Below are 70,395 nucleotides of genomic sequence, written 5' to 3'. Positions count from 1 at the left end.
CCATTACTAACAGATAGAGGAGATAGTGGGGTGGGAGGGGAAGAGAAATTTGAAGGCTTTCTGAACAGCTTGTTTTTAATCAGTGCTTGATAGGTATGATTTATCTGGGCAGGGTTTGGGTCTCAGAAATTCATTCAAGCTTATAATTATTTTGGCAGATGTGAAAAGTCATATTCATAGCCCCTCAAACCTATTAGAGCCTCACACTTCTCTAAAAGGAAGAAAAAACTCTTCAGCTTTACTTTCTGAGAGGCAGAATAGCTTTCTGTTCCTTGACAGCTCTTGAAATCTCTCCCCTTTCCACTGCCTGTCTTTAGTTCCCAAGGGAGAAATGAATGCAGGTCCACTGGGACAGAAAGGGAAAGAAGAAAGTATTGCTGGGAAAGAAGAAAAAAAATCAGCCTATTTTCATCCTTCTGCAAGCAAGCATTTCTTTATGAAGACAAACAAATGGAAAGACAAGTCAGTCTCTATGAAATGGAGTTTACACCTGATTTTGCAAGTGCCTACAGAAGAGTAATTTGGGGGAGCAGAGAGGTGGTGCTGTGGGTGCAACAGCACCCACAGCCTTCTTTGCTCTCCTTTGGTTTCCTTGGATTTTGGCCTACTTAGAGAACCCAAGGGAGAGGTCTCAGCTCTCTTGTTTCAAAGTCCTTGTTCCTGGCTAAGCTGGATCTACCAGGAGTTCCCAGCAAACTGAGCCCCTCACACTGCTGTCCTGTGCCTTGCAACAGGGAAGAACAGCTTTTCCTCCTGCCTAAGTACAAGGTGAGAGGGATCAGGCTCGGGAGATCTTTGGTATTGGAAATTGTAGGTCAGCTGGCCTGAGCAAATGGTGAGATACACAGGTGCCTGTTTTGGAGACTCATATTTTGCCAGCAAGCTGGGTGCAGTCTGACCTCCCTGCCCTCCTCCATCTCCCTTTGCTGCCTACACCTCTTGGGAGTTTCTTGGAATGGGGACTGTCCCTCATCCTGCAGAGGTGGTGTCTGTCTGATTGAAGGATTGGCCTCAGCTAAAGACAGGAAACGTCAGGAAATGTCTGTGTGTGTGAGTATGAATGCCTGTGCGAATGTGAGCAGAGGAGGTCAGGATACAAAAGAAAAAGGAGAGAAGAAAAGCAGTTTTCACTGTTCACGTATTCACTATTTTCCCAGAATGCAGTAGCAGGGATGCTACTTGTGGGATCTGGGGGCTGTAGTGGTGGGCTTAGGACTACCAGCTCAGGTACAAGGTAGTCACAGCCCTATGGATTTGGGGAGTCCTCCTCAGGAAACTGGTTTACAATGCACTTGGTTCTTAGATCTGCTTTTTAAATCTGATTTTGCACTACGAATGTCATTAAAAAGCAGGGGAAGGAGGGAGAAAATAAATTTTTTGAAATTTCATAATGCCAAAATTGGAGCGTTTGTTTCAAGGCCCACTAAATTCACCTTACTGGTTTGACCACTGATCACTTAAGCCTGTTTGCTACAGCAGCCATCCAAGCCTGTTTCTGGTGTCAAATTCCTCAAATGTCAGGCATGCATTTTAAAGGGTTATTTGTAGGGAGAGGCAATCCAGAGAGACCAGCCGGAGCGCTCGGCCTGTCAGTCAAGGTTCGCAGTGCTGCTGCGCTGACAGGAATCATTTTGACAGAAAATTGCATATAAATTGAATCATTTCAAAATTAAGAAAGGGAGATGAAAGCAAACGCTTCCGAAATTAGATGTCACCAGAGAGTTGTGATGCACAGGGTTCAGCCTCCAGAGCCCTGCAGATCCCTTCCCTGGCACTTGCTTTGTCTCTGGACAGGCCATCTTTGTGCCAAGGCCAAGAGTAGGTTATTGCTAATTACTTCATGATGCTAATTGTTTTAGAAGTATTTTGTTATTATCTCCCCCCAGGGAACTGGCCTCGAGGAAAGTGTTTCAGGATGTCAGTGTCCAGGATAGGTGAGGGTCAATGAGGTTGGTGCAGCAAGGAGGAGATGCAGGGCTTGGTTTCTGCATCCCTTCCTCATGCCCAAGGATGGCATGGAGTGGGGTGGGTGTGCTGTAACCTTCAAACCACTTCTTTCCTAAGCTATAGTTTTGAGTAGCACTGGAAGGACTAGGGAGATGTACCATATTAAAATAAGATGCACTCAGTGAACCAAGAGAGCATGAAGGCCCTGGGGCACTGGGACTAGCACAAGAGCACACCACAGCACTGAGCTGCCATCATTGTTTGCACCCACCATGTTGCATCACCTTGTGAAATACCACTGTGGACTGTGCACAGTCAGTGAGCTAGGATAGGGCTTGGGGACACAGGAGCCTGCTCCTGGGTCTGCTACTACCCTCAAGTGACTTGGCACATTTCCTTCAGCCTCATTCTCTTCTCTTTTTAGACCACCATATCTTCATTATACCTCATAACAGCCTATACTGTGCCTTTATCAGATTTTTCAAAAATACAAATATCAGTAAAGAACAATGCTGATCAATCTGATTTGTTTTATGGTTTCCTGGAGGAAGTAGCTGCACATGTCAGGGAGCTGGAAAGCCCCCACACCTGAGACAGAGGGTTTCCTCCTGTCCCCAAGCTGCGCTGGTTTGGGCTGAAGCTGGTGAGGGGCTGCAGCAGTTGGCAGTGTCACCTGCCACAGTGAGGGACTGATGGGTTTTGCTTGGCCACAGCTGGAAGGGGAAAGTTACATGAAAAATAAATGCTTTGCAGCCTGGCAGCTGCCTGTGTATCCTGCTTGGCCATGGAGGCCTCTTGAAACACACTGTTGTCCAAAGCAATGCCTCCAGACCCTCTTCTCCCAGAGGCCTGAGGAAATGGCGCTTAGGATGTGCCCTACACCAGGTGCTGGGTGGGGGAGCTGCACTGGGCACTGCAGGGCTCAGTGTGCACTGCTGGCTGTGGTGAGGGTCCTCTTCCCCTGTGCCCCTCTCCTGGCTGCCCGCAGACACTGTGTGCCCCAGAAAAACAGGTGCCTGAGCACCCTAAAAGTGGTTTTAATGCATTAATGCCTTTAACGCAGATAAGAAATCTTCCCCCAGGTCTGTGTCCACTCCAGGCACTGATGTGGCACAGCTTTTTGCTGGACTGTCACTGAAAGGCAAAGAAATGTTAAAAAAGACCTGCAAAGAGCATTTTCTTGGGCACTCTTGCACAGACGTCTGGTTTGCTTTCCTGGCTCTGGGGTCTCTGTGGCCCCTGGGGCTCTCCTGGTTCCTCTACGTGGTTGGCACGGGGGTCGCTGGGAACAAATGGGCTTGGGAGGAGCATGTGCGTCTTCATCTCCTTCTGACTCAAATTTGCCCTTGGTATTGAAAAAAGAAAACCCAGAAAAAAAAGCAGCAAGAAGGGCTTTTATTGTGAAAAAGAGACTTTTCAAATGCCTGTTCCCCCCTTCCCAGCCTCTCCACTCCCCTCCCCACAGGGAGGTGGGTCTGGGATGAGGCAGAGTTTGAAAACTCGCAGCTGAAGTTTGAAGGGTGTCCTCCCGCCCAGGGGGGAGCGGAGGCACCGCGGGCTTGCGGTGACCGGAGCCGGGCAGCGGGAATTGCGGACAGCCCGAAGGACACTCCTGGGTGACAGCCCCCGGCCCTGATTAGTGCCCTGCGGAGAGGAAACGGGCTGATTAGTTACTGGATATAGATCTATATTCTTTTTCTTTTCTTTTCTTTTCTTTTCTTTTCTTTTCTTTTCTTTTCTTTTCTTTTCTTTTCTTTTCTTTTCTTTTCTTTTCTTTTCTTTTCTTTTCTTTTCTTTTCTTTTCTTTTCTTTTCTTTTCTTTTCTTTTCTTTTCTTTTCGGGTTCCTGGTGTGGTATGGAAGTGCCACAGGCGGCTGGCACCCGCCTGAGGAGGTGACGGTGTGCCGTGTCGCCCAGGAGCGGTGAAGCACACGAGGAGGAGTCAGTCGGCTGCTGCTGGACATGGTAGGATTTTGGGGTTTCCTTGCTGAACTGATAGTGGGGATCAACGCTGGGTTTGCCCCATGGGATGAGGAATACAGCGGCGTATCCTGGGTGTCTCCGTCCTGGGGGCAGCTTGAGCGGGAGCACTCGGAGGGTCAGAGCATGGTGAGGCAAGCAAGGCAGAGAATCGCTACAGCACTTTTCTGTCCTTAAAAGCGTTAGGGATGGACCAAGCAGATTGTAAGAATGCACTAGGGATGGACAGAGCAGATTGTCAGGATGCCCCTAAAGGCAGTGCCTGGGGCTGCTGTAGCTAAAGTACTGCTGTCAGCCAGGGAGGTGATTACACTCCCTCAGCCAAAACCCATCTCTTTTAAGTGGCCAGGTGGCACTGCTTCAAGCAGGCAAACAGCGTGGGGTGTAGGCAGCAAAGTGCAGACAGAGATCACGAAGAGCCGCTCTGGCTTTCTCTTTGGTTCTGACAAAGAACAGCATTTTCATCAAAAAGCCACAGAATCGGCCAATTTGGCAGGGGAAAACTTCACGTCCCTCCCAAGAAATGTTGTGCTTCCCCAGCATCAGAAGGTCTATCCACATCTGTAACATGTTCCAAATCTTAGGGAGGTGTTTCATGTCATCTAGTTTTAGTGCTCCAGTTTGGAACATCCCTTGGCAGACCCATCCGAGCAAGCACACATCAAGTGAGCTGGGATGGTCCCCCCATGCCCCATTACCCCTGCCCCACCAGGACACAGGGGGGTGTCATTGCAGAGAGTTTGCACTGGAGTGGGGGGCCTTTGTCCCTGCTTCACCACCTCAGCCCTTGCCAAGCTTGTGTTGGGCAGGGATTGCAAACCTGTGATGGATGAGCTGAGGAGATGCCTGGTGTTGCTGCCAGAAACTGGTCATTTGTGTCACTGAAGCATTCTTATGTCCTAGAGAGCATGCTGATGACTCAGAGCATCTCTGGGGACAATGCTGCTGTGCTAGCCTTCACTGGTGTGTGTGTGTGTGTGTGTATGTGTGTGTTTGTGTACAGGGTACACTGGTGTCATGCTTTACACTTTCCATCCAGTTTGCATAGTCTGCTTTGGGTTTCTTAATTAATGAACTTCAGCTGCAGGAAAAAATTACAAGACTGGGGCTCATCTTACCCATTTTGGGTTTGGAGTTAAGCCCTCCCTGTCAAAGGGAAAAGCAAGGCAAGCCTCCCCATACCAGCCTTTTGTCTGCAGTAACATTTTTCTGTACAAGCCTTCACTATGAAGCCTTTCAAAGGCTCAGCCTGAGCCAGGTACCTAGTGTGGTCTCCCACATGAGAGTGGGGTATTCACTTTTTGCCAGGATTTCTATTTTGCCTTGGCAAAAGAAGGTCTGCTTCTGCAGCCCTTTCCCCTTTGTGAGCTTCTACATTGACTGTTTTGATTTTGCCCATAATCTGGGTTTGTTCTGGGCACCTGCAGGCAGGGCACTGATGGTCATGAGGAATAAATCCAGGCTATGCCCCCCAGCTGATCATCTTGCTGCTTCATTTCAGCAAAACCTCGAACAAAATGGTTAAGATGATTTTTGACTCCTTTCAAAATCACCAGGAGGGTGACCCCTTGCAGAAAGCCAGAGGGATGCCAGCTGTGAGTTCCCCTGTTGGTATGGAGAGCACGCTTGCAGCTGGCTTCTTGTTGGATCCAGCCGCTGCACATGCCCAACCTGCTGCAGCAGAGAGCGCTGGGGGATGACTGCATTACAGAAACATCTTCTTTCTTCTGGCTTCAAAATCTGCCAGCGAGTAGTTTCCAGTTGCTGTTGTTTGCCTGGTATGAGGCAGTCTAAATACGAGGGGCTGATTACACTGTATTAATCCTCTGGCATAGATTCCAAATGCCTCAATTCCATTTCCAATCCTCAGTAGCTCCTGTCCACTTGCAGCTACTTGCCTTGCCCTGAAGGAAAAGCCCCTTTTCTGTGAGCCTGGATGCACCAATACTTGTACTACGTTTGCTCTGCTTGCTCATCCCATGGACTTTGATAGGAGAAGAAGCGGGCTGGGGAGTGTCTGCCTGCAGGCCTTGCCCAGGATGGGGTCTGCAGGACACAGGCAGCACTCAGAGCCGAGTGGCAAACAGTTTTCTTTCCCTTTTTTTTCTCTTTCAGATGTAATGGCTTAACAGGAGGAAAATAGGGCTACCTTTCTGCAGCTGAGGCCAGGGCTGGTATGAACAATTCTGTTTTGAAGAAAGCCCACAGAGCTGAAAGGCCCCGCTGTCCTCCTCCTTCTCCCTCCCCTTTGGAATCCCACGAATGCACTTTTCTGCTCTCCAGGAAGGGAAAAACCTGACAGTCAGCTCAGGGAAACCCAACTGTCTGATTTGCGCAACCTCCACTGAAACTCCAAGGGAATCCAGTGCTTTTCCTTGCCAACACCCCAAAGAGGGTTTTGTGAGTCCCCACTGGGCACCAAGCAATCATTCCTGTTCCCTGGTGCTGGTCCACCAGTTAGAAATGAAAACTGAAAATAAGTGGATCAAAATCCCTCCTCCCCAAAATATAGGAAAAACATGACCCCTGATAAAATAAATAAAACTGAGCCAAATGCCAAAATGTGTGAGTTTTAGCAGCATTCCAGGCACTCACAAGCAGTATTGGCAAACTCATCAAGAGCAGGAGGAAATAAAATGTGATTTTATTGTAATGCATTCCTCCCCATATTAAACACAGCCCAGAACACTTTGCAAGAGGAAAATGGCTTTCTAGCACCTCTGTTATGTGTGGAGGTGCTGCAGCAGCATAGCCCCTCTGGGGATGCCAAACCAGAGCTGGTGAGCTGACTAGAGGTGCAGCAAGAGAAGCTACTGGGGTGAGGGGAGTTGTGAGGAAGGGGGTTCATGGCTCCCAGATTCCAATTCTTACGTCCCTGGGTTTGGAAATCACAAAGGAGTCAGCTCCTAAGCTATGGTCTGAGGCTGGAACCTGCTGAGGAACAGGGCTGTCAGTTCCAGAGTGACACAGGAATAAAGCATATTCTTCTTCCCCAGAAGAAGCTCAGGGTTGGAGGCAGTTTGTATGTGGGACTCGAAGGGAAGGAGTCCAGCCCACGGGCCACAGGCTGCTGCCCTCCTCCAAAGCATCCCCTGTACAACTCCTCAGAAACAAAGGCAAGACTGTTCAAAATGAGCGGGGCATGAGGCGCAGATGTTGCACAAAGGCAAGCCACATCTGTTTCACTGGGGAAGGGGCCCCCTACTTGCTGGTTCAGCAGGCAGATGGGAAAGCTGCTCTGAAAACTTACGGAGCTGAGTGCAACAGGCTGGCTGGGAAACTGGGACGAGGGGAGGGGGAAAAGGGAAATCTGGTAGGAGCCTGCACGGCAGTGGTGGAGTCGGGGAGCAACAGCCTCCCAAAACTGCTGCTTTCCCTCCTTGACGTCCCTGCCAGGAATTTCTAGGTTGTGCTGCTCTTATGTAAGCGTGAGAGTTAAGGGAATGAGCAGAGGGAGAGGAGGGAAGATGGGGAGGACCTCCTTTGTCCCGTGAGGATAGCAGGACAGTCATGCATTCAGGGCTGCCCAGGTCCTCACTGTCTCCTGTGAACACGGAATGCTGTTTCAGGTCCTCGGTGATCTGGATGGTTTGAGTGCAGGTTGATATTACTTTTGAAATCAGTGGTGTAAAGTAAGGGAGATGTTTGCACATGCAAAACAGACCTGTGCATCTCAGTGATGTGTCCTGAAAGACTGCCATCAATCTCTTGGGAGATGTGTCTCCAAGAAGTAGAAGATCTGGCTAAGTGCAAGAGTCTGCAGTCAAAGTCCTGACTCTGAACTTAAATAGGAGAAAGATAAGGCATCTGAAAGCTTTTAGTTTTAAGCAGAAGAAGTGTGGCATCCTGAAGACTGTTTATTTTTGTGGTGCTTCGTGTTGACTTCTGGGATTAAACAAGAGTGGTCCTGAGCTGCACTGTACATACCACCAGGATGAAAAACTCCTTGTCCATCCCACAGAGAGCTGAATATTAACCGTCTGCAAGCTGAGATTTACACAGTGGGAGTGAGGAGAATTATGAATCTGTCCTTTTGCTTAGTGAAAATCACATAATTTTGGGGAAAGAGTAGTGTCATCATAGGATAAGCAAGTCCCTGCTGGTACCCTGCAAACCTTTAGTCCACGCTAGGTGCAGGACAAGGTGTGTGTCCCCTCTAGGTCCCCCCAAGCAACAGCCCTGACTTTAACTGCACCAGCTGCTCCCCATGGTGTGATGTCCCTCCAGCCAGGTGCTGCCCATCTGTTTCCTTCAAGGTGTGTGTCCTCTGTCTTCTGCTCCAGGTCTTCCTTCTTCAGAGATACTGAACAGGGCATTTGGGATGCTGAGAGTCTTGCCACTCTTGTAAGCTGCTCCTGGAGAGGGCAGGGGGTTTACAAGCCTGTGTTTCTGCTGTACTTTGGTGCATAACTCAACTGGGAGCAGACAATGCAATGGGAATAGCACTGTTAAACAGAGCAGTTTACAACTATGGCTGAAGATTTTATTAAAAATGGTCCTTTGGATGATGGATGTGTGAGAAGGGGCTGTGCTCAGCCTATGGCTGTGCAGAGAAGAACCTCCAGGGCAAGGAGCCTCCCAAAACCGAGAAATAGCCTGGGTGAGAGGTTTAGAGCAAAAAATAGGACATTTCATCCCTGGGAAGCAAAAAGCTCCAGGAGCTGATGCAGGGCCTGGAGCCAAGGACACACCAGGTTATTACTACAGAGAAGCTGTGTAGCTCGAAGGTTTCCAGGTTTTTATAATTTGGTGTTCCAAGGCTGTAGTGATAACTGGGAAGAGCTGTGAAGGCAACATTATTTGAGAAGTTAAAGAAGGTATGTTGGCACCATCCTTTTGAAGTCAGTGCTCAGACTGATCAGTGCCAAGACTGTTTCATCCGTTTATGCTGCTGCCTGACCACTGCCCTCTGCTAGTGCAAAGCACGCTTGTCTTGCACTTAGGCTATAAATGATCCCAGAAACTTTGCAGGCTGTCTGAAATTTAGCAAATTACAGCATGTTTTAAGGTTTCATCCCAGGCAATTTAACTCGGTCATTTTCTGGTTTGGTTTTGGACATGTTGGTGGGGAGGTTTGTGTGCCAGCTCTGAGTACTTTGCTGACTCTGCAGGGAAGGACCCGGCACCATGTGTTGATGTGTCACATTTCCATTTCCTCAGCTTCATCTGACCCAATGTTTGCAGAGACTCCATTTCAAAGGCTTTATGGGAGCAGTCCCCTTTCCCACCTTCTCAGTGCCTGGCTTGAGTTTCCCAAGCCACTTGTGTGGAAGTGGGGCTGGAGGAGCATCTTGAGCAGACAGGCAAGGCCCACCTGCCACATCCCTGTCCTGGAGCCAAGCAAGATGGTCTTCAGGGTGTCTGCAGAGTGCCAAAATATAGTGGGGTCATGGTTCTCCCCTCTGGAAGACCATTTTTGAGGATAAAAACATTCATCTCTGGAGGAAAAAACCCAAAAACAAAGCTGGTGTGGGTCTGCTAGGAATTGCAGCCACTTTGATGGATCATGAGGCCAGATGAAGGGTTATCTTATTCTTCATGCCCCATGGTGATGTGGGTGCAGGTGAGTGTTGGTGAAGCTGTGGGGAACACAGCAGACCTGCCCTCCTGGGGAGCCTCTCTGAGCCAGAGCTACCTTTGGGACTGGCAATCATCATTTAAAAGCTGTCTTTAGTCAATTCCCACTTTGTGAGCCATCTATCTTCCCTGAGCAGGATAATATAGGAAGGCACTTAGGCACTTGAATGATGGGCGACAGAGGCTGCCAAGCATTTCCTTCTGCCTGGACTTGCCCAGAGTCACTCCAGAGACAGAGAAGTTTTGTCTCTTTCCATGTCCTCAGCATGGTTATGTGCCTCCAGTCCATGTGCCATGACCTTAACAAACCAAGAAAGCCTCTTGCACAGTATGAAAAAGAAGAGGCTGATCCAATCCCAGATCTGACTGACACGCCCGCTCCCCCACTGCACCGGGAGCTGCTGCAAACACCATGTGCGGGTGCAAGGCTCTGGAGACATTCCCAGAGGTGGGGGGCAGGCAGAGGAGGTTTCCCACTTGTTTTTCAAGCAGTCTTTGTTAAAATTGGTCACGGCAGGCTGCACCTCCTGCTGCCCAGGCGGTTTTGCGGTTCATTGGGCGGGCAGCGAGCACGGAGCTGGGCGGGTGAGCACAGCCCTGTGTGTCTCACCCCCCGTGCAGAATGCACCCTGCTCAGTGTGCACCCCGAGAAATGCACGGGCCTGCCTTTAACCTGCTCATCGGCAGGGTGCCTTTGGCAAAGTCCTATGAGCTTGGGAGTCTAGAGCAGGCAGGTGGCCAAGAGTGACATGGCCATGGCTGAGCCATCCTGGCTTCTTTGGGCACCTCTTTGGGACAGTGGGATTTACTGATGAAGGGGTCTTGCAGTGCTGGTGCAGGGTCAGGAGGACTCATTTGAATGCCAGAGGAAAGTAGGAATCAATCCAGTTTTCAACAGCCACGTATTTCCGTGGCATCTTTCTAGTCTCAGGGCTGTTTCTTACATTCTTGGATAATGAAGTTTGGGGTTTGTTTTTCTTTTCTTTCAAGCTCGACAAAGCCAATTTGATGCACTTTGAAAAGAAATTGAAAACAGGCTTCTCTGCTTCAAATTCTGCCAAGGTTCAAGCATCCTGGGAATACAATGTCAAGGATAACCCTCCCCCGCCTCACCCCCAACTAGACTTAGAAAATTTTATCTCCTAGCATCAAAGCTGCACAGCTCTCCACTGTGCCTTCGGAGCCTGGGCTGTGCTGTATGTCCCTCTGATGAGTGAGAATATATATTATTTACTTATTGGCATCCTGGAACAAGCAGTACCTCTCTTAAGCCTTTTTATGGATTTTGCCTGCTGGGAAAAGGACCTAATTTCTGGCAAAGACATGCTGTACTGTCAGTATGTCAGCCTGGCAAAGCAGAGCTGTACGTATGGTTTGCATTTCGGGCTGAATCGAAGCCATAGCTTCAACTGCAGCATTTTTTTACAGCATGGGCTCAGAGAAAGACTCTTTGGAAAAGTATTTACCCAGGGCTTGTAAATACAGTATTATTTCTGCAATGTTTTATTACCTAGGTTATTATTAAATTTGCAATATCAACCGCCAGAAATAACACATAGACTGTACTTGCATCTTTTTTGTTTCTTTTTGTTGTTAATGTGGTGGGGAAACCCTGAGCAGCACAGGGCATGGGAGCCTGCACTGGCCCTTGCCCAACTTCACAGCCCAGGGTTTCAAGTTCAGGCTGAGGCTCTAACTTGTGGTGCCCAAACCCGAGCTCGTGACAAGGAAGACAAAGTGGGTTTGGACAATAATGATTCCTTAACCACTTGGACTGTAAACTGACTCAACATTAAAAACCCAGCAATTGTTGCCATCCATTTGACATACTCTGTTCTCCGGCCGTGGGTTAAAAAGGACTTTTCCTGCAGTGTTTTGAAGGTTCTCCATGTGGCTCCCACATGCATTCTCCCCCCAGGATACTGGAAGTTTTGTCAGACAGGTTTTTTAGATACCCAGAGATGGTATAAGCAACCAGAGGGTTATTATCAGCTGGATAACAAAAACAATCCTCTGAAAATCCTCTGTGCTGAAGAAAAGGGTTACAGGGGGTTTTGGTGAGAGTGGGATGGAGAGAGATGTGTCTCTGCAGAAGGGTGGGACAGGGGAGGTGCCCAGGAAAGCACAGACTGGGAAAGGACTTGGCTGGATGCAAGAGCTGGATGCACTGAGATTTACACTTAGCCCTATCCTTTGGGATTGATTCCATAGATATCACTGCTATTAATTCAGCATACTTTGAGGCCAGAGGAACAGATTGTGAGGCACTTAAAGTGATGATTTGAAAGGAATGTGGGTATCAGGATACCAGGATCAGCCCTTTATATGCCACAGAGTTATTTTGCTATGGTTAAACTAGGATTTAGACATTGCACCTCCCCTAAACTCTTGCTCAGGAGGTCAGACATGGATTGCAGATGTATGGGAAAGAATGTATGTCTGCACTCTGCAGAATTTGCTTGAAATCCAAGGCATGAAGGCTTTGAGTAGCTGAGCTTGAATGTTGCCTGTAACACTTGGTGTTGGCTGGGGTTCCACAGCAAATCATTATCCCATCCAATTGGGAGAGAGCTGGGGAGTCATCACAGCCAGTCCCTTGCAGAAGTTCTGCTGCGCCTCAGGGTGCTTAGGGGTGCTCATGCTCATTCCCTCTCCAGAAAGGCACCTAAAACAATGATTTAGCCATGTAGTTTGATGCCTGGGACAGCTAATGCCAAGACTTGAATGATCCGGCTGGTGATTTAGGACAGGACATCCCTCTCTGGACAGTCTCACCACGGACTAGGTCCTTTCTGCTCTGGGAATAGATAAAGCAGGGGTCCCCCAGCAGGTCCCAAAGCCCTGTACCAGACAGCTCCTGGTTCCAGGCAGAGGCTGGTGTAAACCCTGCCTGAAAAAAGGATTCATCCCAGCAGATATATTTTGCTGCACTACATTGTATTTCTGGGAGACAAGCAATTAAGTGAGAGCTATAAAGCTGAATCACTCCAAGTGCACCATCAATAGCTCTTATAAACTGCATTAAATCTGCTCTTGAAAGGGAGGCATGGATGGAACACCTCTAGGGTTGAGGCCAGCGGGTCGGTGGCTCCTCTTACCCACCTCAGCTGATGCAGTGCCTTTGCAAGGGATGTGGCTCCTCACCAGGGGGCTGTCTGAAACAGTCTCCCCAGGCTGAGGGCATGAAACCGATGGATTTTAGGATAGTACTGTGTCAGCTTATAAGTTCATGCACAGGGGTCGCCTGGGGCAGCTGCTCGTGGGGCAGGAGTTGTGCTGCTGTGGTCAGTGGGAGCCTATGGTCCTAAAAGCCCCATGGCTGGAAATACTTCTGCTTGCCCAGCTGCTTTCTGGAAGTTATTCTGTCTGCTGGCTCACACCTCCCCAGCTTTTTAGCTCTTTTTTTTCAAGCTTCTCCTCTTATAAACAGTCTCTTATCCCCTCTTTGGCAATATATTGTCCTGCTGTGCCTGCCATGGATATGCTCATGCTTCCAAAATAAATAATTGGAAAAAAAGTATCTACTTGACCATCGCCTTGACTTCCAATGTGGGTTTGAGCTGCTTGGAAATGCCTGTTGAAAGCAGAGAAACGGTGCCAAGATGCTTTTTGTGGCTGCAGCCTCCTGAAGTGTGTGAAGCTGCCCAAACCTGAGTGAATGAGGCATGGGTGCAACACGGTCTGGGAACTGAATTGGCTTGGAGAATGTCACAGTGCTGCCCCACCACTGCCCTCTACTTCAGCCTAAATGGGAATGTCCCATGCTTAGGGCAGCCCCAGCTGTTTAAAGGCAGTTCCTTAGTACTGGGAATCAGAATATTTTAGGATTCTCATATAGCATAGATTGTATCACGGACTCATAGAAGGGTTTGGGTTGGAGGGAACCTTAAAGATGTCTAATTTGAACCCACCTGTCATGGGCAAGGACACTTTCCATTAGACTAGGTTGCTCTGAATTTTATCCTATCTGGCCTTGAACACTGCAGGGATGGGGCCTCCTCAGCTTAACTGAGCAATCTGTTCCAATGCCTCAATACTCTCACAGTTAAGAATCTTTTCCTAATATCTAATCTAAACCTCTCTTTCTGTTTAAAGTCCTTTTTCCTTGTCCTGTCACTCCACATCCTTGTAAAAAATCCCTCTCCAGCTCTCTTGTAGGCCCCTTTGGGCACAGGAAGGTGCTGTAAGCTCTCCCTAGAGCCTTCTCTTCTCCAATCTGAGCAACAACCCAAATTCTCTCAGCCTGTCTTCATAGGAGAGGGGTTCCAGCCCTCCAGGAGTTTGCACCCTTTTTTATAAAAACATAGCCAGTCACAGGTCCTCACTGACACTTGGAGCTGCCTTGCTTTTGCTGGATACAGCAGCAGATGGGCAGAGCTCCAGCACACATTGAGATATCCAACTTATGGGTTCAGTGTGCAACCAGAATAGTGAGGGTGTCCAAGTAAGGTCTGAAAAAGAAAACCTCTTAGGAACTGGAAAGTGTTCACATCTAGACAAGAATTCGCTCTGGTTTGGTCTTCTTTTTTTCTTCTTCATTTCTTGAGTCTTTAAAGCTAAATATTTGACCACATAAAATTCATTGCCCATAAGGTCATCCTGTACCTCAGCGCTGCAGATATGGCGTCCTCTGTGTGGGGAGTGAGCCCTTGCTCTGATTTGTTTGTGAAGGGACTGCAGCTGATTTCTGGCACAAATCATGGCACCAGCAATCGCCCTCCTGCTGCAGAGCTGTGGAGGCAGCGAGTGCTTGTGGAATGCCTCTTGCAGGGATCACACAAGCAGAGAGGCTGCTCCTCTAGGGCAAACCCTGCCAGGACTCTGCCCGCAGTAACACTCCAGCATCATTCCACCCTTCTGTCCCCGCAGGCCCAGCGACCATGGCGACGGACGGGGATGAAGCCCCCAGCCCCAGCGGCTGTGGGGGTGCTGCTGGCCCTGGCCCTGCTGGCTCTCATCCACCTGCCCCCAGCCCCGGAGCACTCCCTGCTCCCGCTGCCGGCCTCGTCCCCCCCTGAACCCCCGAGAGAGGTGGCTGCTCCCCTGTCTGGAGGACAAGCCTACAGAAAAAGGCTCCCCATGCCCCGCACTCGCCTGCAGCAGGAGCAGGCCCCTGGCCGGAGCAGGAGGCAGCGGATGGAGAGGGACGCTGCCCCATGGCTCTCTGCTGACGACCTGCAGAAGATGTGGCTGCTGTCCAGTGGGCAGGTGGTCTCCAAAACTCGTGTCCCTGCCCACGGGCAAATCATGCGAGTGAGGCTGCGTGCCGAGGAGGATGCCGAGGGAGATGCCAAGGGGGATGTCTTGACAGCCAGCCCAGAAGGAGACTGCCAGGATGGGCGCTGTGGGCTCATTAAGCGCCCTGGGGACCTGTACGAGGTGCTGGCCTTCCACCTGGACCGGGTGCTGGGGCTGAACCGCAGCCTGCCCGCCGTGGCCCGGCGCTTCAGCAGCCGCCTGCTGCCCTACAGCTACACCAACGGCGCCCTGCGCCCCATCATCTGGTGGGCTCCTGACCTCCAGCACCTGGAGGATGCCAACAATGACCAGAACTCCTGTGCCCTGGGATGGCTGCAGTACCAGGAGATGCTGCAGCCCCACAGGCCAATGCTGCTGGCCAGGGATGCTCCCTGCTCCAGCATCCCACACAGCGAGTGGAGCCGCCTGGCCCTCTTTGACTTTCTTCTCCAGGTAGGGCTGTGGTGATTGAGGCCACCTGTTCTGTCAGCTGTGGCACCTGGGTTCCCCTGCACCGGCACCTGTATTGTCTGACCATGGTCTCCTGCTCTGTGGGGTCACATAGGCTGTGGTTTCTTGGGATGTATTTTCACTCATCAGCTGATGGGCAGCAGCAGAACTTTGTGCAGAAGCACTTTGGCCTGAGTATGGTCCATGTTTGGGACTTGCAGGAGGAACATAGGCAGGTTGTGGTGAGTCTGTCCTCATGTGGGTGAGCTTTCTGCTGTTCATTTTGTGCTGGCAGAGGCTTGAGACATCCCTAGGGCATCCCTAGGGATAAAGTAGCATGTCTTGTATCAGCCCCATCACATCCAAACTCAGGATGTGCTGCTCACACTGGAAATAAGGAGCCCTGCTTTGGACAGCACTGCCTTCCTCCTCCTCGGCATTAATAGCACTTAATCTTCTGTCTGGAAAATCACACCCTGCTGCTACAAGGGATTACAACAGTATTTCAGAGAGTTATCAGGTCTTGGAGGGCAGCTGTGAGGAGGCAGAAGTGATTTCTGTGGAGAAAAAGAAAGCCTGTTTAGGCACCTGGGGGCTGGTTATCAGACAAGAGAAAACTGCCTGAAAGGATAAGTATTAATACAAAAAAAAAAAAAAAAAAAAAAAGAAAGAAGGGAAGAAAGAAAAAACCCAAACTACTAAAATATGTTTTCCTTATTCTTTCTCCTTTTTTTACAACTATGCCTGGAAGAGGTGGAGCAGTTCTGGCTGGGCTTGAAAATATTTCAGCTGAAACAACCAGAGAAATGAGAAGATTAACCAATCCCCTTCCCCAGGCCAAAATACCACTGAGTGCAGTGGAAAGGCCAAGGCTGCAGGAGAAAGTATCTAGCTCTAAGGAGAGTTCCTCCTCAAGGGCTGAAGCAGTGCAATGATAAATTCAAGGGCAATCCACAGGTTCTCCTCAATAATTCTAATGGAATCCTCCCATGCAGAAAAGTCACATAAAGAGTCTGCAGGATATTATACAAGTGGAGTAGCATCTTTCAGAAATGGCTTTAGCATCTCACACCTTTGCTACGAAAGGAGAAGTTGTGAGATTTGAGCCCTTTTGTACATTGGCATTGAAATCTTAGTAGTTTTCTTCAATTTCTCTTAAAATTTGGCTTCTATGTTTATTTCTCTTGGTATTTGCCATAAGGAAACCCCTCACTATGTGCAAAGTTTTAGTGGGGGCAAAATGCCAAGCCTGGTAGAAAACGGGCAGCTGCTGATGGCTTTGTCCAGAACTTTAAAGAGGACCAAAACCAAATCAACTCTGCAGCCACATCCTGCCCTGGGACACCCTCTTCCCAGCCAGGGGGAGAGCAAGGAAATTTCCCCTAGGAGAAGCCATCCCAGGCTGAATCATAACTGGAAAAACCTATCAGATGGAAGGAGATGCCCCAGGATGGGCATAAGAGGGGCTGAAAGTGAGCTTCTTGTAGTGTTTGGGCTTAGATAGGAGGTGTGGCTCATGTATTTGGGTTCTAGCAATAATACCACCATTCCCATGAATTAGAGATGTTTAGACTCTGGAAACAAGAAATTAATACCAAAAAATCAGGGGAGGGCCAGGGGAGGGCCAGGGGAGAGAGGGCTTGTCAGCATGTCAGGGCACTCTCAGCATCTCCACAGCCATCTGGTCCCTCTCCTGGGGCTCCACTTGGACACCAGATCTGCCTCCATCTCACACCTCTGAGGGTTCAGCACCAATCCCCCTTGGTTTCACAGGTGCTCCTGGGCGGGCAAGTGGAGTGCTGAGTCTATTTAATGTCTCTGTAATTTCTCTCAGGTTGCCTTCACCTTCTGTGCAGCCTGCAAAATAACATAGCAGGTAAAAGAAACTGGCGTGCTGAGCTCTCCAGTAGGCAGACTGAGGAGATGTGTGGAGGAAATGTGATACTTTGTTCTGTTTCCATGTGTTTTGTGACAAGATGCTCAAGCACTTTTTTAACTGGAGTGTCTCCCAATGGAGAAATATTGACCTGAGTTCTTCATTAAATCTCAGAAAACAGAGAGGTTTAAGAGGCTCCAGTGTGGGACTAATCCTTCTTCTCAAATGGAATTAATGGAATGGAGATCACAATTCGTGTTTCCCTGCAGCATCTTCTCCAGTACTTGGTCAGTGTTTGGGTTCAGACTGAACTCTGTGTCAAAGCACAGCCTGTAATTGGTAATTTGTGCTAATTACCAGGGTGAAGGGAATAGGCAGCCTCTGTGGATCACTTGGCTTTTGTCTTGTTGTCACCTGTAGATCCCTTCTGGATCATCTGAGATCTGGTCCAGCCCTCCCAGTGGCTCCAGGAGCCTCTCTGCAGCCCAAGCCTGCCTCCTGGGCTGGCACCAGCAATGCCAAGCAAATCAGTGAGTCAGCCATTTTCATGCTGCAACAAGAAAATATATTTATTTTGAATTTTATATATATTTATATCTATTTCATGTATATTTAAAGGAGCATATATACATATGGGGCTTTTTTGTAAACAGGCCTTGAGAGCTGGATGAGGTGAGGCAGCTCCCCTACAGGGTCATGTCAACACACAGCCATGGGGAGGTCTGTTCACAGCCAACGAGGTCCTGCCTGCCCCACAAATCACCCCAGAGGATGTACCAGCTGCTTCTGACAAAGCTGAGGAAGCCCCATAAATACTGAGGTCGGGTCTGACAGTTTTATGTCTCTTTTTTTTTAAACAAAGCCCTTCATTCCTCCAAGGGTGTGGTTGAAACATTGGAAGTTGTCAAGAAGCTCCAGAGTTTCTGCAGGGAACTGGGATGGGAAGCAGGAGGTTTGACAGCCTGAACGACATGGAGCCTTAGCAGCACCTGCAAATGATTAAACACAAATGTAGCTAAAACAAGTCACCGTGGCCCAACTTAAATGTCAGGCATGCTCTGCATATGCACAGACCGCTTTTTCCCGTGCCAATACTTTTCCATTCATCTTTCCATTGAGAGCTGCTCAGGTTACCATAGGGATGGATGAAAGGTTGCATATGTGAGAGGATCCAGATGAAACCATCATACAGAGCACCAGGACTCGGAAAAAGAAATTGTTTTTAATGTTTCAGACTCTAGGTTTCCTTGGGTGCTTTGTTATTTTTTAAATTCATTCATTATTGTGTACGTCTTCATTTCAGCTGGAAGCACAACCCCTTTGCTCTGTGCAGATATGGAATGTGGAGGTACCAGGTATCTGAACTCCATCAGAAAAACCTGTCACCATCACCGTTGTCATCACTTTCTTCATGGCAGAGGGGTTTGTGCCTCCATTCCTCTCATTCACCAGTGTATGCAGTTTTTCCATTGCACATCTCCTGAGGATCCCTAGAAATGTTTTCTTTTCCCCTGTACAAGAACAGCTCAAAACAGGACCTCCCCATCCCAGGCACATGTCCCTGCAAAGGTCCCCAAATGTCTCCTGCAGGTTCATGACCGCCTGGACCGCTATTGCTGTGGGTTTCAGCCTGATCCCTCTGAGCCCTGTGTGGAGGAGATGCTCCACGAGAAGTGCCGGAATCCAGCAGAGCTGGTCCTGGTCCACATCCTGGTATGTCTCCCTGATGTCCAAGGGCTGCTCTGGGGCTAACATGGAGGTGCCTGGGAGGTACTTGCAGGGCTGAGGTAGTAGCAATGGGAATATAGGTCCCATGGTGGTGCTAGGTCCCTGGTGGGAGGTATGCCCGAGCATGGAGGAACATAGACATTGGCATATGCTTTCCCCAAAATACTCTCAGGCTTTCTCACTGCATTAAAAAGTAACCTAAGCCCCCACACTGGTGACTCTGCACTGAGTAAATTTCTCCTTCCCATCCTGCTGGCAGGTCCGGAGGAGTGCTCCGTCCCGCCTGGTGTTCATCGACAATGCGGGCAGGCCACAGCACCCTGAGGAGAAGCTCAACTTCAGGCTCCTGCAAGGCATAGAAAGGTAGAAATGGGCACGTGCTGATATCCAGGAGCCCTGTGTGTGCTCACCTTCTCGCTGCTCCTGGTCTCCCTGATGGGGCATCCTTCTGAATCAGGACCATCTCCCACCCAGAACAGGGTGGGTGGCTAGGCTCACAAATACATCCCATGTGCCCCTGCCCTGAAACTAACTCTTTATTCTACACTGGGTTGCTGATGGCAGGCTCCAAAGCCTATTTCCCCTCTTTAATTGGCAGCTGCACAAAAATAATGAATAATCAGGTATTTCAGCATTTCTTGCGCCATTGCCCATGAGGCATTTTGGCATGCTAGAAACCTCTTGATTTGGAATTTGGGTGTCTGTCTGATGGAGCTATCCTGCATGCTCACTGTGGGTAGAGTTTTAAGCAGAAGGCTCCTCATCCTGGGTTTCTCTGGGTAGATGTGCAGCTGCTCCCTTCCTCTCTGCTCAGCCTTCCCTGGATAACCCCTTCCCTCCCTGTCTCTTCCTCCCCCACTGCAGCTTTCCGGCAGCGGCGGTGGCCACGCTGCGGTCGGGCAGATTGCAGAGCCTGCTGCAGCGGTCCCTGCGCCTGGACCGGGAGCTCTGGGAGAGCCAGGGTGGTGCTGAGGGGCTGAGACCCCTGCTCCAGACCATTGACAGGAGGGCACAGATCCTGCTGCGCCACATCCAAGAGCACAACCTGACGGTGTTTGAGGACTCACCGCGCTGAACTGACCTCCAGCTGGCTCACAGGGCCTGCCTTGCACATCCCAGCAGCCATGGATGTTATGAGGCTCTATGCTGGTGCTGGTTCTCCACAAGGTGTTTCCCCTCATCTTGTAAGATGATCTGGAGAAGCAGATGGAATCATAGGGAGTAGAAAAGATGGGGAGATGTCTCCTAAGACCACCCACAACTACTTGAGAAAGGCAACAGTGGTCAAGTTATGACTGTTAGCCATCTCAGTGTGGATTTTCAAAGAAAGGGCACATCCATGAGGGTTTTTTGGGTAACTTTACTCACACAAACACACACACAGCAACTATGAAAACTGGAGGCTTGGACGGTTGAACAGTTGACAGGGACCCTGGAAAGAGTTAAAGAAACAGTGGAAGAAGTCACTGGCAGCCTTTCCATGACTTGTACTGGGCTTTTTGACGATGCCTTCATTATTTCCAAAACATCCCAGACAGAGAAGCAGGGGAAAAGCAGGGGGAGCTTTCTAAGTGGATTAAACAAAGACAAGACACTAGAGCTGAACTCTGCCTTGCCCCCTGCAGAAGAGGTGATGTATGCCTGTGAGTGAGTGTGAGCCACTGCCTGAAGCTGAGACTAGGCAGGACCTTAGAGCTCAGCAGCACCGGGCAGCAGCTGCCCTCGCATAGCCTATGGTACCATCCCCAGTGAGAGGCATGTGCTGTGTGGCATGTGCCATGATTCATGCATATGCCTTGGTGGGCCTGGGCTTCTGCCAATGCTCTCAATGTTGGATTTGAAGATTTAAATCTCTCCTTCACTCTTTACCTTCACTGTCAGGGGATTAAAGGCAAAAGTACCCCACTTCTGAAAAACACTCTTGGCTGCTCTCTTGGGCATGACTGCATGTAACTCTTCCCCAGGCTTGCAGAAATATGTTTGAACAAAAATGCCAGGCTATTTTAGCAGAAGGCAGTCTAATGCAAAATGCTTTCTGAGCATGCTGGCACCTCTGGCAGAGTCCATCCTGTTCCTGTCACCCCTCAGGCTCTTGCCCAGCAGCCCATTCTGATGAAGCACAGCAGCATCCCAGCTAGGCAGGTCCTCAAGTGTCAGAGCTGAGAGATAATTGAAAATCAAAATGAACAGGAGGAAAAAAGATGCAGGGATGGGCTCCATCAATCCCCACAGTGTGTTTCCCAGCTGAGGTATGCCTGGAGCAGTCAGTTCCTGTCCTGTGGGTTTATGGTTTGCCACCAGAAGGCTTTTTAAAGGCCTCCATTTCTCCAGGTTTACAGGCAGAGCATCCATACTTCAGGTGCTCCAATTCACTTGCCTTTGGAAAGTCTCAGTGAGACTGGCATGGGTACCCAGATGCACCATGCTGCAGCTGTCCCATTGCAATAGCTTTGGAGAACGTGGCCACCCATGCAGTGGGAGAGGAAAAGCTGGGTATGGATACCTTCTCTGCTCCATCCTTCTCAGCACTATGTCAGTTTGAGAGCCTGCAAGGGAATGCTTTAACACCCATGCTGATAAGCACAGGCAATTACCTCTTTTCCCCTTTTCCCTCTTGCTGAAGAGAGGATGAAGTGAGGCGCAGGTGACATGAATCAACAAGCAAGCATGAGTGCTCTCAAGGAGCATCAACACTCAGCATCACAGGCACAGCAGCATCCAAAGTGCCATCAGCTTGTTCCTGGAGTCCTGCCCTCCAATTAACCAGGGAGAGCCTTTCCTCCAGCATTCTATCACCCTGTGAATTACCACCCATTTGCTGTACCATGAGATGGATGACAGTCATGGAAACCCTGCTAAAGCCTGAATCACGGGGATTTATTACTGGGAAGTGAGCTTAGCTTGTAAGTTTAAAAGAGAACAAAATAACTCATCCTGGGTCCTACGAAAAGCCAAACTCAGGCGTGGCTGTGTAAGAGTAAAGGATACTAAATGTAACATAATTAAATCCAGAAAACTGGGGAAAACTGAGGTTACAAGAGAATTAGTTATGATGTACAGCATCAGTCAGTCTTTCTTTTTCTCATTAAAGTGAGAAATTTCATTAAAGGAGAAGTTTTCATCCCATGTAAGCCAAGTTCTCAGCAAGAATCAAGAGACAGGTGGGGGCTCTGTGCAGTGGCCAAAGCTGTGGACACTGCTGAGCTGGACCAGCAGCTTTTGCCTTACCTCTGGTTGCATCTGCTTGACCTTAACATTGCACAAGGTAGTGGGGTTTTTTTTTTGCATTTCTTTAGTTGTAATGTGAGTTTGCTGGCTAAACACATGTGGGAACATCTGTAAGCAGTTATACATGTGAATAAAAATCCCTCATGATTTAACAGACAGCCATGTATGGATAAATGAGAGAAGCAAAAGCCAAGATCTTGCTGAGACTGATCATTAATCTTCTCTAATTAGTCTGTTTTTCCATGGGTTTGCCTATGTAGCCAGCAGAGGCTCTGAACTGCAGTCATGGCTGTTCAGAGGAATCCTGTGGACTGCTTGCATCAGCCTTTACCATGTCGTATTGGGTTTGGTTTACTCCAGCTACCAACGTGTTGTATTTCCCATAACAAACTTACTTTTATGGTTATAATTACTTTATAGTTATAAACATTCGTGTGGGGCCATGCTTGACAAATTACATTTCATCTGTGCAGGAATGCTGTTTGACCAAATTTTACTGCACATCATCACACATCATGTCAGGGTGTGGTCACAAAAAAAGATGGTCCAAGCTGGCTGCAGGATAGCTTTGTCTTTAAGAAAGCAGTAGCAACAGCTAAGAAAGGGAAAGAGCAGTGGAGAGATAAGGGCTCCTTGACTGGGGAAATCCCTGCAGTATCCTGCTCACTCTTGGCACATTGGAATGTGCTCTGAGAACAGCATCTGGGAGCATGGGCACGCACCTCCACGGACCATCACCAGGAGGGAGCTGCTTCATTCCGCAGTGATGCGAGTGACATGATCCGTGTTTAACAGCTCTCTGGCTGGGCACAGCCCTGCAGCTGGCAGAAAACAGGGCTGGGGGTGGGAAGGCAGGCACTCACACATGCAAACACGGTCTGTGCCACTGCTCCCGTTCAGCCTGATCTTAACCTCCAAAGATGGTGATCCCCGGGCACCCCCAGCAGCCTGCTCCAGTGCTTCGCTGCTCTCACCCTCCATAAACTAAATGCCCATTTGCTGCATTTAAGGACCACTTCTTAAGCTGGACACAGGACACTAAGTAGTCTTTTATGCAGCCCCAGCACACACTGAACCTTTCCAATGGCCAGGGGTGACACCAGTGGGGTGGCACTCGGGAGTGAGATGATGACCCACCCTTGTGCTTCCTTCCCCTCACCCAAAAAGGGTGGGTTGTCACAGGTGCCCCTCAGACACGCCACAGGGTGCTCTGCAAAACCCACCCAAGCATCCCTGTGCCACACAGGGGAAGTGTGGGCTGACTGCTGCCTAAAAGGCAAGAGCTAGCAAGTAAATCCAAATTCATTGTTAAATCTCTGGATATAAAAATAATCTGGCTTTTAGAAAGCAATTTATTTATGCTTTCAGTACTTACTTAAATATTTATGCGAAAAAGGGGAAAAAAGGTCTGCTCTGACATAAGGCTATTGTTGTAGCAACAGTCTTCGAGATTAATGGAAGTAAATTAGCCTGATGTTTTATTTACATCCAGAAAAGCAATAGATAAACTCTCCTTGTGATGGATTTTCTTCATTAGCTGGGCGAACGCCTAAGGTACAGCTCTTGACATTGTTTCTTCCATGCAGTTAGACAAACAGTTTATCAAAGGAGTATAAAATTGTCAGGAAAAGAAGCAGATTAATGGCCAGTGAAGTGAAGATCATTGAATTTATGATGTAAGTAGCAGTATCACTGGAGCTCAAGAAATGGCTTATTAGATAAGCACCATGTACACACACAGGGAAGTGCTGAGCCCCCCCGGATCTGCCGCATTGTCATCGGCTGCTTCCCAAATCCCAGTGGGGTGGTCTCCACACTGAAGTTTCCCTTCCCTCCTCCTTCCTTCCCTTTAGGCTTGGGTTTATTCTGTAACTCTCTCATTTAAGCTTGCGAACATATGATTTTCTCTCAATTAAAAACCCTTAAGACTTCAGAGATTATAACATGTCTGTGCTGCTAGAACCATTTCTGCAACCTATTTTGGCAATTTTGGCTGCTTTTACACCAGTGATAATCATGCCAATATCAACAGCAATGATGTACATGTCTTATGATTCTTTGTAAAAAATCCCCCCACATTATCAACTTATGGATCCCATATGGCTCTTGCAGCAATTACCTCTGGAAGGATAATTACCTGCCAGATAAGGCAAATGGAAGAAAGGAGACAGGGGACCTGGGAGAAACAAAACACTCCTGAGGATGGCAGAGGGGCTGTGCTTGTGGTTTCCTGAGGTCTCTGCCCTGCCGGACATGGGCTCAAGTTTTCAAGCTTCAGAAGAGGGATTTTGGGTACAAGGACTACTAAAAACCATGAATTTAGCTGGTACCATAAATCTTGGTGTCCAAGCGCTGTATCCAGCAGATGGCATTGGCTCGACAGGATGCCTTTTCCCAGTGCTTGCCAAGAGCGTCTTAGAAGTTTCATCTCTGGACTGGCAGATTTCAAGCTGCTAAAGCATCATTAAGTCCCTAATTCCTTTGCAGCCTAATCCGCCCAGCTGTACTTTATATCTCTTCACCAGCACCACCTTTCTCTCCCCACATTACTCTCTTTCCAACAAAAATCTAGATTTATGGAAGCAGAGCATTGCTCAGTGCTGGGAGCAAGACTGAGCAAGTGGCTGCTTGAAGAACAAATTGCCACAGCAACCAGGGCTCTTCCCACCCTAGTGTGGACCCAAATGTGGACCAGGTGCACAGCACCCTCAGGATTTTTGGACTGAAGATCTCAAATGGTGGTCAAGACCAGGAGTTTTTCCCTGGAGCTATTTTGCATAGCTGCTGCTTTGGTAGGATTGTCTCTGTTCCAGAGAACTCATAAATTCAGAATATTTTGAATGGGCCCTGCAGCTGTCCCTGGGATGGATTTTAAAAGGATACATCTCTTAGAGCTGTGTGCATCCAACCATGTTCTGGGGCTTTGAAATCCACTGGTTTGTAAGCAAGACAAGCCAAAGATGGGAACAGCCTCTCCCAAACAGGAGTAGTTTTCTACCCCTAGACTATCACCATGTGGTCCTCGGGAATTTCCCTGTTTTTTTTTCTTCTCCCCTGACTGAAGGACCTTCCCCACTTTTTCTCCTCTTCTGAGCTGAGCCGGTTTTTATTCCCCTGGGAATAGAGATATGATGTGAGTACAAAGGGATTTCTTGCATCTGGCACCCTGAGGGCCCTCCTGGGACCCCCTGCTGCCAGCCACAGGCAGCGTGCTGCTCCTGCCCCCATGCAAGGGGTGGTGAGGCAATGTGTGTCCCTCCAGCTTCTGATCATGGCTTGGGTTTGGACACCACATGAGATTTTTTCCCCTCCTCAGTCCCTGTCCAAGTTCCAGGTTAGGCAGTCAGACTCACCATTTTACTTCCTTTTGGGATGGGAGGCTATAGTTGGTGATGTCTCTGCATCACCAGGCAGAAGGGAAGCTCATGAGGCAGGAGAGGTGAGGGAAGGCAAGGATTGAGACATCAGCTCTTTTCTTTCAATCTGTGAGTTGTCTGGCCAATATCAGGACTAATGTGTCAGTCTGCAGAGGTATTAACAAAGCAAAGGGGCTGCCTGGCCTCTCCCCAGCTGTCTGGAGGAGGCAGCATGTACTGATGCCTTCAGGAAGCACCTGAAAGGGGTGGGTGAAGATTTTTTCCCACTAGGTGCTCAGCCCTGGGAAAACAAAGAGAAATTCTCCATGGACAATGGATCACTCCTGTCCCCAGTCCAGACAGATTAATATGGTGGGGTTTCAAACCAGGTACAGGGAAGAGGCCAAGGAAAACCTGAGTCCTGACTCTGCATAGAAATGGAACAGGATGTGCCCATGCCGTGGCAAGAGGTGAGCATGACTCCGTGGTGCTGATGGCCAGGCTCTCTGCTGGAGCAGGCACCTCTTCCAGTCCTGCTTTTTGAGTGAGCTTTGCTCCCTTGGATTTAATGTTTGCCCGTATCTAAGCAGGGATGGAGTTTTTATTGAGGATGAGTGGATAGAGTGGCGCAGGTTACACTGTAAATGTTGCTGTATTTTTGCATGCTGTTTGGTTTTAATTGCCCATTCTGGGCATCTGAGCAAGTTTGGAGTAAGCAAAGCATGTTACATCCCAGGGCTCTTTATGTACATAAACAATTGGAGGTTTATTGCCTTGACCTTCCCTGAAACAAGTTCTTGGCTCCTCTGAGTTAAATCTTGGAGAAAAAAAGGGATCTAATAAGCTGAGCTGCAGATTTGGGCTTATAGGAAGCACATCTAGGTGCCAACTAGATACCAAGAGGCTGAGATTTGCCACAATTGGGACAAATCTTTTTAAATGGCTTTTGTTCAGTTCACCAGGGTCTGCCAGCTCTGCTCCTTGCCAACAGTAAATAGTCTGGGAGCAGGGAATTGGTGATTATATTAAATTTAAGGCAATTCAACGTGGTTTTACTTGATTTGGAGCGTGAGGGAGAGGTGGCATACCATCTATGCACAGAATGGACAGGTTAGGTCAGACGCTTCCTGCTTTATTATCTGAGCATGAAACATGACATCACAGGGAAAGAGCCATAATTAGATGTTCCTCATCCTGTCCATTTGAGTCAAAGTTGTAAACTAAGAGGGCAGAGATCAAAGGCTTCTACCTAAGGCCAGAGCAATTTGCTGAGGAGCTTAACTGGAAGATAGCACTCAGTGCCCATGCAGGAGCATCTCATCAGCTGCAGCCTCTTCCCTGTCTTTATTTTCACTCCTCTTCCAGAAACGGGAAACAACCACTGTGTGGGAGATATCTCTACTTCAGCTAGACATGGCCTTGTCAAGCCTGATCACAATTCAAGAGTTGGGGGGAAAAAAAGCTCCAAAAAGGCACAGCTGTGCTGTGGTGACAGCCCCTGGGTTGGGGCTTCATGTCCTAGGGCTCCACTCCAGCCCAGCCCCAGGCTGTGCAGAGAGAAAATCTGCTCAGTCCTTCCCTGCCTCTCCCACCTGGTGATGGTTTTGCACTTACCCTTCTAAAAGATCTCATCTTCCTGAGACATTTTGATTGCTCTAGGTAGACGCTGCCCTTTTTTGCCTGAAGCCTTATCCCTTCCCTGCCGCTGCCTGCTGGAGCTGCCTCTTACGCGCTCCACAAAGCACTCAGGCACTGTCCTCTGTTTTAATTGCTTTTGCCCACCTCCTGGCTTGCTCTCACATTAGCTTTAGGGTATGTGGGGCAAGGGAAGGGCTTGGAAATAAGAAACATTTGGGTGCTGAGAGGCAGGGGAAGGAGGGCAAGCAGGCACCCGCTAGCTTGGTGGGAGCAGATGTGTCAGTGCAGGCACCTGCATGGATATGGACAATAATTTCTCTGTCTTTGCAGAGCTACGGCCTTGAAGTTTGCCTCTTTTATTCTGTAGGGACCACTGACTGCAGAAAACAGATGCCATCTGTCCACCGTGCCTTGTAAATCAGATTTTAATCATCTCAGGGAGAGGTCTGTCTCCAGCTGAGTGCTGCATACCAGGTCTGCAGGAGTTACTCTGCAAAATTTACATTTCTGAGGTAGGTTAGTGATTAGGGCTCCAGCTTCATTCCTGAGGCTGAAATCCAATTTCTCCCCCTCTCACAGATTTACTGGCTGATGGTGGAAAATATCTTAGGCCATGTCTGATTTGATCAGGTAAATGCAGATCTGTTTCTCACCTCCCAGCTGACCTCCCTCCCCAACACGCTCACTCTGCAGCGTATCTGCATCCAGCGTGGGCAGGGAGGCTCCCATGAGGGACACCACTGAGTCAGGACCAAGAGAGGCACCTCCAAGATCCATTTTTGCTCCATGAAAACTGAAGGCAGATTGCAGAGGTGCTGGTGTTGGAGTTTCTGTCTCCTCCGGCGCTGCCAGTGCCTGATTCCCAGCAGCTACAGGTTTGCCTGGTGGATAACACATTTGTTCCAGGGGCTGCTGCAGTGGGCAGTGGGGGAGAGAACCAGGGAGGGAAATGGCTCAAGATCTGACTCTGGTCTTGTGCCCTTACACAGGTCTGTATGGTGAATGGTGTATTCCTACAACAATAAAAGTGCACTGCTGAGGATGGTCACAAGCACAGGTGTCCTTGTCCCTTTTTTCAAACCATTATATATTGCAAAATCATTGCGGGTATTACAGGGAGGCTGCAAAGCAACCTCTTTGTGAGTAAAGAATCAATAATTTGTTTTCTTCTTTCTTATATGAGAACAATTCCATAAAATCATGTTGGTTTATTAAAAAAGCAATACCCTCCAAGCACAAATGGCAAGGCTGATCACAGCCTGTCAGTGGGGAGATATAGCTCTTTTATCCGCAGCCTCTGTGGACTTATTTTTCAAAAAAGAGCTTAGCAAAGCCTCTAAAAACATGGTTATTTATTAGTTGGCATTGCCAAGTTTTGACCCCCATCAGAGGAACTTGCAGGGGCAGAGCAGACAGAGCCCAGCATTACCTGCTGGAAACTTTGAAACAGATCTCTGCCCCTTCTCCTCCATTTTCAAAAAGGAGATTTGCCAGGCAGGATGGTTTCTCACAGCTGTCCCAAGTCACTCACCTCTGCCATTTTACACAAAAGAAGTGCATCCTCCCAGGCTGGGTATCATCACATCACAAGAGGGTGGTTACAGCAGTCATATCCGGGATGAGTCAAGTCCTGTCAGCTCATCAAAACCCAAATCCAATGGTAATAATGATGCTACCATTATTTTTTTTAATGTGATGCCATTAGAGCTTAAGCTCTTGCAAGGGTACAGGAGAAGAAAAGTGCCTCTTGTCAACATCTTCTGACATGCTGCAGAAGCAAACCTGCATTCTTGGTTCACACAAGTTGGGGCAGCCATCATTCATTTTGCACCAAATCTTTTTCCCCCACCTCTGCAGTGCATGGAGATTGCAGCTGGGCCACACATTAGTGAACTGGATGGGGTGAGGGCACAAAGGCAGCATGGCTCATGAGGAAGCCATTTAATGGGGTATCAGTAAAGGAAATGCCCCCTTGTCCCCCCACCTTCTTGCTCTTTACACACCCTCAGGGAGTTGTTCTGTACAGTATCTCCATGGAGGTGCTTAGGCTGGAGCTCTCTAAATGTTTGGGCAGGGCTCACGAGGCTCATATGAGGTGTCTGATGAGCAAATTATAGAACTAAGGGCACGAAAGTTCATTTGTAAGAAATGGGCTAATAAGGGGATGTGTGGTACCTAGCTAATGGGGAGAGAGCCCAGGCTTCACTGCGTAAGCCCCCCCCAGTGCTGGGATTCATTTTAATCAGCACTTGAACAGGAAGAGAAAATATTCCCCATCCTTTTTCCTTAAAGATTAAATCATTCATTCAACCAACACCCTAATGAGGCACCAACAGACATGTAATGAATAAATAATTTTAAAATAGTTAACTTAAACATTAAAAAACACCCCCATGTCTATTCTGTAGGTAGTGTTTTGGGAACTAGGTTGGAGTGGGAAGAAGGTGGAACACCTCCTCCTTTCCAGAAGAGAGAAGGAGACTACAGATTTAACCAATTCTTGAGCTGGTTTCTAATGAACCTGCTGCAGCTTTTCCAGGTGAATCAAAGAAATTAAAATCCTTGGGCAAAACAAAGATTTCCATTCAAGTCCTGTTGTCTTCCTGTTCCCTAATCTTCCCCCCAAATCCTTTTTCCTGACCCAGATGCTCAGCCTAGTTTCAGTTACGAGAATGCTGAGACTGAGGGGTCACACTTATTTCCAGGTGGGACTGTGTTGTCTGAAGGATGTCTGGAGGAATCATCACCTTACTGGAGCCCAGGGAGCCCTCAACAAGACTGGCTTTATCCTAGATCCCTCCAAAGGATCCTTCACTTGTGGTCCTTCTCACAACCATCATGATTTCTCGGTTCTTTCTTCCTCTGCAAAGGAAGAGAATTTAAAGATTAAATCCCACTGAGAAATTAAAAAATCATAGGTCCTTTGAGACAAAAAGAACAGCTAAACCCAACTGCACGAGCAGGGAGACAGCTTTTCTACATGTTGGAGGAAGTTTGGTAGGAAAATATTTCTCAGCTGAGCACTCTCCCTCTGGTTTGGATTAATAGCTTGGGTCCAACTTCACTACCCCCATAACAAATAAATCTTAAACCATAACTAGCCCAAGAGAAAAAGTATCTGCTGGACATCTTTTCAATGCTGTATTATTTTCCTCTGTAAAGCATTCCTCTTTTAAAAGCTCCCTGGCTCTTTACAGTTGATTTTCCTTGGATTTTTTTAGAGATGTCAGTACCAAACACACGCAGACAACTAAGCTTCCAGGTGGCAACATACACAAGATGTGACAAAAAGTACAAGGCAAGATGTTCCCAGCAAAACCATGTTTAATTTACTGCTTGTGAATTATCCATGAGGAAACACAGACATAATTTTTTTAACATATTCAGCTATTAGTCAAAATTATTTAACACTCTAGAAGACCCCACCACCAGTGTCCGCAGCCCCTCTGCAATCATCTCTGTCACAGACTTTTCCTGCCCAAGCGGATGAAGGTTTGCATGTTTTTTCCCCGTGGTTTTGGAATTTTCTCCAGCTCCAGAGAGGACCCTACTGAGATTAAGTTGCCATTGTGTTGGAGCACTGGAGGAAGTTATTAAAGAATTCAATGCATTGTTTGTACTTCTCTTAAACTAATAAACAATAGATGCTCCCTTCAAAGGTAAAGGGACAACTAATAAAACACTCACTCATAAAAAGCTCTGTCTTTCAACCCCCCAAAAATCCCAGCCAGACACCAAAGAAATCCTTAAACCCAAGCATTGAACTTGATGTTGAAACGTCAGCCCCCAAACGTGAGAGGAATATGTCCATTTCCTCAATGTGCATGGGAAGAGCCAGAGTTTGAAGGGCTTAATCTTTCACTTTTGCTACCAGGTAGAACAAAATGTTTCACCTAAAACCTGGTAGTCATAAATCAGGTCTTTGAATGCCTGCAGAGAAGTCCTCAAGCAGTTCTCAGCTCCAGGTGTGGAATGAATTTGGACAGACTTTATCTCTATTTTAGCAAAACAGAGCAAAACATGTTCTACTCCACAATTTTTTTACATTCCCCTCAAATGAAACCTTTTTTATTCACTGCACTGTCTCTGAAGATGTGAGGAAAGAAAGTAAATGTGGAGAATAAAGGGGAACATAAGGGGCTGCACTGAGATAACTCTCTTGCATGGCAGAGGTCCTCTCTCTGGGTAGACACTTGAAGCACCTCAAGGAGGAAACAACTCTGATAAATGATGGGGAGCAAGGCCAGCACACCTACAGGTGCTCCACACTCCTTTGACTTGGCCAGAAAACAGTGGAAGAGGACAGGGAAGCTGTCACCAAATGCAGAGAGGCTTTAATCCCACTTTTGCAAACAGCCCAAGAGCAAACTTCTGAGGTGGGAGGTGACGCACCAATCCCATCCAGAACTGGCAAAGCCTGGCCTTGCACCATTGGTGCAAGCCCACTTGGTCCTTTTCCTGGCTTGCTGCTACTCTGCTGGCACCAGGGGAGTGGCTGATGAGAGCTGGCAAGAGCCTGGGCACGTGTTTGAAAGCCAGAAACGGGGAAGATGTGGCATTAATTATGATGGCTTGGGACCAGCTGGAACTGTCGAACCGAGTTAACTGAGGAGAAAATGGCTCACAGCTCAGGGACAAGGCGACCTGGGGGGCTTGGCAGGGGACACCAGATGAAAACCACCACCATGTGCCAACCTCCTGCTTTTTCCCAGCCTCTGCCCTGGAGCATCACTCTGGTGTCACCATGGATCCAGCTTGGATAATGGGAAAAGAGTGAGCCCACTGTCAGCAGCATTTTCTTTTGAAGCCCTGCCATCACACATGGGATCTCACTCTGACAGAGTGTGAGCTGCCTTCTTAGCTAAACTGGGAAATTATTTACCCCGAGCCACACCTCCAAGTGAACAATGGCAACTTGGTCTTGGTGATGCTTGGTCTCAAGCAACTAAATGAAGCTCAGTGAAGCAGTCCAGAGCCTCATTGCTTGGTGTGCTGTAGGACCATGGCTTCCAGTAGGCAGGATGTTGAAAGAAACACTGTACATCGAGGTCTGAAATACCTGGAGCTTTTGGCAGATGGAGAGCTGGGCTGCAGTAGCAGCAGGTGCACATCAGGTGGGTGTAGAGGTACCAGTGTGGTTATTTAAATGCTTTAAATGGAAACAGACAAAACCTATTAAAATAAATTGCACTGGGGTTATGCTTCTTGTTTCCTCTGCTTCAAGCTATAGATTTGCAATTACTTTGCATTTATGGACAGTTTACATTTTTAAAGCATTTCAAAACACTTCAGCCTAAAAATATGCATTTCCAGTTTGTTTAGACTTCGTGGAGAGGAACAGGTTCCCCTGTGAATCAGGCAGCTTCAGAGTTAAACAACAGACAAATCCCTTTTACAGCCACTGTCAGACTTCCCCTTCTGCTTGTATACATGCAAAGGTAGCCCCAACCCTGGGCTCTAAGAAATACGGGTTTTTTTCTGAGGAGAACACTCAAATTAGGTCCTTGCTCAGAAAGGTGATGACGTCTAGAAGGGAAATATGCATTGTAAAGAATGAAGCTACTTGCTCTTTGATAGTTTTCTTTCTGCCTACCAGCTTTGCAGCACAGTTTTGGGAGGACAAGGCTGCCCTGAGGTTTCCACTGAAAATTCTGCACTGCAGACTGGCAGTGCAGGTCAGCCCCACCAATCTCTCAGCCCTTTCTCTAGCCTGGGAAAAGGAAAATGGTACAAATAAGCCATTGTTTAATCAGAAACCTCCTCTAGACCCTAATCGATTGTTGAAGATTGTTCCAAATCCAGTTTTGAATTGAAAGATAGGTCTGGAATTTGGATATTTCATTTAAAAAATCTCCCTAATAGAGTCTGATTCTTTGGTTTGGTTTTCTTGTTTGTTTTTTTTTTTTTAAAGTTGTCAGAGAAACAAAATGTTTCTCACAGGAGCAGTTGGGATATGTAACTGGTGTTTGGCCCTTTGGAGCTGCAGCAGAAATGTCTCTTTGTCCCCTTTCTCTAAGGACACAGCATATTCCAAGCACCAGCATTAACCAGAGAATGTCCCACACAGTCACCTCCTTCCCAAAATTTAGCAAGTGAGAGGTGGGAAAAGAACAAGGAACCCAAAAGAGCTGAAACCCTCACTCCCAGACAGCTGAATTCCATTCTTCCCCCTAAGCAAACAGCATTTCAAATTGCTCCTCTGAAGAACCATCGCCATCCTGAGGAAGGAATTTGGAGGAAGAAGAAAGGAAAGATTTTTCACAGCTGTCTGGCTCTGGAACTGAAAAACTATTCATGTGTGGAGGAAAGCACCTTTCTCTGGCAGAAGGAAATAGATGAAAAAGATGCTTATGAAATATGGAGGACAGCATTCATCTTCCATTGTCCTGCAGAAGCACTGCTGTCAGGGGGTTCCTGGCCACAGCTGGAGACACTGGTGTTTCACCATGCTCTCCCCCTGCTCCCCTCTGCCTGAAGTCCAACTCAAATTTTTCATCTTCTAATGGCAAAACAGAAGATGGAATCTAGAGAAGAGCAAATAAAAAGGACAAAGTAATGGAGAATGATATAAATCCTTGAACCTGAGAAGCAGGATTCGGATGAGGATTTATACAAACAGCAAATCTTGGAGTCCCGAGCTAAAACAAAAGGCTTCTATCTACTATCTTCTATCAAGCCTTCTGCTGGTGTCTCACCCCAAAAATCACCCCAAAGCAGAAGATCCATTGGAGCCCACACAGCAGCTGCTGCCTCAGTACCTATTCGTGGATAGCAACAGGGACCTGGCAGGTTTCTGCCAGGCAGACTGAAGAAGCAGGAGTGTTTGACTCATCACAGAAACATCACACCGCTATGAGCATCCACAGGATAACACTGCTGAAAATCCACAGCAGGAAAACAACATTGCTGCTGGGGATGGAATGCCTGCAGACCGTTCCACCTCCATCTACCTTACCCACAGCTGGCTGGCTATTGCTAGAGGCCAGGATATTATTAAAGCAAGGAGAGACAAAAGGAGCAGGGAGTCTCTAGGGCAGGGAACAGAGATGTTACCCTGAGTGGATCTGTCAGTGGATGCTACACTATGCACACAGGGACACGGCTAACCCAGAAGGTAAATCAGGCAATTGGAGCGAGCTGTTTGAATACACACCCAACAAAGGGAAACTCAATTAAATTTTAAAGGCAGCACATTTGAAAATGGCAGGACTAAGCAGCATTTAAAGGTGGTGATCGTTGCCAAGTTATTTTGAGCAAACAGGAGGCTATTCCATGCATCTGTTCGAACGTGCCAACAATTAATTTAGTAATCAGCATGTTCTGAAGGGACGACTTGAGAGGGTGACAAGCAGGGCTAGGCCCTCGATCAGTGTAAATTCACCATGGCTCTCTGTGTTGCAGCCAGCTCCACGCTAACAGAGAGTTTGGCTGAAAGCCCCTCAGGAGGGACATGCTGGGGGAGGTGACTTCTCTTACATAAGGACGGTGATGTGCCTCACACACGTGCAGATGGTGATGCTTCTCATGCCACCCACAGCACAGATGGACTGTCAGTCATCACATTGAAAGCCATTCCAAGAGCGTGCCTACCCCAAGTCCAGCAGGGAAAAATTAAGTGCTCTTTTATCCACTAAACCTATCCTGCCTTACACCAGCATAGACACCAGAAGCAAAAGTTATACAGAAATAAATCTGCTATTTATACAGCTCAGCAGAAGAGATACAGCAATAAAGATGCTGAAGTCACAGTTTTGCTCCACGCAAATTAAATGATGGTGTGCTTACAGAATTCCTTTCACCCAGAGACCCCAGAGAGCAACAACCTCCTTGCTGTGAACCTGGACCAACTCCTGCCCTGAGGAGGCTAAAGGCTTGTGTCAGGGCCCTTGCCAGTCCACCTGCAGTAAATGTGCCTCTGCCTTGAAGCCATCTACACCAACAGCCTACAGGGTGTTGAAATGAATAATATCCTAAGTGTCTTCGCTTAATTTGGGTCCTGTTAGGTGTTGGTGTCTTCAGACAAGAGACATCCAGAGATCCAAGAGCGTTGGACATGCAAAGCCCTAAGAGATGGAGGCAATAAAGTGGCTTGAAATGGAAGAAAGAATAAAAATTTTAAAAGTCAATAGACAGCTTTAACAAATAATCACATCATATATGTAATATATTTAGCTCTTAGAGATTGCAGTAATAAAGTTAAAAAAGGTACTTTGCAAAGTCCCAAGCTACTGCTTTTAAGAGTTATGATTTCCTTAAGAAAAGGATCTGTCAAAAAATAATCAGAAGAGGGGAGAGGAAGGAGACAGAAACATCTCAATTTGAACTCTGCAGACCCAAGTATTTTGATTAACGATCTCCAGTCATCTTCTGGAGATGTAAAACCCACCGTGAGTGACCAACCTGGGCTGCAACTAGCCCATCACAGCCTGCCCCTACCACCCATGGAGGTATTACCATTAACCTGCAGCTCCTGCTCCAACACCTCACGGGTCCAAGCCCTCCGTTCAGTTCACCCTCATACGTGTCACTGAGAGCCCTCCCACAGCTGCTGGCTGGTCCTTGCACTTGGGCTATTTATGAGATATGAAATGCTAGCCAGAGAAAATCTTCCTGGATCATCCATCTCTGCAAGCATGGACAAGCCCAGCAGCAACGAGTTCAAGACCAGCATCCTGCACTGCCCCGAGAGTTCTGGATTTAATCGCAGATACTTCTCTTCTTCCAGGACAGCACCAGAGAGCATAATGTATTCACTTTGGGAGCAGAAACAAGTGATGCAGTGGTAGAAGTTCCAAGTCTCTTGAAAAAGCAGCTTGACAAAAGGAGCTCCACAAGCTCACCCAATGGAAAAGCTCTCCTGGACATACACTAATCCAGCTCCAGTCCTGACTTCCTGCACACGTGAGAGATGCAGCCTCAGCCCCTGTGCACAGAGAGTCTGCATTCACTATAGGACAGAACTTTTAAATGATGCCAGGCAAGCATTCCTTCTGATCCATCAAGAAGTGGCATTGACAGAGAGAAGCAAGGGAAACAAAGAGGCCATGGGACAGGGGAGATCTGGGGCTGACAAACTGAACAGGTCTGCAAAGCACTGATGGCAAAGTTATTAAAAGAAAGAAAATTTACTATGGAAAGATGCCAGCACTCCAGAGCACTTTTTGAGGTAGTATAAATCAGCATAACATGCCCGATTTATGACAGCTACAGGCTGCACCAGGGGCTCTCACTGCTGTGTGCTCTGGCAGAGAAGAAATTCAGGTGTAGCAGTAAGGTGCCAGCATAGACACTTTTACAGTGGGTAGGTGTTGGAGGCAAATGGCAACATCACCAGCACAACTTCAGTGTTTAGCTATCTCAGAATTTGAAAAGGAAAAAGCCCTTATTTTTTTTTCCACCTCATAAATTACTCACAGCACTGATGAGGAAGACAGAACTTGAATGCACATTTTTGGAAAGCACATTTGATTATCTTCTGGAAAAAACGAGTCTCTCTCTGAACATGAGAGACTGTTTCATGCCACAGTTAAGAGCACAGAAACCCACATATATGATACTTCATTGCTCTGTAGCCAATTTTGTTGATTAGTCATTAGGATACGAGAAGAAAATAGTTAATGTGCTGCAACCAATCTGCAAATGTTATAAAATCTGCAATCATATGGAACTAATTTTAAGTGAAATGGGACGATCTACAAATTACAGGCAAAGGATTACTACAAAAGGCACAAAGAAAAGCAGGCAGGAAGGCAATAAGGAGATCAATACAATATCCTGCAGAGGACGAACAATGGTTAGGAGAACACAGGCAGCTCACACACCCAAAGAAAATTATTTTTGAGAACTGATACAAGATGAATGCTGACTAAATTTCAGATGTCTGAAGACTCATTCACTACCAAATAGGATACCAACAATATTACCTTGCAAGAGCCAGCAGGATAGCCACTGGCCACAGGGCTACCTTCAGCTTGACTGGATGTGAGGAGGCAGGACTGCTGCAAAACCCTTCTGTGAGCGGGAGCTCATCAGCCAGCAAGTTCCCAGGGAGCCAGGCTTCCTGCAGGCTTCCCTGAACAGCTTGCTTTCACTGTCATCTTTTAGGAAGTTTTTCTCACCTCAGCTCCAACATATATGGTGTGGAATGTGCAGCCACATGAAGATTTTGGGGCACAGTTCAAATACTCCCTTCAGCAAGAAGCCCATTTTGTCCTAAAAAAACAACGATAGAAATATTCCCATATCCCTTTAAAATATCAAGGCAAAAACCATTAGTTGGCAAGGTTGCAACTGCAAAGCAAATGCAGACTTTGGGACTCATGTTCTGTTTCTTTCCCTCCTTTAAATCATAAACACTTTTGAAAACCAAGCAAGACATAATGAAAATGAATATACAGAAGCAGCACTTGCCTGAAGGTCCAATGTTGTGCTGTGGTGTTTTGCTCATTTTTCAATCCTTCTGTGTCTTGTCCAAATTTGTACAGCCATTTGTACTCCCCCTCTCCTTAGAACTCATATTTATTATCACGCCTTGAGATGCTCTTCTGTCAGCCCTGAAAGCAAGACATTTATCCTACTCTTCAAATGTCCATCCAGACTTTGGGAGGAAGGTGTCGACTGGGAGCGAGAGGTGAAGAAAGCACTTTTCCTTTTGCTTCAACACTGGTTATAAACTACAGAGGATGCTAGTATCTATAAGGGAAACATCTCACACTCCTGCCCGCTTCCTTCTCCCTTCCTCAAGAGCTGCACTTGTGACTCAGAGCTGTTTTTCAAAGACAGTTCCATTTAGGGTCTCCGGCTAAAGCAGATCTGAGCAGGATCAGGTCCGAAGTACCTGATCAGTCAGTGTGTTACCCTGGCAATGAAGCCAGATTCTGATCTCAGGGAAAATGAATTTAAGTCTAAACTATTTCCCCCATTGGAGTAACAGAGGTGTGAGTGTCATCAGCCTGATCCCTGCCATGTGCTCTGAATAGCCCAATGCCCTGGCACACCTACCTGTTTCCTGCCTGACTGCTTCCTTCCACCAATATCCAGGAACATCTGTGCACAGAAAGCTTCTCTTTGCCACCACATGCCTATTCCCTAGCAAAACATATACCTATTAGTAGCTATTATCAGCAGATTATCCTGATCAAACACCAAAAAAGAGGTTTTTTCTTGAGCAGACTGCTGTAAATACAATCTCTTCCCCATCAGCTCTCCCAAATTACCCCACTCCTTTCTCACACACCTGTACATTACTCACAAAATGAAATCTCTTAAAACACAGTAAATTATTTTATCTACTCCATCCCTTCTACCTTTTATCTGTTACTACAACCTTTTGCAATAGGGGTGCAGTAAAATCTGATTTTAAACATGAAGGTGTAGTCTGTAGTCATTCTCTTCAATCAAAATATAAACACAGGAAGCTACACATACACATTTTATCACAGCAATGGACAAATGTATCACAGTAATGCTTTTGGCAAACAATAAAATGCAAAAAAATATTGAGGAGGTTTACAGCAGTTTAATGAAGGCTCTCGTACAAAATCTTGAACTCAAAGTTACAGTCAAGAGTTACTGAAAAATATAACTTACAATGAAAAAGCTGATGAGAATTGCCCACTTAGCCATGGAATTAACTGCACTTTAACGCTGTGCTTAAATAGTCACCACACACAATAGGAACAAATTTAAATCACGACCAAGGTACACACAATTCACTTCCATTCTGTTTTCAATTACATGTATTCAGCATGTAATTTAACCTCTGGAAGTTACTCTGAAGAACACAGAGGTTTCTCTTTTTTTTTTTTTTTTTCCAAACACTCGCTGGAAATAAATACCATTGAAAGAATACATGTGGAGTGCAATAAAATGGACACTTAGGCACTGGTACAGTCTAGTCCTCTTCAGCCCTCTACAAACTACAAGACAAGAAGTTTTAAACCACAGATGGAGTGGAGAGCAGGTTAGAGCTGTACAGGTAGTGCAGCAGGCTATGTACTACACAAGAGCACATCTGCAAAAGGTCCCAGGAGATTTTTGTTGAAGATGCAGCGTATCCACACCAGGTATATCGTGAAGGGCTTAATGTTTTCTGAGAAGGTGTGATTCTGATGGGACAATATATAAGGCATGTAAGTGTTTTCCCCTTGCTCTTGTATCCACACTTCGTATTTTACTTCTCTGACCTTGAGATACCTCAAATTCCAGGGGATCTGCCAGGACACAGCAAGTTTAGCTTCACTCGTGCCCTGGACAGAGGCCTGACATTTAGCATCCCTCACTTTGCCAGGGTAGAGGCTACCAGACCATTTCTGCTTCTTGGGTCCGGGCTTAGACTTCACAGTCTGCCTAATCACATGTATGAGAGACGGGATGTTCACCTTTGTGTCCTGGTAGGCACGGAACAGCCACTCAGGGTTGCGGCAGCAGAGGTGCCGCGGCACCTCCGTGCTCTTAATGATGCGCTCCTGCTCAGCTTTGTCCAGATGAGCAATCCCGCCCTGGTCCCATGGTCTGTCCGGGTAGGTTACGGTGTCTTCCCTGTCGGTGTTCTGCCAGGCAATGTACTGCAGGTCCATGCCAGGAAGGGTTGCCAGGGTTTTGTAAGGGGTGTAGTGCTCGGGGTTGATAGCATATGGGAAGAGCTCCACCACGGTGGCCCCTCTTGGCAGGAAGAGTGACATGACTAATTGGGCCCCGTGCATGCTGACCAGCATGGATGCATTGCTGATCAACCGGACGATGTCAGAAAATGAATGCTCCTCCAGAGAGACGGAAATGGTTTTCATCTGAAACTCCTGAGCAAGAGCCAGGATTAGTTCTGCCTCATTTAGGATAAGTCTGTTGATTGTCCGACTGAACACTACGATGTACTCCTCACTAGAGCTTTCCTCCAAGCTGATGTTCAGTTTCTGCATCATGAATTTGGTGAACTGCCTGATCTCATTACCAGAAACCAAGATGTTAGCCTTTGGCCCTTGTGGCTGGACAAATCCGTACTGGTACCAGGTGGTGATTTTGGATAGTCCCACATAGGATTTGGTAAAGCAGAGGAGCCTGCCCAGGGTTTTAAGCTCCTCCCTGAGGAGCGGCTGCTTGTTACTCAGTAACTTGTAGAGGTCAAAGTGAACACCCTCACTCCACCCTTCCATGAAGAAGAGTCGTGCCTCCAGATCTAAGTCGGAGAACTGCTGCATGGTGTAATAGATGGGGAGGAGGTCATCATGAAAGACGTGCATCAGGTTGTCTGGGTTGAACCTGTTGGCAATCAGTGCCACATCAGGCACAAAGACCGGCTTTGGCATAAATTTCAGCGCAGCAGCTGGCAGCTCCACAAAGTTGAAGTACTGGGTGTTGTGATCTTCCACAGAGGAGAGGTCGAGCAGAGCCGGCTGGAACCTCCGGGAGCCCAGGTTGGGCAGCATGACAGAGGAGTTGCTGTGAAAGTAGATGAACTCCTCAGCCTCAGTAGAGTAGCAGAGGGACTCAAAGCGGCAGATGCGGTCAGTGTGCATCCTGCCAGTGCACACCATCCTGGTACCGTTCTCCACCAGGGCCTGCAGAGCTGCATGGTAGTCAATCTGAGCCTCAGAAAGTTCCTGAGACTGGCGCATGAGGACCAACTCCTCCTCCACCGTGGCAGCATGATCGAGCAGTTTGATGTATTTCCACAGCACGGCAGCGAGGATGGACACGAGCAGGGCATTGAACACAGCTGCTATGTTCATTCTGTACTTAGATCCTAGCAGGATGACAGGTGGGGAATGCAATGGAGAGGGAACACATCGTTAACACTCTTTGACATGATGAGGGCAAAGACCTGTGGAAAATAAAACAAGAGAGGAACCATTTAAACATCCGGCTTAGAGCTCCACCATAAATCATATTTTATGGACTATTTAAGAGAGTTTAGGCTTCTTTCGGCAATTTTTTCCCCTTCCTGGGAATTAGGGAAAAGAAGAAAAAAGTGCCAAAGCTCTCCCCAAAACTGAAAAAAACCCCCAAACTAAACAAAGTAAACAGAATTGGGAGCTGCTCTACAGGAAGGCTCCTCTCTCATTTTCATTTCTATGCTTTTGAAGAAGAAAATGTAAAAGAGTTTAAGGATGAGCTCTATGAAGATCTGTTAGAAAGAAAAGTACGTTCTCTGGGACTTTGGATCACTCTTGCTTTTTGCAGACCACTCCCACAGTGAGAGGAAATAGAGCACTGCAACCACTGGGCCACCTCTACTCAGAGACCAAGCTCCTCCTCCCGCTCTGTACAGCTGAGAGCACTCTGCGTGCCCTCGCCTTCACTGTGCAGGTAGCAACAGCTCCAGGAGGATTGCCAGGACAGATTTCGCTACACTCCAGCGTGAAATGTGAACTAGTGAACATCACATTCAATTTCATTTTATCCAGGGGTGGGGGAAGGACTTGCAGGTCTATGGACTGCCCTGAGGGAGAATCCTGAGCCACTAGGGTGTTGCTCTGGCTGCAACCCAGGATCAAAGGCTAGGAACTGCCATTGTCTTCCAAAAGAAATATTGGCATGGGAGAGAGTAGAGCTCCGCTCTTTATGAGAGGAACTGATGTATCACTAAAGCAATCAAACCTTCATTTACTGAGAATCTGGCTTGCACATCACAGCCAGCCCTTATACAAATGATAAGCTAATGCATTTGAAGGGTTTCACTGTTGGCATTTTCCCATCCCAACCTGAGAACCATTTTTTCTGTGCTGCTCCAAAGCCTCCCTGGTTCTTCTTCTGTTGGAGCCTGCCACTGTTTTCCTCCTCTGCAGAAACTCTACCGGCTTATATCAGAGTATTGATTACAACTTCAACTGTGAACTTCAACTGAGGTATTGATTCACCTACAGAATTTATGGGCTTCAATTTTCATTATGCATCAAGATTCACTGCTAGTCAGGCTGTAAATAATTGCACCTGTGAACCATAGGAAACTTTAGGAAGGGAAATTTCTGATTAGTATTTACCCCATTAGATTGTTTCAAGCTGCCATTTTTAAATGTAGCAATTTTAAATTTCCTTTGGTGCAAGTTTTCTGTGGGGGAAAAAAAAAAAAGCCATGTCTCAAGCTGTTCTCAACATGTTCTGACATCCCAAGCATCCTTTAGCATTTTAACCAAGAGACACTTCTTACACATGGCAATGTGAAGGAAGTTAGCCAGGCATGTTTGGGACCAAAGCAAACATCTCCGCTACTGCCAAAGGAGTTCCTTTGAAAACTGCTACTGCAACTTAAAAGCTTGATCCTGCAACTTGGAATTGAATGGAGAATCATTCATGGAACTCAATGAAATCAGAAGGGATTCCTACACCTCATGAGATCCCAACAGCCTGGGGAATCGGTCTTAGGAAGAACTGAAGGTATGTGGGAGTCCAAATAATGCCAAAGAAATGAGTGCTAGCTGTAAGCCACAAAAACTCAAGAGGTAATCTCTGGGGATCTGAGCAACAAATTAATTTCAATTTCTAGCTACTTAAACGAAACAAAAATGAAGTCCATTTCCTTCGGCAAGTGGTCTGAAAACTGCTTCATTTAGAAATTCCCTAAAAGCAAGCAGCAAATTAAAAATGAGTTGCTTTGATTTCAACCATGGAAAAATAGGAAAGGGACCTAGAGTGGTCATCTGATTACCAAGGCAGGATCAACTTTCCATAAACCATGCCCCCAAGATGCTTCTCTATCTCATTCTTAGTACTATTCATCTCTTCAGCCAGTCTCTACTGAGAGAGGCATGAAAGACTCTTTTCTAACACTTAGCCTTTGTTCCCACCACAGCAACTTTAACTGGGTCTTGTCCCAGATGCCAGAGATATCCTGCACAGGAAAATGATGGCTGTCACATCACATCTCACTCTGTCCTCCTCTGTCAACAGGGGATGACTGCTGCTCCTCATGGCTGTGCAACTCTCAACCATGGCTATTCCATGGACAGCCTGGAATGGAAACCCACTGGGGACAGCAGTACATCACTCAGATTCTGCTAATGCAATCAAACCAGTTTTCAGAAAGAGAAAATTTTGATGGGGACAGATCCTGAATTATTTTATTGGTACTGACTTTCAAAGCTTTATTTTACTTCTTCACTGTCTTTGAAAAATGTCTAATGGTTTTATCCAATTCTGTACATAACCTCTCCACTACAAACCTCTTGTCTTGTGAGCACAGCTTTAACTGACTTCAACAGCATCAGCAAGGAAAGGATCGAGCCCCAGCAGCCATATACAAAGCCTGATAATCAGCACATGGAGGAGACCTTTAACAAGCAAGTCCCCTGCTGCAAGCACACATTTAAAGGAAGGTCAGTCTGCAGGCATTGCGAAATTTAAAAGTTAACTTCTGTGGGTCAAAAGAACAAAGTACCTACAAGGTCAGTGGAGTCAATGTAAGCTGCAACAACTTGGCAGAGAAGGGAAAACCACAAGGCTCCTTTATTATTCTATTTTGGCAAGGCAAGTGTGTATGTGTGGGTGTTTCAAAGGCATAAGAAGCCCACAGTCCATAAAGCACCACTGATACCACCTGCATTTCATGGACATTTTGGTGGTGGAGAGCTCTGCTGGCCATTACAAACCCCTTGAGCCAAACAGGCCTCCTTGAAAACAGTCTGTTCAAATGTTTTAGTCTTTACTGGCTTATCCTCTCCCCTCCAGCCCCAAGGGAAGGGCACAGGAGTCACTTCAGAGATGCGACCTGATGAATGCAGCCAATGTTCAGAGCAATTCTCATTTCAGACTCTGCCACAGCCATACCTGCTAAATGCATAGGAATGAACAACTCACCTTTTTACTAAAAACCACCTGCAAGGCCCTCTTCTGCCTCTTCCCTCCTGGCAGCTCTTCCCTGCACTTAGCTAAGTGAGTGTATGTGCTTTAGCCAACCAGGTGTCAGGAATATATGTTAAATGTAAGCAATGCTAAAGTAATCCATCTTCATTTCTGTTCCTCATTGCCAGTTCCTAAACCCTTATTCATGCTGCTTAGAAGAAAGCTGCTTTTGATGGAAGCAGACAACGGGATGTGGACAGGAAGGGGTGTTGCAGGCAGAAATAAAAGGAGAATTTCACAGGTACTCAGAGAACTGTCTTAATTCTTTGCCTGTTTTCCCACATTTTATCATCCACCTTTTTTTCAATTTGACACTTTCAGTGAAAACAGACCTTCAGGAACTGTAATTTTTGGTCCCTCAGGGAATGATAGAGCATAAATAGTAACAAACAATCCCACTGTTGGCTTTTACATACCCAAGAGAGGCTGCACCGAGGGAGTAAAGGCAAGCAAACACTCTCCATGTCCCCTGGTTCCTCAGTCCCCCAAGCTGAGATCACTCACAAAGTGCTGTCAGCAACAGTAGACCTGGGAGAAGAAACTTTCCCAGGAGGCAGAGGGTAACACTGAAACAGGTGAAAGCATTTAGTTTTCCACTTGAAGAGAGTTGCTTCACAATAAAAGAAACCTTCATTATTAAATCTCCCTCATGAAATGGGTCTAGAGCTGCCACTCCCACGGTGTCATCAGAGAACATCCTAAGAACTGAAAGACACTTGCAGAAGTGGCAGGCCAGACAGACAACTTTTCTTAAGAGCAGAGTGCTCTGTGCTGTTTCTTTCTACATAGAGGGCAGCCTCCAGGCCAGTCACCCCCCGAGCTGCCCACAGACTCCCTCCTCCCCATCCTTGCCACATTCATCCACCCTCTTGCTTCCCAGTGACACTGGGATAACCAGGGCTCTGCTCCACGTGAGTAATATGCCCCAGTTACCACGGAAATCGATTCGACTGACATTTTTTCACTCTGCTTTGAAACGCTAAAGCACCATCCTTCAGCACCAGGAGACACAACTGACAGACCAGAGCCAAGCCAGAAGAGACGTGCATGTAAAAGCTGCACAGAGCTTCTCACTCCAAGCTGGCAGAGGGCCATGATGTCCCATGGGAGGGGATGGGATATGCCCTTGAGAGGAGTGGGCTGCAAGGGAGGAGCAGGAGTGAGAGAAGGAGGTAGGAGAGGCAGATTTCCCTGGCAGTGATGCTGACAGGGCAGGGGGCAGCAGACTTAGAGCCAGACATGGGGAGTTCAACCAAAACAGCGGTGTGGGGGCAGCTCAAGACTGTGCATGGGAATTAAGGGCATATCCTGAGGCTTGCAGCTCAGCCACAATGGATGCTGCTCCAGCAGCGAAGAGCCTGTGGGAGGCACTCTATTTTTGGTCAGCTCATCTTTACTCTTTTTCCAAGAGTTCACAGGCATGAAGAGCTTACCCCATTTTCTTCCTCCACCCCCATTCACTTAGCAAAAGCATCACAGTGTCATTCTCACAGCACAGCTACTTCTCCTCTAACTGGCACTGGCTGCTGGTGAGCAGGTAAAGTCTTCGGGAATATTCATTTGGTATGTTCAGCAGGCACTTCTGGCAGAGCCCTCCAGTGTCTTGCAGGTCAATAGCACTCTCATGAAGGTTTGGACATAGCAGCACCTTCTGCCTGTTAGCTACAGGCTATCTGATGTATTAAACATCCTCAGGAAGTGGCAATTTCAGAGGAAGCATAGATGGAGATACTGTTCTCCATCTCCTGTTAATGTGCCTAGGAGATTGGAGTGGGTGGGATGAGAGAGGAATTTCCACTAATAGGCAGTTGGCATAAAGAACTGTTTGGATTCATTTAGGAGATGAGTTCTGTTGTTCTTTTTTTAATTGTGAAGCTACAGTAGGATGAATCACTAAAGCTATTAACATGATGGACAGTGCTCCAAATCTCCTCTCCATTTTAAAAATTGCAGTCTAGGTAAGAAATAGGGAGAAAAGCTAAAAAACCCACATACAAAAAAAAGAAAAAATCCCAACTACAAGGAAGACAAATAATCGCTACTAAGACCCCCAAAGAGAAAAAAACCAAGAGCTTGATTAGGGAGAACAAGGGTGAACAGGGTGACCAGCACGCCTAAAGAGGGGTCACCTATTCCTGCAGGTATTAACAAAAAGAGAAGTGCTGGTTTTGTCTATTTAGGCCTCAATGGACTTCTGTTACCAACTGCCCAAACATTTTCCAGGCCAACATTTTTTTCAGCTTCACATAGCTACAGCAGGCTAAAAAGCCTCATAAAATGGAAAACCAAAAAGCATGAAGGAGACACATTTCCAGAGAGAATCACCACTCTGTGCAGAGAGGGAAATGCCTCCTTATGGAGGCCAACTTGGCTTTGCCCTAGTTGGTCAGCTCCTGTGCACAGCATGCCAGTGGAGGCAGGATGTCCAGACAGAACCATCTCCACAGTTCCCAGAAATGCAACACAACTAGAAGTGGACTGGGGCTGCCCTTGCCACAGGACAGCCAAGGAGTTAGGGTAGAACTCCATGGGCAGGAAATGGGCTTCTTGTTATAGTAACACAGTGGGAGGGGTAAGAGCAGATATTCCCTCCTCAAGGACATTTTCCCCATCAGCACTCCCTACGTCTGGATCCATCTCTTGCTAGACTGGCTTTCCGGGACCAGTACAGGAAAAGAAAGCATGCAAACATGGCATTTTGCACTCCCTCTGCAAAATGTCTTTGCTCTTTCTCCCATCCCTGATGCAAGAGGCTTAGCTAAGGATTCAGTGTACATAACACATGCAGTTTTAAATACCTACTTCATTCATCCTTAAAGCAGAAGTTGCTAGAAGGCAACTTTCCCAATTGGAAGGAGGGGGAGTTGGGATTTGGCAGCCAAGAATTTGCTTTTATTCTCATCTCTGTCACAGATTCCCACAGAACTACAAGCAAGTCAATCCCCACAGCCCAAAAAGCTGTTATCATCTTATTCACTCTATTTATTTAATGAGATACATATATCTTTCACAGTACATAGCATATTAAAGCAACGATGGTACACGGAATGATTGATATACTGGAACATTTTCTTTGTAAAAAGCAGCCAACTGTAGAAGTGCTGACTTTTTAAACAGGAAAAGAGAAGATTCTTGTAGAGGGAGTAAGCCCAGCAGTTAAAGATAAAAATATCATTATTGAAGCCTGATACAAAGAGGGGACATGAAAAGTAAGAATATCTTGACTATGTAGAAGAATTTTTTTTTAAAATAGAGCTTTATTCAGAAAAAAAAAATCAAAACATAAGAATATATTTTTAAAAACCCTGTCTTTTAAAAACTTTTTCTACAGATAGTTGTGATCAAAATTAGGTCCATCTTCGATCTTTATGGTTCAGCATAAGTGAGGAATAGAAAGCAAAACTGTAAATCCTTCTATACAAGACTGCAACCAAGGAGACTGAAGCTCTGTGCAACGGTCCCTACTGCAAAAGTACCTTCCATATGAACAGGAGAAGACTGGTGGCTACAGGACACCTCCCAGCTGCACTTATGGATAGAAAAAACCTAAGTTTTCTTCCATTTAATTTCAGAGTGTTTGAGAGCTGGGACAGGAAGAGATCCAACCGGACTTTAACAATGACTAGCAGCCATTGATTTAATATTTGTTGACACTCCTGTCTTGATCTACAAAATAACAGGTTAAAAAAAATTCTAACACTAAGCAATCAATGCATAGAGGCAAGCCACAAAGCTGAGCTAAAAGTATAAATCTAAAAATAATACTTCTTGGGCTTTTATGATCTGCATTTCCAAGTTCTCCATCCATAATGGAGTATGAAATCCTTTCCCCAGACAAAATCCCAGATCTCCAGAAAATTTCCCTAAAAAAGATGCATTTCTGATAAACAAGCTTGAGGCAAGAGATGTAAGAAAAATGAGCTTAAAACGTGAAGGAAAAAAAAAAATTCTCTCAGCCTTCAAGTCTTGTTCATCTTCTGAAAGTCCCAAACCTAAAGATGGAAACCGAAGTTACTCAAAATAATCATGGCTAGACAGAGGGGAAAGCTTAACAGGCAGAGTTCATTCCAGCTGATCTTTGTTCACTCGAGTATCCCATTGAAACCTATCTGGTTACATTGCCATTAACAGCCCTGTTATACGAGTAAAAAAACCTCTCGTTTTCCCTGGTCTCTTGCTTTCAGTCTGCAAACAAGATACCTTTGTCAGAAAAAAGTGTCAAGAGAGCAGCAGGTTTATCTTACTTCAGCGGTCTGCCTAAAGCAAAGAGGGAGTGGGGGTGGCTGAAGGGAAAATTTACTAATGCTGCAAAACTGAATTTAAAAGAATATGATGTGAAATCCCAAAGTACTGAACAAGATGATCTTCAGCTACTCCAGCAGCGCCTCTGGGCTTTAGCTGCCATTTGTTATTCTCTGTATTTTATCTATTCTTTCTTTCTGTGTTCTCCAGCGGGCAGAGTACCTGTGCTACTCGGGACTGGTGCTTAGCAGCATTTACAGCCTGAGCTCTCCCCGCTTTCCATCAGCATGGAGCCCAGGACCGCTCCTGTGTGCTGCAAATCCTAAGCAGGAGCCAAAATTGTTCGGAGCACAGCGCAGCCAGTAAGAACAGTGAAAATCCCTCCTTGGTTACCACAAGCTCCACATTAGCATGTTTTTAGGGGAAGGTAAAAAAAAAAAAGTAACCCCTTAGCAGCACGTGTCCGGCAAGAAATACATTTCTGCAAACCTACAGAATTTAGTCCATATCAGCGATGTTTTCCCCATGAGACTTTTGTTTAAAAACGAGGAAGCAAAGCACTAGTTAAACAAAGAGGGACTACAAAGACGTGGGATGACAAATGGACTACTGACTCCCTTCCCACATGTGCACACACACAGAGGAGGGATTCAGCGTGAACTTGCATGGAAAGGGAGAGTGAGGAGATATCATCGAAAACATGCCAACCTCCCCCCTCTCCTCAGTGCACTCACTGCAATCAGGACTGCCAACAAAACTGAATCCAGAGCCGTATGTGATCAGCACAGCAAACACAGCACAGTTACAATGACACCGAGCAAAGAAATGCAGTAATTCCGAGCATCTGCAACCTTTTGGTCTTGGAAGTACTATCACTGGTAGATCAGTGTTTCAGCACATGCACGCATACCTGGTGTTGCTAAATAACAGGAAATGCTATCCGGTGCCTCTCTTTAACAGGAGAAAGAAAAAAGAAGACACCTTAAAGCTATGCTTTGCAGGGGAACGAGCACTGTCCAGTCCTCTTCTTTCCTCACCACCACAAAGAAAAAGCAAGAATCCCATCTAAGAGCTCTCGGCACCGTAACCCGTGCACCATCTGCAGCCTGAGCTACCTTTCTCCCCCAGGTCTGAGCATGCTCTGTCTGCCGGCAGTGTCCTATCGCTCCAGCTGGCTCACCTCAATTTGTTAGCCTCCCAGAGGTCAGCCTTGCATGCAGGATGATTTGCTGCAGTATTCCTGCAAATCCCCGACGGGCGGCCACACTGAAACAAACACCACCGTGCTGTTTCACGGAGCTGAGCACGTCTTGGAGACAGGCGGCAAACTGCTTTGGGGAGGGGGACACACGCATTTTAGAAATCCTGCTTTGGAGGATCATTAACGCCACTGCTACCCCGAACACTTCACACAAAAGATGAAAACAATAGGAGAGAAAGGAAAAAATGCCCCTTGCTTGAAGGCGTGAAAGCCTTTCGTCATGCTTTCTAGTAATTCCCTTGGCACCAGGAAAGCAATTTCCCAGCTGTAATGGTCAGCAAACGGCTTAGAAGTGAACAAGGCTGTGACTGCCCTCCTTCAGAGATCCAGGGAACAGTATTTTCGTACTAAAGTTTTTTTTAATGGTGGAAACAAGTAATTCCTAAACACAAAGGCACAGAAATAATCCAGGAGCTTATAAGAGAATCTCCTACTGCACACAAGCTCACAGAAGTGAGCGCCTTACACCGACCTTCACAGCAGAGCTTGAACCTGTGGGGACTGAGAAGCTTCATGAAGATGGCAAACCAGACAGAACTGACTGGGAACACTTCCAGTTCTTATCCCACAATGGGATCTACATGCACATCATAGCCCTCCAAAAGGCTCATGGCACGAAGTCACACCACTAAACAGAGGAGTGTGATCCTCACCCTGCAGCACCCTGCAGGGACACTCCTACAGGCAGATCACAAGCAAACATACGAGGCTCTGCAAACATGTTGATTGTACATTTGCAGGACACATCTTGTTGCATATCTGTCTGTGAGGATTCTCCCTTTGAGACCTAATGTAAAATAAGAAGGATGAAAAAGAAGAAAAGTTCTCTAAAACTTCCTCCCACATGCTCAAGGTAGACTTCGAACTACAGCATGAACCTATGCCTGTCCTGAGAGAATCTCAGAGAGACACTGGTCAGTCACATCTGCCTGGAGGAAATAAATTATTAAAAAGAGCAAAGAGAAGTGAGCCCACCCAGTGCCCTCAGCCTGTCCTATTGTCCCTTACTAGGACTAAGGAAATCCAAAGTCACCCTTCTCTTAAGACCATCTCATTGTCCTGTTCCCCTCTGGACACAAAGATGTTGCCTTGTGCAGAACAAGTCTGATATTTTTCTTCTAAATTTTGAAACTCTGGGAGTGGAGTTAGATTTGGAGCTGAGTTCATTTGAGTAAACACATCTTGACTTTATGCTTTCTGCACTGCAGAAAGCTCTACAGAGTGACCTACCTCCCACTGCTGCTAACAGGAGCCTTTCCACTGACCCCACAGATGTTGGTTAGTGACTTTATCAGTAGTATCCCAGATAACCCAGAGACACCACGTTGGTCTCTTTCTCTTAGACAAGCTTTTCTTTTACTGGAGAAGAAAGGACAATGTATACAGACTGGTCTTCTATTTATGAATAAGCTTCTTCTCTACCCCTGGAATGAGTTAATATTGATGGATTTCTTAGGTACAATTTAACACCATGCATAGAGTTATAGAGTTTAACACCAATCCTGAAGAGGGTCCTGTTTGTCAATCTGCTACACCACAGAGTACAAAACGACATCATTAAGGGGTGGGGGAGGAACCATAATCAAATAATTCCAGCAACTGTGAAATAATAACTGTCCATTACTATTGCACCATAAGACACTAAGTGTAGCAGTCCCAAGCTCTTCACAGTCAGCACCTACAACAAGCTGGTAAGGTTTGAATAGGAGGTCTTCGCTCATAACTACGAATTTGATGAATATTTAATACCCCTCATAAAGTTGCAGCCTTCAAAAACAGCACCACATTTTAGAACTCCTAAAAAGCAGTACAGCACAAACAAAACTCATCAAGCTGGCAAGGAAGTCTGAATAGATCTCTCTTGGTTTAGGGCTGACAAAGAGCAGGTAAATCATGATTTACTGAATCTTCGCAGGGCACATATATGTTGCAGAGGTGCCTGCATCATTCTGAGTCACAGCATTTATTATTTATAGTCCCAGAAGGACTCTCTATAAGAAATTATTCTTCTTGCAGGGCTTTTGAACCAAAAGTGCATTTCAGTTTGAGAGCACAAAAAAAGATAATGCCTGAACTAACAAAAAGAGTCTTTGTACTAATAAATACAAAAAGGATACAAAGGAAGCACTTGGTTTCTGGACACCAAGATTGGGAGTTCACACAGAGAGGATGATATTTTCATTCTGTAGAAGCTAAAATTAAAACTCATGTCAAAAGGACCAGGACTTCAGCCAAATATTGAAAATTCCTAAGCAAGAATATACTTTGATGGGGTAGAAGGTATTTTTCTGAAGAGTATCTCAGGGGCCAAACTCCACCTTGCCCAAGTGCTTCAAGAATGACATGCTCCCAGGCTTAAGAGATGCAGGATGCAAGTTTTACATAAATATTAGGTTTTAAAAGGTTTAATTAAGATCAAATATATTTTACACAGACACATATACACTTAGGTTACATGTCTTGACATCAACCTGACAAATTCATAGATATTTACTCTCCTCTGCAGACATGCATATTTTATATATATAAACCATATACTTGCCTGCTATCTGAATTTGCCATATGCCAATCTACTCACTCTAATAAACTCCTCCATCCCTATTAGGAACCATTCTAGCAGCATTGCAGGGACACACTGGCCTGCTCCTGCAGCTGTATGCAGTATATGTGGGCAAGAAAGGTGTGAGAGAGTCACCTGCCAGCTCCCAAGGCAGGAGATGGCTTTGGTAGCTGTTCTGCTTCAAGTTAGGTGTCACTTGTGCTCTTTCAAGTTCCCATTTTTCCATCAGTAATGACAGGTCAGCAGGGTAACAGAGATAAATCAATTCCCTCTCCTACAGTTTTGCCAACTGCACACCTGCAAATGTAATTAGTGCCAATGTATCTGCAAGGGAATCTGAGACAATTCATGCTCATAAGAGCAGTTTGGTAAGTCAATGATGTTCAGCAAGACTGACATGAGAAACCAAGGGTAAAACATTGTCTGTGAGATCTCTGGGTATGGCCTCACCCTGGTGCTTCCCACAGTTGCTATTTGTTAGCTGTTTTTGCCCAGGCAGCAGGAAGATCATCTGCTCTCTTTCAGACGACACTTCAATATTAAGCCACAACCTCACCTGAAGAAATATATCTCCCATTTTACAGACAAAAAGACTGAACCTGTCAATGGGATCTGGGTGGGATGCATCACACCAGCATCCATTAATATGGGAGCAGCTTCCTGTCAAAACTCTACCAACCATCAAAACGTCTTGTGTATTCTAAGGCTGTATTCATGGGCTTCAGGGCTCAAGAGAGAAGCTGGGGCCTCCAAGACCACAAGTGAAAGAGTAAACACGGTAAAGGACAGAGAGAAATAAGTCACCAGCTCTGTCCCTGTTGCTGTCAAAGAGCTGCTGGAGGAATAGCCACAAGCCTGACATGCTCTGCTTCCCACACACCTTCCATTCCCATCACACTTTCTGTGCAGAAGGTCCAGGGGCCTCCTGCAAGCCTGGGAAAGCCCCCCTGGACCCACAGTTTAGCCTCAAGTTGGAGGCCCTGTCAGAATGACTTGTCTTAGGAATGTTGGAGGGAAAGGAAGAGAGCCTCTTTTCCTGTCTGTTGACACAAACAGGATAGTCATAACCAGCAAGTCTAGCAGCTGTCTTAGGAAATAAAGATGTTTATATCACAGCAAAATACAGCTATTGAAAGGAAGAACACCCCTGAATGTGAATATCATAGGGTGCCAAGTTATGGAAAAGAAGAGACATAACAGAAATACAAAACTTGGTTTTCAGGAACTGACAGGCACTTAGACAGATCGATGGAGTGAACAGTGTGGATAGAGCTTAAGATGTCACAAAATTTAACTGCCTGCACTGGATTATGTAACTCGTTTGCAAGTGGGTTGCAGTTGTTCCAGAACTGATGAGAACATCTCAGTTCACAAGCAGGATTACAGGAGGGCTTCAAGGATCAAGGTCCAGGACTTGGATGGCCTTTATGGGTGCCTTCCAACTCAGAATATTCTATGATAGGACCGTTGCCTGAAGCTGCCTTTGTTCTAACCTTCCACTTTTTCTATGTTCAGAGACTTTGTGCTTTCTTAAAAACCTTGAGAATCCAAACCTACAAACCAAAGTCTAGTACTTCATGGAAAGAACTCCACAAGGAAGCTGCAACAGCATCTGCAGTCTTGATCAAAACAGCAGTTTCGATCCAGATTGAGCATGTGCTTCAATTAGCCAGTCTCTGACAAATGCCTGCAAGTAGCTAGAACAGCAGCATGACAGGAAAATAGTTCAGAGCCAAGCTAAAGGAGAATCTAAATCAAATCAGGGGAAATAAAAAGGTTACTGCCATTTTGAGTCCCATAATTGCAAAACTGATTGTTTTGCCTCCAACGCCCCCTTCAGCCACACCTGTACAACACATCCTCACATTTCAAAGGATGCAGTCAGTATGTAACCCTATTCCTAGGACATGGCAGTGTAATATTAACAACAGATAGGAGCACAGTATCACAGGATACCCTCCCTGTAGTGTAACCTTTTAGACTGACTCTAAGGGAGCACAAAACATCCATGTTCTGGGTTGGAAGCATATCCCAGGGCTGCTGACAGTCATGTGAAATTTCAGAACAGAGCATTAGGTCTCACAAACCATAAAGTGACTTATACAGGAGGGGGAAAAAAACAAAAGGATGTTTCCTGAGAGCATAAGCCACAGGACTGAAAAACATCGGTTGGCCAATTAAAAAATATCCTAACAACTGGGTTTTGATTAGTACTTAAAAATCCCAGTCTGATTTTCCCCCATGGGAAAGAAGAATTCTTACCTAGTCCCTCATCTGATTACAGTATCATCAGAAGGCCCAGAAGAGAAGTAGTAACACATGGCTGTAGGCCAGGCGTTTACTGTTGCTCTGAGGGCTACTGCTGCTACTGACAAGAGGGAGAAGAAAGCAAATTAATCATCTTTCTCAGCTTCAACATGAACTGCTGCACACAGTAGGGAAAGTGTGATGAATACACTGAATTAATTGTAAAAGGCCAGTTCAACTCATCCAGGTGTCATATGCAACCATTTACAGTTCAATACCTAAGAAGAGCTTCTTCATGCCTTCAGCAGCTTGAAAATTCATGGAAAGACTATTGAATCTAGGCATATTTATCAAGGGCACAGCAGCAGGAGAAAGAAGTCCAAGCCTGACCTGATAGAAAATTTCTGGATTAGACTTGTTGTTGTATTTATCTGAATATTAATAAAAACCAAGATGGTTAATTTTTGCCCCATTTTTTCCCCCACCAATAAATCAATGTATCATTTCCATACAAGCCCTCCTTGTGACCCACTTGTATGGAGGTTTTAACACCCCCATAAATAGATGATATGACATTCAATACATACAAGGTGAAAGTTTAAGGGAAAAAGCAGGAAACATCTGTTGAAAGAGGAAAACCTGCAAAACTACTGACTCAATTGCTATTCACCTGTGGCCCTTCAATGATGGAAGATTCCTTACCCAACCCTGCCACAGCAGCTCATTTCTGTTTCCTTCCTTCCTACCAGCAAGATCTGCTGCCCCTGTTGCATCAAATGCTGAGTCAAGTCTTTGACAATGAGAATCTCTTCAAATAACTGAAGTGTAACCTGACTGTCACTAGAGAAGAGGAACAGCAGCCCGATAAACCAACTGCTGTTTGAGACAGCTCCAGTTAAAAACATCTGCCCTCATTCATTTTGTACAGCTCTGGATCCACGTGCTGATATTTGCAAAGCCAAGAATAGAGTGGTCTTTCAGCTACTTTACAGAGTATTTCAAGACATCAAGGGCTCTCCAGGCAGCTTCCTACATCAGGATGTGCTTTTCCATCTCTAGGCTTCTGCTGGCATTGATGCAGCCATTCTCCAGAGAAGCCACCTAGCACAGGGAGGGTTGGAGCAGGGCTGAACCCCCTTACTAGTGAAGCATTCCAAAGATGAGCCATAGTAACAATATAAGTGCTGTCACACCCAGCAGCCTCAAAGAAGAAGGTCCTGTGACCTTGAAGACAAGACTAAAATATACATATGTATTGGCCATAGACAGTGAATCCTATCTCAAGTCTGGAGAGGTCAGAGATAGAGGACATTTACAGCCTTCCTGCCTTGGCTCATCCTGCTTCACCCCCTTCTGTGGCAGAATGATGTGCTTATAATCTAACCTGGAGGCTGACAGGAACAGTCTGCTGAGGTAGCCAGCCCTTCTTTCCAGGCAAAGGGATTAAAGCTACAGCACAAAAAGCTTCTCTTGCAACTATGAAGACTCAAATCTCCACATGTGTTACTGCAGCAAGTATGTGAAATGAGAAAGCACAAAAGTAAGCGACTGAGGACTGACTAGAAAACAATCATCTTGCTGAGTGACTATAGTTACACAAAATAACCACCATTTCTTTACCATTGCGGTGATGAACCAAACTAAAGCCCAAAATGTACTGAAATAAAAACCCCCTTTCTCATTTGATTTAATATATTTAAGGCTTAAAAATAAGCATGCACGCAAGAGTCCTGTGTTTCAATGAGACAATACATGCACATAAATTAAGCAAGGACTAAAGAACTTTGTGTATAGTAGCTTGCCTTGTGACCTCTGTGCTAAGTATATATATATTTGTATATAATACATATGTATGACTATTGCAAAATTCATATAAAAGATTACAATTAAGACAGAGACTACATATTTCTTCTATGTTTATACTCACATTAAAAGATGATTAATCAGTGATTTTATAAATCCAAAGAAGTTAATTTCAATGAGCTGCTAGCTTCCCAGCTTTATATTTGACACAACCATAAAAGAGTCAGAAGCCAAGATGCTGCAAAGCCATATATAAATGTATGTGGAACTGTCCCAGGCAACCTTTCAGGAGAAGGGAAGGTGAGAGCAACTCCTATCTTCATTTTCTATTAACTCTCAGGTCTCTACATGAACATGAGTAACAACCTAAGTAGCAAAGAACAAACAGCCAGAAGCAAGGAGCAGAGGTAAGAACAAATCATTAAAAAGTGATAAGCACCAAGGGCCCTAACTTAGCTACAGGCAGTAAAAATGCAGACACACAGAGAAAACCACATCATGCCTCCTCAAAATGAATCTGGTCATATAGTTTTAGTGCTGAGTAAGTGACTGCTTCAGTGCAACGCCACAGCGTCTGCTAGAAAGGACAGTATTTCACCTGTGTGCTTATAGGTCTGATAACCTATTTTCCCAGGTGAGTCTCTCCCTCCTTCTAAAAGAGAAAATTACACAGCAAATTAATCTTTGTGCACTTTTTCATTTTTCACCACTCCTCCTCTTCCCTCCTGCCACTCCTCCTATCTGTTATGAAATGTAAGTGGGAATGTATTGAAATTGAAATAAATGACAACAGCAGGAACAGCCCGAGTCTGGTTTGGCTCACAAAAGTGAGTTTATGATACGGTTGAGTCAGTGCAAAAAACGAGGTCATGAAAGTGCTGTCACACACCTTTCTGAAGAGAGCTTTTTGTCAACATGGCTACAGATGAAAGCCTCATCTGCTCAGGGAAACTAATTTTCTGGTGCAAAGGGATTTCAATTTACAACCCACCACCATCCCACTCAATTTACATTACATGTGGCCAGCTGGGAGAGGGGAAAACAACGGCAAAGTAAGACACGAAGCAATTCACAACTCACTCATTTCCAATGCATCAAAGGTTTTACCAGTGAGTGTTCTGTGTGATGGACTGTGGTCATTCCTTAATACATCTGACTGCTTACCAGAAGCACGTGCAAAACCCCATCACATCCAGGGAATCATTGACAATACACAGTGCATTCCTCTTCTGTAGGGGTGGTGCAGTCCCTGCACACAAACTCAGAAGGGTTTTTTTTCCCTGGACAGAAGAAGGGACAGAGGCAGTTGATTTCAAATTCCTTCAAGGCATTTCCAAAGTATGTTACATAGACTGTGCTTAAGTATTTCACTGGTCACCTGTGATTCAAAAGTCACATACAGCTTAAAACTGTGCATGAGTCTCTGAACTTAAGAGAAACCGAGGTCTAAACTCTCAGTTGAGTATACCACTCCTAGAACAAAACATTCACAATAGCACACCAGTGAAGAGAACTGACCTGCCAAGAGTGTTTTTCAGCAAAAAGCATACAAAATTGAGCCCTAAAACATAATGGGTGAAATTTTAGCACCAAAAGACATTAAAAACTCATAGCATGACTTTGAAAAGAATATAGCAGGAACATCCTAAACAGCCTGGTTTAGAAGCTCTGAGAAGGGAGAGCAAAGATTACTTTTCAGTATTAGCCGTAAGAGTTCAGAAGAGAAACCCTTAAAAAACTATATGGTTTACTCTCAGAGACCATAACTAGAAGAGTAAGAAAGATCTGTGTGCAAGCCCTCTTTATACAAGGGGTACATAGAGCATAACCAGGAAACCTGTAATAATTTCTTGATATCATTAAAGCATGGTCCCAATACACAGCTCTAAGCTGAAGAAAGAGATGATTCCCTGAAACAGAAGTGCCTATGCCAAATTTACACAACAAAGACTTCCAGTCAAGGACTCAAATCCAGTAATTCAGCTGCTCTTTGCTTCTTGAGCAGCAAAGAACCCAGCAGATCAGACTTCAGAGACATCTTTCCCTGCTAATTACATGATAACAGTTTAAAACAGAGATGGTATCACACCCACTGTCTCTTGAGAGCAAAAATACATGTGTAATCAAATTGTTAAGGTAAAAGAGTAAAAAGATGGAAAGGCAATTAACACCATATACAAAGAAATCTTTGCAACTGAAAACACATGATCTGTGTTTTCTCAGCTGAAAATATTTTCTCAGCTGAACTTTGGCAAGTAAGCTGTGTGGTACAAAAAACATTTTTTCATAAATACAAGAAACCCCTTCTGTTATCAAATAAACTCTTATTCCTCCCATCTTTAATCCCAAGCTCCATATATGCCACCTCTACACAAGAACCAATAAATCCTTATTTAATATCAAAATGTGCCTTGGCCCCTTTTTACGCATATGTGGCCTTCAGAACATGCAGCAGCTGAAGAAGGGGTTCCTGGATGCAACTGAGCAGAGAAGTCCAGCTGCCAGTGAGTACCTAGATCTCTGTTGCAGTTTTATAAGGCAGAGTCAAAGGCCAGAGGAGAGGAGAACACTTGTATGTGTGTTTTGAAAGAAAAGCTGAAACATTTTACAATGGAAAAGGGAAACATCAGTGGGTTTGGATGTGAGAATTGTGCAGCACAGCTTCTCACAGGTATAACAAAGCAAGCTTTGGAGCACAAGATAGTCAAAAGGCAATGAAAGCTGGAGGCAGGATGGGAAAAGTTTGTGAAACTTTTCAGTTGACACTGGAAAAACCTTGAAGAGATGAAGGGGCAAATTACTGAGCTCTTTGCTTACATGGCAGTTGTAAGGAAATTTCCAAGTTAACTCCAAATAGCCAACTATACTTTAACTCAGGTGTGTCTCTTCTCAAACCTAAAGAAAACAACCCCAAAGAATAAAGAAGACCTAGGATTAAAATAAAGGAAAGGAAAAGAAGAAACACATAAGAGGGGAATAGAGAAAATAAAGAAGACACACTTTGGCTGAATAAAAAGGATGAATAACAGAAGAACAGAAGAATGTGCAACCTTCAAAGACTACTTTAGGGAAAAAAAAGAACAGACAGGGAGATTATCTTTTCGATCTGTATTTATCAATAAAACACTAATAAATTTGCAGTCATGAGCTTGAGACCTCATTGCACTGTATGAAGTAAACAAAATCACTTAAAACACAGGAGAAGAATGTGAGAATTTCAGTGCCAGCTGCAATGCTGTTGATCAGCTGGTGGTAATTCAGTGAAACTGATGCTGTAAAATCAGTGCATCAGGAAAACTCAGCCTCCATCTCTCTTTCAGAGTCTTAAGGATGCAAAAGGGATGACATTTAATTCAGTACCAAAAAAAGCAAATAAAAACACTCCCATCAGTACACAAAAATGATATATCACCTCCCAGTTAGAAAAGTAGCTCAAATCCATTAGGAAAGAAATAGATGACTTTACCAGGAATATGTGGACAGCAACCAGAGCAGAGAATATACTGCATCCTCAGAAAGCACATGACATCATATACAAAGAAGCAAGAGACATGGCGTGAAAATGAACTACAGGGGAGGAAAGAAAACAGAGCCAAAAAGAGTATTTCCACTAAAGGACAGATAGAGAAAAGATCATAGAATCATAGAATATGCTGAGTTAGAAAGGACCCATCAGGATCAAGTCCAACTCCTGGTCCCACGTAGAACATCTCAAGAATCACCATATGCCCCAGAGCATTGTCCAAATGTTTCTTGAACTCTGTCAAGTCTCGGTGCTGTCACCACTTCCCTGCAGAGCCTCTTCCAGTGTTCAGCCACAGTTTGGGTGAAAAACATTTTCATGATATCCAAACTAAATATTCTCAGTCTCAGCTTCAGGCCATTCCCTCGGGTCCTGTCACTGGTCATGAGAGTGAAGAGATCAGTGCCTGACCCTTCTTTTCCCCTCCTGAGGATGCTGAAGACCACAATGAGGTCTCCCCTCAGTCTTCTCCAGGCTGAACAAACCAAATGACCTCAGCCACCCCTCACCAGGCTTCCCTTCCAGACCCTTCACCATCCTTGTTGCCCTCCTCTGGACACTGTCTAATAGTTTAATGTCTTCTTTACATTGTGGTTCCCAAAGCTGCCCCCAGGAGTTGAGGTGAGGCTGCTCCAGTGCAGAGCAGAGTGGGACAATCCCCCCACTTGCCCAGCTGGCAGTGCTGTCCCTGATGCACCCAGGACAGAGTTGGCCCTCCTGGCTGAGTTGTGAATTATTGAAAATTTCTACACATTTCCCTGTTTGCTAGTGATGAAAAGTTATGCACTCCCATGTAACATCCTCAGTCTCTTCTAGTGCTTCCACCTTCTAGGCTGAGGTGCTGCAGTGCTGTATCACCTGCTACGAACAAGGCTCTCTGCTCATGGTTAGCAGACATGGGCAGAGTGTGAAAAGTGAGAAGTGGAGGGATGCACTGCAAGGTATCAAATAATCAGGATTTCCATCTGCATCAGTTCACACTGTTGAGTCAAGGACAGCAACACAGAACAGCTAAACCTGCACTACGCTCAGACTGCTCTTCAAGGGAACTGGAAAACACTCATTTTCTTATGCCACTTCAAGTCACTAAAACAAGTCAAACTTCCTTTCACAGAATGAGCTTTGCTTACCCCACACAGCATGGTGCCAGGTATACATACCCAATGGAAGCAATGCTTCTGCTTAGATTTAAGGATGTGCCTAACTCCTGGCTGGATCAGCACTTTCAAACACACATCCTTGTGGGGCCAAGGATTTGCATTCTCACACATCTTTAAACTTTCCAGGACATGTCATTTATCATTCTGACTGTGATAAAGGATGGCAACACCCTCCTCGTTTATCTTGCTCTCAATACACTGCAGAAAACAAAAATATAGATTTTTTTACAACAAGGTGGAGGACATTGATATCACTCTCCCTCTCTGACAATTTAACTATAGCATAACATCATCAGGTTTAAATCAGACAAAAGAAGAAAAGACTTGAAGAAGAAAAAATAAGTGGGAGAAGCAACATTTACTGCAAAAGAAACAAAAAATCTGTTTACAGATCACGTCTGAAAAGAACATCTCTATTAAATGTGACTTCAGAAGAACTGACAAGGATAAATCCACGTGCAGCTCCAGGTGTTTCAGCCTAAACGTGGAAAATATACATTATTTTGAGTTCATGAAGGGCTTAGTTTTATCATTACTGTTTATACACACTTTCTCAGTTCATTTTACACATATGGCAAGAAGTGACTGGGGTGCTCACTAATTTTAAAATACAGCAGCTCCCTATTTTAAACATGTTTCTGAATTATACATGGGCTGGGTACTCCTTCAGACAAAGGAACTCTGACAAATGACGTTCTGTCTCTAGCCAGGTGCTTCAAGTAATCTCAACCCTCCCACCTCTTCATCACATGAAGATGAAGACTGCACAACGTCAGTCACACTGCAGACCTGTTCAGATGCTGCCTCTACCTGAAACAACACAATCCACGTGTTGAGATCCGCATCGGTCTCCATTATCAGAAGCTGAAATTTTTGCTGCAGTGGGCTCAGGTAGGGCCTGAGAGGGTGCTGACTGGGACACATCCTCCACAGCCAGCATTATGCCAGACTGCATCTAGCTCCTCTCACAAGTTTCTCCTGATGGGATTGCTCTCCTTCCTAACTGACTTTCTCTTTTATGCCTGGCTAAGTGATTCTGGCTGCACCTGTGGTCTGCAATAGATTTAACAAACAGCACAGTGTGCTCCATGACCTGGCTGCTCCCGAGCCACGTGCCTGCAGGAATACTGCCTGGAGCATTAAACCCACTGTATGCGCTTGAGTGCACACGCCCCATTTTGGACCTGCTTCATTACCCTTTTCTCAGCAAGCTTGCCTAGAGTTAACTTAATGCATTTAAGGACTGAAGACCAGCTTTGACACCCTGCAGAGCTATCAAACATGTTACATGCAGAGGATTTGGCCATATTCCATCTCTGGAGTTTCCTTCAAGTCCACTTCTTCTGAAAATAGCTGACCTGATGCTTGAGCAGCATGAGAACAGTGCTCCATCCAGCACAGACCATCACCACCATGGAGAGCTGCTGCATCTTTACACTGACCCTTGCATACTCAACCCCTCCCCTATGACAGCACAGGAGTGGGATCATTTCCAAGTCTCCTTATGTGATACTTTAAAAGACTGGAGTGCACAACAGTGGTCCCTGTATTCAAGTTCCACTGGCCTGGTCAGCTTAATATGATGTCTCTCAGCTGCCACAGAAGGGCACTCGCAGTGCCCAGTAGCAGGTAGCATCAAGGACTCATAGGAATAACTAGAGGCCAGTAAATGCTTTCCAGCTTCTTCCTCAGCAAGAGTCCCCTGAGCTTGGGGACTGTCACCTTAAGATCCAAATTCCCATGGAAGAAAGCCTTTTCTTTTCAAGGGTGACTTCCAACTTCATCAACTCTTAGGCAGGATGTAATGAGCAGGAGGCCTGGTACAACCAGGACAGCTTTGAGAGAGAAGGGGGCAAGTCTGTGTTCAGAGCCACACCTGGATGTGCCTTTGCAGTGCAATCCCACCTCTGTCTACAAACAGGCTTCCTCCCAATCCATTCAGAAATACCTGTACTATGCTTTCTACCAGTACTATATAAACTAAAAACCTTTAAAGTTCAAACACAAATCACATCTTTTCTGATCTAGCCAATTGAAAAGTGATGAATGACAACAAGTTGTGAAATTTGTCTTGTCAGTAGCCCATAATTGCTACTTGGAGTTTCAAATTATAGCAGAGAAAAATGAAGAACAAAACCGAAGTGTTTATAGCCTGTTTGGATTCTGGTTTACAAAGTCAAGCATTATCTTTGTCAGTTGCGAGGAAATGCAATTGCACTGCGGACCTCTACATCAAAAACCATCTACTTTAATTAATTATTTGAGTATTATACCAGCAAGAAAAGAATTACTGTAGTTATTTCAGAGTTGCTTATTGCTTTTATACATGTGATCTGTCTGCAAAGGTTAATAAGAATTTGTCAAAAATCTAAGTTCATTTTACTACAGAATTATTAGGATTTAGGATTAGCATAATGAGATATTATGATTATTAGGACCCAATGGATATTAGGATACCCAATGGTATCCTAATAAATACAAAAATATTTTGAGATCTTTCTAAAGAAGAACTGGACAAAGATTGAGGCATAAAGGTTGAAGAAAAGGCTGCAATTTAAGTAGGTATGAGATTGTCTACAGATGGAGAGCTAAAGATAGAGAAAGACTAAGGAGCCCAGTGTCAAAGAAAAAAAAAACAACAACAAAACTACAGGTGGACTTCCAAGACCTTCCAAGTAAAATTGCAGTAGTTTAGGTGAACTTATTTGCACTTGGTTTACAGTTCACTCATTCACCTTTCTTCACTAAAAAAGTCACCCATAAATATCAGAAATAAAAGCCCACCAATCAAAAGCAATCAAAGTTACAATTTTAAAGCTAGTTCTGCCCCTCTGTTCTTCCCCCCAGGCTTCCAACTTCCCATCTCAGGGCTGTCAGTAGCTGTCAGCAGATCATATGAGAAATTCATCTGAACGTACAACATAACTTGACAGGCAATACATCAGAAAACCTAGATGTGACAACAGCAAATTCCACCAGATGGTCCTGGATCATATCTATCTATTAAAAAAATTCTGACAGAAAAAAAATCCTAACCACACATAAGCAGAGCTTCTGAGGAATGGAAAAAAAATATCTGGCATATGCACTGTTTCACCCTTTGTCCTAACCATGCCAGAAAAGGAGATACACAACAGCTCCAGCTTGTCCTGTTCATTAATATCTATATGTATATTTCATCCTCCTCCCTGAAGAAAATACTTCTAAATAAAGATGCCTCTCCATTAAAGGCAGTATATACTACTAACAACGCTGCTTTTCAATTGAGAAAATTCTGTCAATGATTCTGGAGCCTGGTCTTGCTCCAGCACCAGCCTGGTCTCCAGGAACACCAAAACCACGTGGTTAGCCCTGAGAGTAGCTGCAAACTTGAAGCACATTCAAGACACCCTTCCCATGTCCCTGTTGCTCTGGCAGGCAGCAGATTCTGTTTGGGTTCAGGCTGCCTAAAAACCTCATCAGCCTCTGCAGCAACTCTTTTAGGAGAGACCTTGGATTGCCTCGTCCACTGTCAGGCATGCAGATCAAACACTGACTGTCCAGAGCTACCCTCAATTCAGGTAAAACTGCCTTTGATCCATGTGAAGTACAAATCACATTCCAGCAGGCACAACCTGCTCCAGCCTCACGCCCACAAGAGACAGAGCTGTGGTGGGCACAGGGTTAGGGTTGGGACACTGTGCCACCCTCTGAGAGATGAGTCCTATGGCAGAAAACTCCAAGTTCAGGAGCAGCTCTGTGGCTATCTCACTGATGCTGTCACTGCTCTTCAGGTGAGCACCACCAGCCTGGCCACAGGCTCTGCTGTGACAAAAGTGACAGGCCTATGAAAAGTAAATCAAAGTGGAGCAGGCTGTTACTGCTCAAGTGAGACCCTCGGGGATACCATTCCTTTCTCCTGTTCTGCCCCTGCCGTCTACAGCTGTGTGCAGATACATGTTTTGCTCTGTGAGAAGTAGTTGTGTGTAACTGCAAAAATCCACCACGTGTCCTTGTCCTCCCAATTACCTACCCTCGGAAGTAAAAGGTATTTAGTCAAATATATTTTTAATTGGTAAAGCAAACAGACATGAATCTGAATGCAGAGAGGGAAGGAAGACAGTGAAGGATGTGGTGTTATTTTATCATTGTTTAATAGGACAGGATAGTGCTCCAAGTCCTTTGGAAATCTGACGGTTGCTCCTAATACAAAGCTGTGACTGTAGTAGAAAGCAGATCTACTCCCTGTCAGTGCACAAGCTGCACTTCACAGCTCAGGGCTGAGGAAATCTCTCTTCAAGCCAGTGTGGCAAAATCAGTTTCCACCAAGAAACCAGATTGATCCTTTAACCAAGGAGCAGTTCTGTATATCACACATACCTTTTTTCCTTCCCCTAAGGACAGCTCCTTCCATCATAGACTCTACTTTGCTGTTAATCGAAGTGCACCCGTTTCCTGAGTGAGAAACACCTGTGTGTGGGGTTACTCCAGTGCACCGTTTATTGTCTCCATCCAATCCATTTTACAATTATCACCTTTAGCACAGAGAGAAAGCTACTTTTACATCATAGACCTGAGAACAAAAAGGTTATGAAAAATCCAATTCCCCCCTCGTCCTCGAACTTCAACAAGGAATATATGATTTTTCACTGTGCCTTTGTCATTTTGACATAAAAGAAAAAGTCAGTGACATTTTCAAGTTTTGTTATTGTGCACCGGTGGGGTTTCAAATACTGCAGAAGAACGTAATTACATTTATAGACACTTTTGAGTGGAACTTAAATGTTACAACAGCTATAACAGTCTCTAAGAGATAAGAAAAATAGGCATTTAGCTCAAAATGTATGTTCTGATTAAACTGAAAATGGACACCACCTTTTTACTGGAGTGCCTTTTGGCATCTAAAAGTTTTTTCTATAAATACTAGACTATGATTTTCCAAACCATCAACTTCCTACAGAGAGAAAAATACACATCTTACTATTTAACTGTTCTCAGCTGAAATACCACCAAAGAGAAGGCATAACATGTATTTGACAAAATTGATAGAAAGTCACTTCCGCTCATTCTGATATTCAATTATAGCTCATTAGAAAAGCACAAAATTGTGCAAATCGAAGTCCATGAATCAGCTGTTTACTTTATTTATTTATAGGCATTTATATAGTGCTCATCACCATAGCAACCAGGAACCTTTTTTTCTTCTTGTTCAAAGGAAAAGTTGTAATTTCAAAATGTGATTCTTTGATGTCGCACTGCAAATAGGTACTTAGGTCCTGTGCTACAAACCCTTTATGCAGGTGTCTGAAGTATGTGAACCAAGTCAAAGGTGCAGTGAAAGAGGCAGAAACAGAGAAAGGAAAAATAAAAGGAAAGGAACCACAAAACAAGTGAGAAAAAGGGAAAGAGTAAAGAGCTTTCTTATGAAAATGCACAATGCACCATGTCCCACAACAAGCCATGATCACCCCAGTACTTTTTACCTGTAATAACTAGTGACTGGTTCACGGAGAACAATCCAATTAATGAAGACCAAGCAAGTTCCAAATTTATGCTGAGGGCACTGGTGAATATTCTTAAGGAAGGATTTCCAAAAGGATAGTAGCTCAAAAATGAGGCTGCAAAGGGCTGTCTCCCTTTTGAGAGCAGAGAAGTCAGGAGCCTCACTTTGACTACTACTCTTTTCTGATCCCCCAGCAATTAGGCATAACCAAATTCCCACAGAATTAATAGACCTTTTTAAAAATGCCATCTGCTCACAAAACATCAAAGAAATGTGTAAATTAGAACACTGCTCCTGCATACACCATTATAGAATTAATTACTAGGTATGTCCTGCAATTGCAGTTTCCTCATGATATTGCTGGGAACTTTTTTTCAGACCCCCCAGAAGAGACTAAAATTGGTTTTACACTATTTCATCTGGTTGCTTCCCACCATTGTATAGCTGATACATATACATTAACAACATAGTGTTTCAGATTATTTTTAAAGCTAATGAATTTCTAATTGGGACAGAAAGGAAAAAAAATATCTTTGGCCTGCTGTAATTTTGTTATATAAGAAACATTATGATGAAGATTTCCTCAAGACACTGGTATGTGAAGTTATTATCTTCAACTCTGTATTTAGCTTGATCCTAACTTCCTCATAAGCCAATACTGTCCAAAGCAGTTAAATAAGGAGTGTTCAGTTGCTCCTAAACTAAACACATAAATCTTTACTCAAGACTGGTGACTATTCTGTAGTCTTTTTTTATACTGTATTCTAAATAGGGCAGAAGCTGCATGTATGACAGCAGGAAAAGTGACAAGTTCCTTATCTGGAAAAATACCAGCAGGCACTGTTATCAGAGCAGACCAGCTCTTTTAAAGTGGATTGATGAAGCTATTTTTAAAAACACCTAATAACATCACAGAGGAGACTCTGATCTCTGCAAAGGTGAGCCGCACAGCTCGATACTCCTGGGAGGCAGCTAATGAAACTGAAGCTTGTCATACACAGGCTGCGTCCAGTAATTGGCTTTGAACACTGGCGGCTGAGCCTCCCCCGTGCTGAGCTCAATGCCCCGCTCACAGCTTGCACCAAACACAGGCAGAGCTGGCTGGCTGGCACCACCAGGTGTGAGCGGTCCTCTCTCCCCTGCCCGTGCCACCAGGCACAATCTGCATACTTGGAAGGCAAAGAAAGAATTCCAGCCCCTCAAACCTACCAGCTGGCTTCCAGGACAGGGAGAGACAGCTGTGTAGGGAAGGTGCCAAAGTGCTGTCGGAGCAGGCGGCGTGCTGCTGGAGAAGGGAACACGCTCTGCCACAGAAGGTGAAGGAAAGTGGGGGGAAGACCTAAAACGAGAAGGAAGAGGGTCTCACGTCATGCCTTCATCCAGCACAGCAGAACCACCAACAAATGCTAGCCCTCAGTCAGTACTCTGTACCAACAGTGCAAAGTCCCTTGGGGACAACCACTGGCTTCCCCAGAAAGGCAGCCAGCAAAACAGCGGAGCATCACTCATCTTCCCCAAACTCCCACTGACCCTTCCTAGCCCACTCTTCCCTGACCTTTGTGGATCCACAGACCCACTCTACTTCTCAATGTGAACTACAACACCGAATTCTGCAACCACCTGGACCACAACCTAAGAAAATACTGTCCCACAGTGTGAGAAGACTCTTTGTCCTCTTGAAGAAATTTTATCTGCATAGCTGAGGATCTCTGATGTGGTTCTGGCTCTGTGGTTTAATGCTCTCCTTTGCGCCACCTTCTTTTTCATGATTCTTCCTTCCTCCCACTACTTCCTAGAAAAATTCACTCTTTCACAGCCTAGATACACCCTGACTGGAAACGCCATTTTAAATAGAAAGCAGTTTCTTCTGCTGAGAAAAGTCATCTATGGCTCTGATAATTTGATAGTTTTACTCGTGGAAGATCTCTAAGTCTCTGTGTTTTAAAACACCTCCTAAAGACCTTGCTATGTTAGAACACAGGCCAGATACACAAAAAAATCTGGGGAGCAGCAACTGAATGTGGGCTGATATCATAAGGAACCATTTAAACCCACAGCACTTATGGAACACTTTAAAGCAACCATTTTTAAGAGAAAAGGGGGTGAGAAAAAGGGGAATGAGAATATTCAGTTTCCGTCAAATGACTGAAGCAAACCTCAGTAAGTTCACAATAAGATGAAACTCAGGAGATTGGAAATTTATCTGGAGATTTCCATACAGTCAATCCATTTTGCACATTGCTTAATAGAGAGTGGGCTCTAAGTAATTAGTCCCAAAACATTACCCAGGCACCTAGAGTGCATGTTCATGGCACACTTCACAAGTGTTGGAAACTGAACTCCAGCTTTGATGACAGCTAATTAAAACACAAAAGTGAGGCTCCGAGTAAAACTGCCACCTTGCAATCATCAACCGTTCAAAATGCACTCTGGCAGAAAAGCAGACTGCAAAGCAGCTTTCCTGTATCTAGTTCACGCATTTGGTATCTACCACGGTTTAGAAAATGACATGGCAAAATAAACACCCTGTCTTACAGCTGATGTGTTTAGCATAAGTCAGATTTGTTTCGGGGAGAACGTCCTTGCAGAGAATGAGAGCTCTTCTGGTTCCCAGCTAAGTCAAGGCTTGAGCTAACAAGCTAATCAATCAGTTCAAGCGTTTTGAGATTGCTCTTAAAAGGAGCCGTTTCTGTTTTATTACCAGAGTCAGCAGTCACTGTTTAAAAGTCAGCATTTGTCAGTAGTTACCCAACTATGGCACTGGTGTGAAAACACTGATACGTTCCCTTGGCTTGAGCAGTTGTTCAGGTACAGTCCTTATTCTCATCACCCGAGAAGAGTGTGCCTCCCCAGTTTATTTATTTATTTTTCCAAACATGTAGCCTTTATCTTCAGAGCCTATTTAAACACTGGGTTAATTGAGGGGGGGCTGGAAGGGAAGCAAGGGGACCCAGCAGACTCCGGTGAGCCCAGCCTCGGAACATGCACGTGCAACGCATCCAGAGCTGACCCAGGCAAGAGAAACTTTTCCACCATGCTTAGTCAGCACGCAATAAGTAAAAAGGTGCAGGGTGTGATAAACCTGGCATCCGTATCCACGGGGGCCAAACTAGCAAATTCATTGCTAATGAATCTAAAAGCCGAAGACAGGTGTCGGGAGGTTAGGGGGCTGGCGTCCCAAGGCACCCAGCCATCAAGGAAGGCTGTCAGGAGAATATAATTACATCTTCACCTGCCCCAGTAGGCTTTAAACCCGCAGCGCCTTTGACCTCTGGGGAGGTTATCGGAGTTGTAGTTGAGCAGCTGCCGGCAGGAGCAGGCACCGCTCACCCTCACCGCGGGCTGTCGGGGCGGACGGCTCTCGCTGCCCGCCCTTGCACAGGTGGCCGCGGCGCCAGCCCCGCTCCGGGAGCGCTCCCTGGCTCGCCCGCCTCCCCGCCGTGGGGTCGCCGCCGAACACGAGGGACATGGCCCCGCTCCCCCTCCTTCCCCATCACCCGCCCTCCCTTCGGGAAGGAGGCGGCAGCCACCCACTACGAACCGCCCCCTGCGGGTGCCCGGGCAAGCGCCCGCGGGGCCCCGCGCCGCCTCACCTGCCGCCCGCGGCAGCGACCGCCCCTCGGCCCGGCCCGGCCCCGCCGCCCCGGCCGCCTCCTCGCTCGCGGTGTCCCCGCCCGCCGCCGGGCGGGATCGGGGCGGCCGGGCCTCGCAGGCGGCGGCTGCGCATGCCCGGTGCGGGCGAAGGGCATTGTGGAGGCTGCAGTTCGCGGGGCCCTCAGGGCGGGCGTCCTGACCCTGCGTTCGGTGCACGCCCTGCCCCTGTCCCTCCTTCTGCCCCCGCGTTCAGTGCACACCTTTACCCCGCTCCTGTCCCTGTCCCTGCTCCTGTGCCCACGTTCAGCTCACACCCTGCCCCGGGTGCCAGCTCCCACCCCTGCTCCCAGGGCAGCCCGGCGAGTTCCCTTCCCTGCTCTCTTTCCCGCGCTGTCCAGACCTTGCCTCCTCGGCTGATCGGTTTCCTGGAGCCCTCTGCTTTTCCCAGCCGTCTGCGTTGCCCACCTGCATCTCTTCGTCTTTCTCCCAATTCTCCTTTCGGCTCCACAGAATCATAGAATCATCGAATCGTCAAGGCTGGAGAGACCTTTCGTATCATCCAGTCCGAGTGTCCACCCAGTACTATCGCTGTAACTCCTAAACCACTTCACCCAGCACCAGATCCAAATGTATCTTGGATCAGAGACTGTGACTTCAATACACCCCATG

At 45.9% G+C, this 70,395-nt stretch overlaps 2 protein-coding genes across 10 annotated transcripts; one reads left to right on the top strand and one right to left on the bottom strand.

Moving 5' to 3' along the window:
* The first annotated feature begins 2,752 nt into the window (after positions 1 to 2,752).
* GASK1A (golgi associated kinase 1A) lies at positions 2,753 to 28,069 on the top strand. The gene is made up of 5 exons (XM_088164710.1): positions 2,753 to 3,912; positions 14,374 to 15,195; positions 18,659 to 18,781; positions 19,056 to 19,159; positions 19,661 to 28,069. The coding sequence occupies exons 1-5, from the start codon at positions 3,910 to 3,912 to the stop codon at positions 19,869 to 19,871; spliced, it is 1,263 nt and encodes a 420-aa protein (XP_088020836.1). The 5' UTR covers positions 2,753 to 3,909; the 3' UTR covers positions 19,872 to 28,069.
* A 10,447-nt stretch (positions 28,070 to 38,516) lies between these two features.
* POMGNT2 (protein O-linked mannose N-acetylglucosaminyltransferase 2 (beta 1,4-)) lies at positions 38,517 to 69,812 on the bottom strand. Of its 9 annotated transcripts, XM_088164675.1 has the most exons (4): positions 69,726 to 69,812; positions 67,342 to 67,471; positions 44,271 to 44,420; positions 38,517 to 40,837 (listed from the first exon to the last, which is right to left on the bottom strand). In XM_088164675.1, exon 4 carries the CDS (start codon positions 40,743 to 40,745, stop codon positions 39,009 to 39,011), a length of 1,737 nt encoding a protein of 578 aa, XP_088020801.1. In that variant the 5' UTR covers positions 40,746 to 40,837; positions 44,271 to 44,420; positions 67,342 to 67,471; positions 69,726 to 69,812; the 3' UTR covers positions 38,517 to 39,008. The 9 variants fall into 9 exon arrangements, with proteins under 9 accessions (XP_088020801.1, XP_014733942.1, XP_088020808.1 ...); XM_014878456.2 differs by lacking the exon at positions 44,271 to 44,420; XM_088164682.1 differs by lacking the exons at positions 67,342 to 67,471; positions 69,726 to 69,812 and adding an exon at positions 57,132 to 57,146.
* Positions 69,813 to 70,395: the final 583 nt, after the last annotated feature.

The sequence above is a fragment of the Sturnus vulgaris genome, chromosome 1 (assembly GCF_052056855.1).
Source record: "Sturnus vulgaris isolate bStuVul1 chromosome 1, bStuVul1.hap1, whole genome shotgun sequence".
Lineage (NCBI taxonomy): Eukaryota > Metazoa > Chordata > Aves > Passeriformes > Sturnidae > Sturnus > Sturnus vulgaris.
The sequence above is the reverse complement of the archived record's forward strand: the minus strand, read 5'-3'. Positions and strand labels throughout refer to the sequence as shown.

Excerpts from the sequence above, each read along its gene's own strand:
- GASK1A (XM_088164710.1), top strand. Across the intron at positions 15,196-18,658 it reads TCTTTGACTTTCTTCTCCAG|GTTCATGACCGCCTGGACCG; the intron begins GTAGGGCTGTGG and ends TGTCTCCTGCAG. Across the intron at positions 19,160-19,660 it reads CTCCTGCAAGGCATAGAAAG|CTTTCCGGCAGCGGCGGTGG; the intron begins GTAGAAATGGGC and ends CCCCCACTGCAG.
- POMGNT2 (XM_088164675.1), bottom strand. The coding sequence starts at position 40,745 with ATGAACATAGCAGCTGTGTTCAATGCCCTGCTCGTGTCCATCCTCGCT.